This window comes from Grampus griseus, assembly GCF_964374135.1.
Source record: "Grampus griseus genome assembly, chromosome: 7".
Lineage (NCBI taxonomy): Eukaryota > Metazoa > Chordata > Mammalia > Artiodactyla > Delphinidae > Grampus > Grampus griseus.
In genome coordinates this window covers 104,847,849-104,919,937 of record NC_139001.1, presented here as the reverse complement: position 1 = coordinate 104,919,937, position 72,089 = coordinate 104,847,849, and the positions used below count along the sequence as shown (strand labels likewise).

The window sequence follows — 72,089 nt, the reverse complement described above, 5'->3', positions numbered from 1 at the left end:
ATATTTGAAGAGATAATAAATAACCAAGAACTTTCTGATCTAAACATAAGCAAAATGGTAAACTAGGCAGTTCCATCCTCTCATCTCACCACAGAAACACTGGAGAATAAGCAGAAATTGTCAGAACACCGGAAAACAGTCAAAAAGTTGGCAGTAACCAAATACTGAGTCAAGAAAAAGTCACTTCAAAATGGTAGGTATTTTTGTGACAATTTTATTTTCCTTTGCATCACCACCACCACCCACCCCTGGTGCAGAAATGGACTTGGTCTCGAAGTAATGGTGGCCTGAATTCACAATGTGGTACCCTTTCTATGACTCTGGAGGAAAAAGAAAAAGTATCATGAAAAAATATCATGTATGTCAGTTCTAACTTGTCTGGGGTTACCTGAAAAACTGATGCAAGGTGTTCATCTCTGTTTCATCTAACTCAGAACTCATGCTGGAAAAGCAACAAGCTTTGGTTGAAAATACTGCAAGACAAACTAATAGCCCTCAAGATGTTTGTGGCAAAAGTTTAGAGTCAAAGCATAAAATAGACTGCATGAAGTCTGGAGCAAAAGCTGGGAGAGTTGTTTTAGAAAATTAAGACATTCGGAAGTAGTCAAGTATTCTGGGGAGTTTAGAAACCACATGTATAACCAGGGAGAGATGCCTGCAGGCTGAGAAGACTGAGCTTTCACCTGGTGTGGATGCCTCAAGTCAGTACAAATTTGGCTAAGTGTTCAAGAAGGGCACCAGTGTAGAGTCAATCTTCAGACTTGGAGAGATCAATTTTCTATCTCTCTCTCATTTTAGTTTTAGTTTTTTCTTTTGTTTGTTTGTTTTTCTGCTCATTTTCTTTGTTTTTTGTTCTTTTAGAATCAGTGAAATAAATTTTTTTGAAAAAGATAAAAAGATTGGCAAATCTTAAAAAGAAAGAAAGGAGATAAGACACAAATCAGAAATAAAAGTAGGGGTATTGCTACCAACCTTACAGAAATAAAAAAGTTTATAAAATAATACTATGAACAATTATATACCAACAAATTTTATAACTTAGATGAAATGGACAAATCCTACTAACACACAGATTGGATAAGCTGATTCACGATGAAGTAGAAAATCTCAACAGACCTATAACAAATAAAGAGACTGAATCAGTAATTAAAAACCTCCCAACAAAGGAAGTCTAGGTGCAGGTGGCTTCACTATTAAGTTCTATCAAACATTTAAGGAATAATTAACAAAAATCCTTCTCTAATTCATAAAAAGTAGAAGATGAGATAACTCCTCCTTATTCATTCTATGAGGCAAACTGATAACAAAGCCAGATAAAAATATTGTAAGAAAATTACAGTCCAATACCCCATATGAATATAAACAAAATATCAACACTAGCAAATCGACTCCAGAAGCATATTAAAAAGACCAAGTGAAATTCATCTCAGAAAAGCAGGGGTTCTTCAGTATAATAAAATCAATCACTGTAATATATCACATTAATAATACAAAGAAAAAAAAACTATATTATTATTTCAATTTAGGCAAAACAGACATTTGAAAAATCCAAAACCTTTCATAATAAAAGCACTTAGAAATGTATGAATAGAAGGAAACTCCCTCAACATGACAATGGGTATTTATGAAAAAACCACAGCTAGCATCATATTCAATACTGAAAGACACAAAACTTTTCTTAATATGAGGAATAAGACAAGGATTCACACTTTCACCACTGTTAGTCAATACAGTATTACAAGTTCTAGCCAGAGCAGTTAGGCAGGAAAAAAAAATGAAAGGCATTCCAATTGGAAAGAAAGAGCTGAAACTATCTCTATTCACAAATGACATGATCCCATATATATAGAAAATTCAGAAAATTAACAAGAAATCTACTAGATCTAATAAATAAATTCAGCAAACTTGCAAGGTATAAGATCAACACAAAATTCAGTGGTGTTTCTATATATCTACAATGAGCAATCTGAAATTAAAAAGAAATTAAGAAAACACTTCCATTTATAATACCATTAAAAACTATCTAAGAATAAATTTAATCAAGGAGATGAAAGATGTGTATACTAAAAACTTTTTAAAATGTTGCTGAAAGAAATTTAAAATGAGCTAAATAAATGGAAAGACATCCCATGTTAATGAATAGTAGGATTCAATATTTGTTAAGATATTAATACTATCCAAAGTGTCCACAGATTCAATGCAATCCTTGTCAAAATTCCAAAATTCATTTTGCAGAAATGAAACAGTTAATCTTCAAATTTATTTTCAAAGGGAATTGCAATGGACCCTGAATAGCTAGAACAATCTTGAAAAAGATGAACAAAACTTGAGGTTCACACTTCCCAATCTCAAAACTTACTACAAGTCTACATTAACCAAAAGAGTGTAGTACTGGCATAAGGATGGACATATAGACCTATATAATAGAATTTATGGTCCAGAAATAAGCCTATATATATATATATATATATATATATATATGACCAATTAATTATTTTGACAAAGGTATCAAGTCCATACAACAAGAAGAGTCTCTTCAATAAAAGGCACTAGCACATGAAAAAGAAAAATGAAGTTGGACTCTTACCTCATACCATATACAAAATTAACTCAAACTGGATCAATGACTTAAACATAAGAGCTAAAACTATAAAACTCTTAGAAGAAAACATAGGGATAAATCTTCATGGTCTTGGATTTGGCAATGAATTCTTAGATATGACACCAAAAGTATGAGGAATAAAAAAAGAAATATAGATAAATTGGATGTCATCAAAATTAGTTTTTCTTTGTGCTTCAAAGGAATTATCAAGAAAATAAAAAGACAACCTATGGGAGCTGAATAGAAGATAATACATGCAAATTATGTATCTGTAAAAAAAGAATAATATCAAGAATATAGAAAAAACTCCTACAACTCAAAAACAAAAAGACAACCAATCCAATTTAAAAATAAGATCAGTACTTGAATAGATGTTTCTCCAAAGAAGATTTACAAATGCCTTATAAGCACATGAAAAAAGATGTTAAAATCACTAATCATTAGGGAAATGCAAATCAAAACTACAATGAAATACCAATTCAAATCTACTAGGATGACTGTAATTTTAAAAAGAGAGTAAAAGAAAACTGAAAACATTGGCAAGGATGTAGAGAAATTGGGACCCTTATACATTGCTGGTGAGAATGTAAACTGGTACAGCTACTGTGGAAAAAAGTTCAGGGGTTCCTCCAAAATGTAAATGTAGAATTATCAAATGACTCAGCAATTCCACTCTTAGGTATATATTATAATGAATTAAAAACAAGGACCCAAATACTGTATGCCAGTATTTATTTCAGCACTATTCACAATAGCACAAAGGGAGAAACAACCAGTGTCAGTCAACAAATGAATGGATAAACGAAACGTGGTATATATACACAATGAAATATTATTCAGCTATAAAAAGTAATGAATTTGAGCTAAAACACAGATGAACCTTGAAAACATGCTAAGTGTAAAAGCTACATAGAAAAGGACAAATACAGTAAGATTTGATGTATATAAAACATCCAGAATCAGCAAATTCATAGAGGCAGAAAGTAGATTAAAGGTGACCAAGGGCTGTGGAATAGGAGAAATGGGGGATTATTGCTTCATGGTTACACAGTTCCCATTTAAGTGGATGAATAGTTTTGGAAACAGATAGTGAATATCATTGTACAAAATTATGAAGGTAATTAATGGCAGTGAACTGTACATTAAAAAATATGGTTAAATGACCAACTTTAGGTTATATATATTTGCCCCAATAAAAAAAAGTACCATACATGCTAGTGAAAAAAGTAAAAAGTAAACTTGGGTTGCTCAACTAGACACCTCCTTTTTCCTTTGGGAGCCAGATTCCCGCAGAGTGTTTTTGTTTTTCTGCTTTTCCTTGGTGTGGCTCACCAGATAGGGTCGAGCCCATGCCTGAGAAGGGCTATCCCAGCAATATCCCCATCCATTTTTCCAGCTGACATTGCCTGGTACAGAGGGAGGGAGCAGCTGCTAAATTAATTCAGATAGCAGCCCCTTTTCCTCTAACAGAATTCTGCATCCTCTACCTTCATCTTTATGAAGAATAAAGATGAGGAACCTCCATACTGTTCTCCTCAGTGGCTGCACCAAGTTACTTTCCCACCAACAGTGTACAAGGGTTCCCTCTTCTCCACATCCTTGCCAACATTTGTCATTTCTGCTCTTTTTGATGATAGCCATTATGACAGGTATTAGCTAAAATCTCATTGTCATATTGTTTTGCATTTCCTTGATGATTAGTGATGTTGAAGATCTTTTCATATACCTATTGGCCATCTGCATTTCCTCTCAAAAACTAAAAAAAAGAAGGTACAATATGGCCCAGCAATTCCATTCCTGGGTAAATATCTGGAAAAACAAAACCACTAATTTGAAAAGATACACCCACCCCAATGTTCATAGCAGCATTATTTATGATTGCCAAGATATGGAAGCAACCTAAGTGTCCATCAACAGATGAATGGATAAAGAAGATGTAGTATATCTATACCTATATCTATATCTATCTATATATCTATACAATGAAACACTACTCAGCCACAAAAAGAATGAAATTTTGCCATTTGCAGCAACATAGGTGGACTTGCAGAGCGTTATGCAAAGTTAAATAAGTCAGACAGAGAAAGACAAATACTTTATGCTATCATTTTAATGTGGAACCTGAAAAATACAACAAACTAGTGAATATAACAAAAAAGAAGCAGACTCACAGATATAGAGAACAAACTAGTGGTTACCAATGGGGGGGCAATTTTGTGTGGGGAAGCGGGAGGTATGAACTACTGGGTGTAAGAGAGGTTCAAGAATGTACTGTACAACACAGAGAATATAGCCAATATTTTGTAATAACTGTAAAGGGAAAGTAACATTTAAAAATTATGTAAAATAATAATAAAAATTATGTAAAAATGTTTTAATTAAAAAAAGAATAAAGGTGGTATTTTAGCTACCCTCCAATAAAAGTCCCAAGAACTCCAAAATTGATGAGAAATATCAGTGTAAAGCTACAAGAAATTGTGTGAACTATAAATAGGATAAATATAAAGTGTCCCAAATCTAGGCACATCTTAGTAAAATTACTGATACCCAGGAGAAAAAGCAAATATTAAAACTAAACAAGGAAAAGGGACACAATTCATGCAGGAGAGCATATATAAGAATTACAAATGACTTGACACTGTAAACAATGGAGGCCAGAAGATAATACAACAATGTCTTTAAAGTGATATGAGAGAGGGAAAAAAAGTTTAGAATCCTATATCCAACATAACTATGCCTCAAAACAAAAGTGAAATAAAGATGTCTTCATTAAAATAGAGGTGAGAGGTGTTTACCTTCAGAAGACCTGCACTATGGAAAATGTTAAAGAGATCTTCACAACAGAGTGAAATGATTCTTAGACTTGCAAGGTAGAATAAAGAGCATCAATGAAGAAGGTATCTGTGTAAACATAAAAAATATTTTTAATGACTTTAATGACAGAGGAAGAGAGATTTTAAAGACTGTATAAACAAAATGACAATGTAATATGGAATGTGTGATATTTATAGAATTCAAATGTAAATAAGCATAGTACAAATAGCTGACAGAAGGATAGATGGAATTAATCAGTAGTAAGATTTTCACACTATATATGAAGTAGTGAGATTTTGAAACAGTATTATACAAAGGCAGACTATAATAATTTAAAGATGAACACTGTAATTTCTAAAGCAACTAGGAAAACAAAACACAAAACTAAATCTAAAAAGTTGATGTAAGCTATAAAATTGAATGTTATAAAGAGTCAACACAAAATAATCCAGGAAACAGGAACAGTCTAACATGGAAAAATTGGATAAATAAATATAAAACAAGCAAAAGATATTAGACTTAAACCTAACCTTATTAATAATTATAATAAAATGCAAATGGACTAGACTTCCTCTGATGACCAAGATGAAGTAACAGAGACCAATTTCCTTCTCAATGTAAAAAACTCACAAAAGTTAGACAAAAATGTATGAAACAGCAGTATTCAACTGGACATCAAGCAATGATGGACAGTGATCCTGACAGAAAAAAAAACAACAGAAATGAGTCCTAAGATTTGGTAACTACAAAGCATTGTCAGGAGAAAATTAAGGGTACCTAAATAAATGCAGAGATATACCATTTTCATGAATCAAAAGTATACAATATTGTTAAAAGTCAATTCTCCTCAAATTAATCTATAAATTCAACACTGTCCCAATAAAAATGATAGAGGTTTTTTTGTAGATATTTCCAAGCTAATTATAAAATTTATATAGAAAAAAAAGGAACAACAAAAAAAAGAAACTTAAGGAAAAGAATGTTTGAGAACTAATGCTATCTACTTTCAAGACTCATAGTAACCAAGACAGTGTGCATTCAAGTATTTGTAGACAAATAGATCAGTGAAACAGAACAGAGATTGCAGAAAGACTCACACATATAGCATCACTGATTTTCAACGAAGACACAAAGGCTATTTAGTGGAGACAATATGGTCTTTTTAACAAATGATGTTAGAAACATTAGATATCCATATATATAAAAAAAAAGTAAAAGCAAAAATAAATAATACAAATAAAACTCTAATACATTCTTTGTACCATATACAAAAACTAACTCAAATTGAGTCATAAGTCTTTTAAAAATAAAAACTAAAAAAACCACTAGAAGAAAACATGAGGAAAAATATTTGTGGCCTTGAGTTAGGCAAAAATATTTTAGATATGATACCAAAAGCCCAATCTGTAAAAGAACAAATTGTTAAACTGGAATTTATCAAAATTAAAAACTCATGCTCTTTGAAATAGAGATAATAAAAGACAACTTAAATACTGCCAGACAATATTAGCCATATAGATGATAAAGAACTTATATCCAGAATTACCTGAAAACAACAAACCTAAATTTCTTAAAAAATGCAAAAGATTTTAATAGACTCTTCTGCTCATCAGAAGGAATCATTAAGATAACTAATAGTCATACACATACTCAGAAAATAGTTTAAAATACATATATCTGACAAAACATTAATATCTAGGATATACAAAGAAATCTAGCTTATGCACAGTAAAATGATGAATATCCCAATAAAAATGGCTGAAAATACTTGAACGTCTCACAAAAGAACATATATGAATAGACAATAACCACAAGAAAAGGTCCAGAATATCAGTGATCACCAGAGGAATGCAAATTATAATGCTCGTGAGACACCATTTCATATCCACTCAAATGCCACCCCTGCTCTTCACAAAAAGATTACTTACCAAACCAAATGCCAGTGAGACTGTGGATCAACCAGAACACTATGATGTGGCTGGTGAAAATGTGAAAGAATAAAAACCATTTTGGCAGTTGTTCATAGAGTCAAACATATACCTACCCTATGACTCAGCATTTCTACTCCTAGGTATTTCTCTAAAGGAAATAGAAACATATGTCCACAAAGACTACTATGAGATTAATAGCAGCTTTATTCACAATAGTCCAAACTGGAAATGACCCCAAGCATTCATAGCAGGAGTATGAGCCAACATATTGCACTATTATATATCCCTTAGATGGAAAATCACTTGACGATAAAAATTTCTTAACTAATGATGCATGCAAGACCATGAATATACAAGATGCAGACATTATGGGGACTGAAAAGGGGCCAACAAATGAGAGCTCATATTTTATAATCCTATTTAAAACTGAATTTCTAGACTAGGAAACATTAACTGATAGTAGAAGGGGTTGCCTGGGAAAGGATTGATGGGAAAGAGACAAAAGGACATGTCTGTTGATGATGGGAAATATTCTAGATGTTGTCTTAGGTGGTGGTAACATAGATGTATTCTATTGTAAAAATTAATTAATCTGAGCACTAAATATCCATTTTGTGAAATGTAAATTATACCTCAACAAAAATGAATAAAAAAGAGAGATGCAGATAAGAATTTGCTAGTTTTATAGTAGTGTTGATCAGAGCAATTATTTCTTATCTCCACTGGTAAAAAATAAAGTTGAGAACTGCTTTGAGATGCACTATGACATGAGCAGGAATCAACCTTTAATGCTGTAAACCAATGATATTTTGAAATTGTTTGTTCCTAAGGCATAACCAAGCAGAAGGTGATTAATAACCTGATCAAGTCTTTCTTGTTCTAAGGCAAATTGCCTTCCTATTTCTGCCATTTTGAGATCTCACCATCTTTAAATGTTTAAAGTATGAAATGTATCAATTACCTATAATGTCTTTTTTTTTTTTAACTTGTGTACTGTATTGTTCTTTCTAGTGAAACTATAAAATTCTGCACAGGGAAGACCAAGTGACAGGAAGTGTGGAAATTGATATTAGAAGCTGGAAATATGGCATTCAATGGCTTATGCTTTTTAAAAAATAATAACTTGTAAGAGTGATCATGGCTATAAGTGGCATTTTTTTTTATATTTGGTGGGGGCGCGTGGGCACCAATTTCTTTCTATTCTGGATTACTGAAGATTAGAAAAAGAAAGAAGTTTCCCTACATATAATCCCTTCTCCTAACCTTCTTCACTCCCAGGAAAATGTTGAGAGTTAAGATTGGGAGAAGAGAAGGGATTTAAAACTAGCATATACACTGAACATTATGTACTTGGCATTTGCAAAATACTTTGCGTATATTATGTCATTTAATCTCCATTAGTCTTCATTTAAACCTACAAATTAGGTGTTATCTTGCCTGTTTTGGAGATGAAGAAACTGGGGCTCATGAATTAAATAACGTTCCTGTTTTTCAAATACTACACTTTAAGAGCTCAAACTCAGGTGAGTGATGATGAATCGTGTCATGCCATGTTTCCCGTCCTTATTTTTCCCAGAACCATTGCCAGGAGCTCTCTTGCCTGAGTTATGGCAGCCTTCTGACCCCCAAACCACAGTCCTAGGAACAGGAAGAAAAAGTGTGACTTGATTTGTGATCAAGACAATATATCAGATTGTTTAATTGCTTCTTCATTATTTAGCTCTCAGAAACACACTCTATTAATCACCTGAGAGTTAATCATACTAAATTTCATCCATTGAAAGCAGAAGCCATTAGTCTGAGAGCCAACAGCAAAGACAGAGCATGCAAGAAGCAATCATTACCTTGGGTGTGGGCCAACATTTACCCAGCTGCCTTTGGAAGGAAGTGGCAAAGAGGAGTAAGAAATTTTATTTGTTTACCAAAGAAAACAAAGAGTAAAAAGGGAAAATCGTACTTTGGTGAAGTTTTTTAAAAACTGTTCTTCTGAAATTTCTAATCACCTCTGAGTTTGTTGTGGCCCACCAAAGAATAAAAAGACATCAGATGTGATCTGCAAGCTATAAATAGACGGATTATCATGAATAAGAAACTCTAGGGGATGAATGAGTAAAAAATGAAAACTGGAAGATAGAAGACAACCCAGTTTTCCTCTTATTCGGCAGCATTAGAGGGACAAGAATTACATTTCTGAGGAGAAGATTTACATTGATTTTTAAAAACAATTCATCCAATGTTATAAGATGTATAATAGTATATCACTCAAACCTATCCCTACCCCTTCCTTCAAAAATCTAATTGATTTTGAAAGAGTTAAGAGTACTTCTTTAGAATAGTGCTAATAAATATATTTAGGCAACCTTAAAAAGAGCAATTCTATACACAATTAGCAAATGCCATTCTTGGTTTCTCTGTTACCTAGTAGTCTGTGCAGAGTTATGTGAGGGGCTCCAGAACACCCTTCACTTACAAGAAATCTATTCCACAGAATGTTATCAAACTATAAGCTTCTACCACTCAAGCCACAGTTTTAAGGTGTGCTGTTAATCTTGAGAATATACTTTAGAGCTGGGTTTTTAAAAGTCTGATACTGGAACCCACTGATGCTGAATTTTGTGGAAGTAGAATCCAAGGATTTGTATGAATAAAATCATACCAAGCTTCCCTGACGATTCATGGGTACACTAATGTCTGAGAATAACTACTTACACCTTCAATATCTTCATTTCTATTCATCATATTCAGCTTAGCTTGTGTGATTTCTTTCCAGGATCTTTCCTCAAAAATGCTCTAAGTGATGTGCTCCAGCAAAAAAAGATGGAGCTCAGTAAAGGGAGAAAAGGAAACAATCATCTTTTTCCCAATATTTCAACTTTTCCTCGTTATTCCCATGCTGTTTGTCTATAAAGATGTTCTGACTTAGCCTTATACACAGTTATATAATGAAAGAAAATGGAAATTTAGGAGGATAACTATTTATTGAGCTTTTATATAATGTATCAAAAATTTACACATTATCTTATTTCATCTTATCAACGATTGTGTATATGTTCTTCCCCTAAAGAAGTAATCTGAAGATCAGCTAGGTTACCTATTTTGCCTAAATTCATGTTGAACTTTAATTTCGCCATTTTTAATTAACAAATTCTCATGTCTTTGCAGGCATACCTTCTCATTATTTTATAAAGATATAAGCTCTGCCCCCAGGGAGGTACTGAAGACATTCAGAATATCTAAACATTGGTAACAGCTTCATGCATGCTCGTCAATGGAAAGACACACAAGAGCAATATTCATATCAGCTTTGTCAGGTTGCCATTTGAAGTTATGGGCTGAATTCTTGAGTGTGGTGATGCCATGCCAAACCAGCTCATTGAAAGAGGAGAAGTTGGTAAACGTGGTGACCACAGGACTTGTCACTTAGCACAAGTCCCAGGCCTGCCTGCCCTTGGCAGGTGGGCAGCACAGCATGTCAAATAGCTTCACTATTCAGATTCCACTATTTTTATTTTTAAAAAATTAAATTGGAATGTAAGATCCCTCCTCTTCCAGATTGGTTTTCTAGTAGCTTCTGTTATTTTTCTCTGAATTCCACTAGACTCCATTCTTTCTATTGGAGAATAGACTGTACAGCATCTTTCTGATTTCAGGAAGAAGGTCCCTGACTTCTAAACATCCAATTGTCCCCTTAGGTACCACCAATGCCATCCCCTTACCAAACAACACATAGCCTTTATTGTACAAATAATCTTTTGAAGCAAGTTTGTTACTTATGTATTATTGAATCCCCAAAGCACAGAACAAAGTCTGGACCCTAGTAATTACTTGCTCTATATGTGCTGTTTTCCATTCATGCAATAGATATGTATTAAGAATCTTGATATCAGGAGCTATGGTGTCCGTGGGGGCACAGAGATGAACAGGCAAGACAGGTATCAAGGTGAGAATGTGGACATCTATATAACCAGGTCATGATTAAAAGGATCCCCTGGAGTACTTGTGAAATGTGAAATGCACATTTCCAGACCCACTTCATCTGACTCTTCCTTGGACCAACCTGAATGAGGCAATCAAGTTAATTCTTGCATCAGACTAGACTGGGACATAGGGTAGAATTTTGAAGGTTAACAAGTGGAAAGAGGGGAATCAAAAGAACAGTTGGAGACAGCTGCCCTTTAACCAGGCAATTGCTCAGAAATATTCTCCACTTATTTTCCTTCCTGATATTCCAATTCATGAAACATTCATCCCTAAGATAAGAGGTAGAATCTTGTTCTAGCCTGTCAATTTTTTAAAATTTTATTTATTTTTTATTTACTTCTGGCTGCATTGGGTCTTTGTTGCTACACTCGGTCTTTCTCTAGTTGCAGCAAGCAGGGGCTACTCTTCATTGCGGTGCGTGGGCTTCTCATTGCGGTGTTTTCTCTTGTTACGGAGCATGGGCTCTTGGTGCGTGCGCTTCAGTAGTTGTAGTACACAAGCTCAGTAGTTGTGGCTCGTGGGCTCTAGAGCGCAGGCTCAGTAGTTGTGGTGCATGGGCTTCATTGCTCCACGGCATGTGGGATCTTCCCGGACCAGGGCTTGAACCCGTGTCCCCTGCATTGGCAGGTAGATTCTTAACCACTGCGCCACCAGGGAAGCCCTCGCCTGTCAATTTTGACAACCTTGACAATCATCAGATGGCCCTCTCTAGTGCAGTCAGCTCAATGTCTGGCTCCACTCAGAACTCCAAATGTTGTCTTGTTGCTGGAGTCTCCTGATACTTCAAATGAGATATGTCTTCCAGGAGACCTACCAGATGTGCTAATGATGATTCCTTATAAGACAGAAGAGAGGCCAGTTCAGGAAAGAATAGCAAAGAAAGCAGATGATGGCAGGCTTCATCTTAGGGTCCAAGCCCTGATAGCTGGGCCAGCTGGGAGTCACATATCAGGGGAAAGAGATTTTAACTACATCCATTATATTCAATAAGGAAAAAAATATTAGGTATGTATTTATGTTGACCCATTTTAGAGGAAGATCCAGGTAAAGATGTTCCTGAAGAAAGGGAAATTGTGTTAAGAGAGAAGAAGGCAAGGATGGAGAAAGAAAGATAGAGAGAGAAACTTTCCATCAAGCGTTCCTGTTCAGTGAGAGTAGCCAAAACAAGGCCTTGTCTCTGCCACACACGATGAAATGACCTGTAAATAAGTGCAAGTTTTTGAACTGTTAGTTCAAGGAGAATAATTATGATGTAAACTAATTCTTTCCCACAACTGTAAATAAAGCCGGTCTCTTTACAGATGCACTCCCATCTTCAAGATGCAGTCGTGTGCAGCAGTCAAGTGAAGGCAATCTCTCAGACGTGGAATCCCATTTTGACGGCAGGCATGTGATCAACTTCACTAGGCACTCAGGAAACAAAATCAGGAGACTCTCTTTCTCTCCTTTTCCCTTCCTAGACCTAGTACTTCCTTCTCTCAGATGATAAATTCCTGCTTTCATCTATATAAAGACAGTATTACAGGTTTTGCAAGTACTTACAAGTATTCCAGCTCTGATTCTGCTCTACTTCCATCTCCTGGGCAACTAACAGACCCAATCCATCTCTGTTCAAATTCTGTTTTGACCCAAATCTTTGGTCCTTACTCCAAGAAACATTAGAATAAGTATCAGAAATGAGAGAGAAGCAATAAAAATAAATATTCCACTTTGATCTGTCCATTTTGAATATTTTGTGGTGCAAACAGAGAACAGGAGAGAAAGAAGTAGATCTCTTCAAAGCAGCATTCTAAACAGTGTATGACAGCCAATTACTGAATTTAGCTGGGACTTTCACACTTTTACTTCAAATGAGAATTTTAAAAAAGCAGCATGCCTATCCATAGATAACTTTTTGCTGAGAATGTTTAACCATTAGAAGAAAAAGAATAGGATTATAATGGAATTACACAAATCACTGTACTGCCTTTACCGAAACCATCTGGTCTAGGTGTTATTAAGTATTGTGATTGTGTCGACATATATTAAACCACTTAACTTAAAATAATCTAGGGACTTCCACTGCAGTCCAGCAGTTAAGACTTTGCCTTCCAATGCAGAGGTGTGGGTTCAATCCCTGGTTGGGGAGCTAAGGTCCCACATACCTCACAGCCAAAAAACCAAAACATAAAACAGAAGCAATATTGTAACAAATTCAATAAAGACTTTTAAAAAAGGTCCACATCAAAAAAATCTTTAAAAAAATAATAATCTAAAAGCCACTGGTCGGGTGTATTAAATATTTGAAAAAGTACCTAGGTGAATATCAGGAAGAGATCATTTACATTGAAGCAGAGACAAAATAATGAAATGATAGCTTTACCAAAAATCTATTTTGGAAGATCTTTCTTTAAGAAAATAATTGATTATCACTTTGCAGTAGAAGTTAAAATCTTTGAAACAACAGTGAAGGGAAGACAAAAGACGGATAAATAGTACTCCATGAGAAAATGAGAAGAGAAAAAAAGAGAAAAGAAGGAGGGATGGAGAAGGAGAAAGGGAGAAAACAGAATCCAGGACATGTTCTGAAGCTGTGGATAAAATGGCATGCAAAATTTTCCCCAGTGGGATGGTCAAAGGACTCTAAAGAACAGGGTCTATCAACCATTTAGTGGATTTTGGTTATGTTCTATGAGAACACCACTTCCACTCTCTCCTCTTAACCATGTTTCTAGTAAGAGTGGCAAAATACAAATGCCTGTGAATGGGAACCTTTTGCCCATATTATTAAACAGGCTGAATTTTACATCTGGGTTTACTAGCACAAAACTCAAAACATCACAAAAAGAAGGGAATAACATCAATTAATAAATTAAACTTTGCAGAAGCCAGATTACAATCCAAAACTCACCATAAAAACACAATTCGCTCCTCACTCCACCTCCCACACATACTTTGGTTGCTATTAAAAACCATCAAACAAGAAAACAAAACATGGGGAAATACCACTGACTACTGAATGTTAAAATATTTTAATATTGCTCTGAAGGGCCGAGAGGTACCAGAAGTCATCTGGGTTATGCTGTTTTGAATCTGACCCAAGTAGACATAATTTAAGCTCTTTATATGCTCTTGATCTAGCTACATGCGCTGGCTCCTGGCACCCAAGGCCCCTGACTGAACACTTCCCAAAGATTTATGAACTAGGGTGGAGAGTCTAGCATGGGCAAAACCATGCCTTGTCTGGCAAGATGCTTAACGCTTGACCTAAGCCTGAAATGATTTCCTGAATAAGAAGATATATGTGGACCCTAATATACCACACATGATCCTGACCTTGACTTTGAGAGAAATATTGGTAAAGACTGTTAAGGACACAGATACATGTACCCATAGATATAAAAGTAACTTCCTCAAGTGGTTTCATTCCATATTTATTGAGTTCTGTGCACCAAACACTGAAGTAGGTTTATGAAGTTAAATGTTTGAGAAGCTATTTTAACTGGATGACAATCTAGAGAAAACATAGCTTTAGTGTCACCTTCATTTTATAAGTCAGTATTTAGGTTATCTGCCTAAAATTCGAATGGTAAAACGGAAACTCAAAACTTTACCTCTCTGACCATAAAGTCTACAATCTTTCCATTATTCTACACTTTCCATGTTTCATACATACAGTAGTTTGTAGGACATTTTCAATCTTTTCCTTAATCAGAGTTGTTTCTCAAGTCCATTTGGGATGCACATCTGTAGTCTGTATATGCACATTAATCCATAAATTGTAGCAATTCTCATCTTAGTGCAGAAAAAGGCAACTGATGCTTTGATGTTTTCAAAGGTGGCATGATAAATGAAAAGCAAACTTGGCCTTTAGAGTTAGACTTGGATTTGTGTCCACATCCTGCTACTTCATAACTGAGTGTCTCCTTGAATGTGTCACTGGACTTCTCTTAGCCTGTTTCCTTTTTTGTAAATGGGACTTAAAGTACTTATTCTTCATGCGGGTAAACATTTCACATGGATGTATTATAATTTGTTACCAACATTTTGATGGAGACGTTTGGTTGGGAGACATTTTAATTCGGCCTAAATAAATAAAGCCAATTTAAAAAAAACTGATCAGGGTACACAGAGGGTTTATTTGTTTACTTATTTGCCCATGAGCAGTATTTGATTCTGTTCACTAGCGTGACTTAGTGGCACTTTAACCTCCTCTGATTCCCTAGATGGTAAACCTTGCTTCCTGCCTGCACTGCCCAAAGGTACAGTCTTTCTTTCTCTGAATTACTCCCCTGCCTGGATTTAACACTTTGTTTGTCTGAGCCTGCTGTGTCAGCCAAGTGCCTTCCCATATCCTCAGCTCTCTGGGTTTCACTTTCCCATAGGATATAACTTGTGCACCAACCCTGGCTATATCATCTGGTACTTCTTGATGCTGAATTAGAGCTGCAAGTTGTATCTACTTGGACTTTATTCCTCACAAATAAACATTGCCAAGGAACTGCAATTCAAAAGTTTGCCCCATTTCTCTAATGCATTTGCAAAAATAAGCTCCTGTGTTTTTACATCCGAAAAAGAGGGGACATATGTATACACATGGCTGATTCACTTTGCCATACAGCAGAAACTTACACAGCAGTGTAAAACAACTATACCCCAATAAAAAAATAATAAAAAAATAAAATAAACTCCTATGTTCTTTAATAAATAGCCAAAAACTTTAGTTCATGGATACTTCTTTGCATAAAAACTAAACATGCACAAAAACATAAGTTTGGAAATCAAAAGACACTCGTTTATTTGTCAGTCAGTCTGGACAATTTTCATCCAGGAATATTCATTCTATATTGTCACATTTTACTAGTCACTACTGATCCGATGAAAAAGACTTTTAACTAACAAACTTCTTGGGTTGTCTCTAATCATTGGTTAATACTTTCTCTCCAATGAAACATGTTAGAAATGTTATTTTATTCACAGTGACATTTAGATATTCCTGATTACTTTAATGTCTGACATAAAGATTTTATTTTTGTCTAATACAGCATAAAACATCTGGATGAAAGCTTAGCATTTAAGTAATTTAGCTCTATATTTTTAATTATCCTTATGCTTGACATCATATGGAGCAAACATCCAGATGTGTCACTGGAGATTTCAGTTTTCAACCAAGTGTTTTAGTATCTACCAGACATTTTTCAGATGAAAAAAAAATAAATGTTTAAACTTTTCTTAATAAATGACACTTTCTCAGCTTTTTAGGTTATAATTGATCGATCCTGTACTCAACAGAAATCTCAATTTCCTTGAAGTTTGTTTAAAAAATAAAATTCATCCTCTTCTCACTGTACCTTTTCTTTCCTAACCGTGATAATGACTCTTACCAACTGATGTAATAGAAAAATCCCCTCAGTTGTGTGTTGCAAAGAAATTGACTTAGGAGGATGGCTGCTACATAGAAATGTAGTCTACTTTACATTTGGTAGTGTACCAGATGTAAAATAGATAGCTAGTGGGAAGCAGCCACATGGCACAGGGAGATCAGCTCCGTGCTTTGTGACCACCTAGAGGGGTGGGATAGGGAGGGTGGGAGGGAGACGCAAGAGGAAGGGGATATGGGGATATATGTATAAGTATAGCTGATTCACTTTTTGATACAGCAGAAACTAACACCATTGTAAAGCAATTATACTCCAATAAAGATGTTAAAAAAATAATATCCGTAAAAAAAATAAATAAATAAGAAGTATAGTCTAGGGCTTCCCTGGTGGCGCACTGGTTGAGAGTCCGCCTGCCAATGCAGGCGACACGGGTTCGTGCCCCGGTCCGGGAAGATTCCCACATGCCGGGGAGCGGCTGGGCCCGTGAGCCATGGCCACTGGGCCTGCGCGTCCGGAGCCTGTGCTTTGCAACGGGAGAGGCCACAACAGTGAGAGGCCCGTGTACCGCAAAAAAAATAAAAATTAAAAAAAATAAGAAGTGTAGTCTACATCATTTCAGAACATATTTCTCCACAATGCTGAGTATTCAAATCAAATATTTATTGGGAATCTACTCAGTTCAATGTTCAGTGACAAAAAGGGAGGAACTTCTACAAGTAGGTAGCATCTTTTCTTTCCATCACTGAATTTAAAAGACAGCCATAAGGTTAATTGGCGACCAAAAGACTGTCTTCGCATCATGATCCTTTAGTTGCAAAGACATAAACCAATTCAAATTGACCCCAAAATGAGGATTCGTTGGAGAGATTTACTGAAATATCAAGATAATATGGGGCAGAAATTTCAGCTGTGTCTAGTGAGAACTGAAGCTTCCTGGCTCTCTCCTTCCCCATTTCTCTTTTCTCTGTGGAGGTACAAGGTTCCTCTTGCCCTGCACATGTCTTGTCAAATCTGCTCAATCTCAGTTCCTCAGAATGACTTTTCCTGAGTCTCTAAGCCACTCTCCTGTAACCTACCTGCATTTGCAGCTTTCACTCATGTTTCTATCAACTATACTCATTTATTTCTGTATGATGTTGCAACCCAATGAATATATCCAACCCACTTGCCTAAGAGAGATTGTCTAAAAGGCTCAGTGCCTGCTGTGCATTATTTCCACTCTCTGTGAGGTTCCCATCCTGGGGCAAGCAGTCATGACCCAAGGATTGGGTTTATATGGTACAGATCTAGGAAGCCTCCAAGAATATACAAGGAGGAAGAAACTTTTAAGAAAGGGGCATGATTGGACAGTCAATAATAGATTCCCCCTCCCCAAAATATTTTAACAAAGAGGGACAAGCTTAAGTACAAACTTAGAGACCAAATATCCAAAACTTCTCTTTTACATTTAGGAAAAAGGACTTGCAAGAAGAAATAACTATAAATCAATTTAATTACTATCTTTGCTTAATATGTGTTACAGATTAAATAAAATATAAAGTATATTACATATAATACATAGATTGTGAGTATAATCATAAACCACCTTCTATTCACATAACTTAGTTTCCTGAATCTGTTTTTCAATACTGTATTTTGGAAAGAGAATTGTTAGCTTTATCCAATGCAAAGAGCTGGTCCACATAATCAAACATCCAACTGTGACTAAGAGTTAATATTCCCTAAATTCTGTATTATTTTTAACATAACCTGCATTAAACAAGACTAAGGTCAGGATAAAGAAAATATTAGCCTATGAGACCAAGAGTCAGGCCTCACTTTTGTCCTGCTAGTATTGACTTGAGCAAGTCAGTTACTTCTCTAAATTTTAGTTTCCTCATCCATCATGGTTAATGATTAATGGCTGGTTTATTTCAGCTGCATTGAAACATCTCCCGTCAAATCAGCTCCTTCAAAATGGTGAACACAAAATACAATATATCCAATGTGTGTATTCAATAATGTATTTGAAAGTGTGTCCCAAATGATTCCATACCGCACAAATGTCCTAGGCTAGTTACTTAGCGGCCAATCTCTATTGAAGAGTAATCATTATTAACCCCATTTGAACAGCAGGAAACTGAGACTCAGAAAGGCCCAGTAATATGTCCCAGAAAAACTTTCAACTATGAAGTGATAAAATATGAAATTAAATGCAGATTTGGCCAACACCAAAGACTGCAATTTTTCGCCTGCCATGTTGCCTCTGAAAACATCTTAAGCTTGTCTTATCTACCTTATTCCAGACTGAGACAAGTATTAGTCTAATATCAGGTAGAAGACAAAAAGCAATTTATTTGCTATCCCTGTGGGTGAAATAATCTCAGAGAATCAGCCAGAACAATGTTGTTTGTAAATGTTGATTAGATTTCCTTCTATTGATTTATATGAGAAATGTCCCTTGTGCTAAAGGAACCACATTTTATCACCATTAAATACCTTTTTTTCATTTATAAGATTTTAACTAAAAGAGTAGGGCAAAATAAATGCAGGCAGAAAATAAATTTTCTTTTCAGCAGGCCAAGTTGAATAAACAATAATCAAAGTATATACTCAGAGTTCCTACATCCAATCATTTTTATGTATAGTTTCAGCCATAAATGAATGATTAGATGATAAATTACTTGGTGCATCCTGATGTTCATTCCTAAAAAATAACTACTTAACAAGAGAGAAAGAGAGATAGAAAAGCCACTTAGATTAAAATAACCAGATGGTGGCCATTCTTAAATCTGAAAAATTATAAAGATCAATGTTTTTCTTATGGTTTTCTTTTAATTTACTTATGAAAAGAATGAATGTCCTTGTTCTTCATTCCATTAATATTGCTAGAATACTGGTGTTATCCCTTATGTTAACATGTTTAGAAACTATACGGAGAGCTTCCAAACATAATCAATAGTGGATAAGAAGTAGCAAGCAAAATTTCATTTAGTGTTGAGAATATAATCTTTTTTCAATAATGTTTAGGAGAGGATTTGGTACTTATAAACATCTAGAAAAATCATTTGTGACCAGTTAACTAATGCCAATGAGCAGGCATGGGAGACATGCCTTGCTGAATAGAACTGAATGATGCTGAGCTCAAGGCCATCTGAGATTCAGAAAACCTGTATAGTGATTGAAGAAAAGCCATAGGTTTTTTTATTTTTTTTTAATTGGAGTATAGTTGATTGACAATGTTGTTAGTTTCAGTTGCACAGCAAAGTGAATCAGTTATACATATACATATATCCATTCTTTTTCAGATTCTTTTCCAAGTGTATGGAGTAGAGTTCCCTGTGCTATATACACACACAGTTAGTTATCTATTTTATATATAATAGTGTGTATATGTCAATCCCAATCTCCCAATTTATCCCTCTCCCCCTTACCTCCTGGTAACCATAAGTTTGTTTTCTACATCTGTGACTCTATTTCTGCTTTGTAGATAAGTTCATTTGTACCTTTTTTTAGATTCCACATATAAGTGATATCATATGATATTTGTCTTTCTCTGTCTGACTTACTTCACTTAGTATGAGAGAGAAAATCCTACTTCATTGCTCACCACGTGTGTCCTTACAGCTGCCAGCTATGGCGGGGGGCGGGGGGGGGGTCAGCATTTTCTGATACCTATTAATAACCCCTGGCTCTTAGTACTTTTTGGCAGCAATGCAAGCTGGTAATATTATTTCCTTTTCTGAAGAAGGAAACTAATGCCAATTTAGTGTGGAAACTCAGAGTCATGGGCTCTAAGAATGACATGTTTTTATTTGTCCCAATGTATACCACCAACTGCTTTATGTCAGTCTTCTGTCATCATGAGTAGCAGGGTCCCCTAACGAACTTCATCCTGAGTTCACACAGTTATGACTTTTTTCAATTATTAACAGAGTTGTTGCATCTTAAGGCTCACTGTTGTTCACTTACAAACTTCCATCTCACTTCTCTTTCAAAATCCCTAGATATACCAAGCCTGTAACTCTAGCTGCTTGGCATGGAGGGAGGAGGTTCTGCTTTTCCACACCCCTCCTCCTTTTCTTCATCTCTTAGCATCCTGGTGTGGAACATAGGCTGCAGAGAGGATAGAGAGATTCTTACCTCCTGTCCCGTGGTGCTGGCAAACTCTTCTCCCTCTCTGCAGTAGCACTGTCTATCTCTTGGGGTACAAACATTTTTATTTATTGTCCTCTTCATGACAGTCCATTAGCAAAGAACATCCAACATCTCCCTGTGCACACCTCAGCCCCTTATTGTTAGTTTCATGCAGAAACCGATGCCATGGACACCAGCAAAACAGCTCAAGCCTCCAACCCAACTCCTTCCCATAGCATACAACGACCACATCAAACAATGGGCTTGCAGGCTGTGCACCCAACTCTCACACCTTGACTCCTAGTCCCACCTTTTCTCCACACACCAGGAGCAGGCATTCAGATGGTCTAGTGGCTCAGAAAATTCCAATAAGAGACTAACGAGGGCCCACTAGAATCATGAGCTTGTCATGTTTCCAGTCTGGGATGCTAATTTAAAGAATCACTGCAAAGAAGGGACACACAAAGAAAAATGATATGCAAAAACTAAATCCTTGTTTTCTTAGAATGGTTGCTTACAAATCATATTTTTCAAATACTATGTGAAAAATAGTAATTTACATATGAAATATCACATTGAAGTATATGAGGTCAGTGTGGGCTGAAGGCAGGGTTATTGATTGTAGGAAGTGGGAATTATGTTGACCCTTGAAAGATAGGGTGGTGTATAGATAGTGAAAAAAAGGAAAAGGGTATTGGTGCATAGGGATTTGATATTTGGGGGAAGATATCAGAGGGGTAAGTGCCTACTATGAATTTATTTGGGAAAGAATAGACAACTCTAGCCAGAGAGAATTTTGGAAGCTATTTTTAAGCCCTGATTCTTATTAAAAACACAGTAGGAAGATAAAAGTAAATAGTACACTTCAGGAAGTTGTTTCCATTGATTTCCATTAAAGACTTAAAAACTGTCAGGCATTTAAGTATAACATTTGACCTGATCAAGGACAATTGTCAGCTATTACTTCCAAAAAGTTAAATAAAAAAATAAAATTGAACTATTTGCGTATTCATATTTTAAATGACATGCTATTGGTTAGAATTAACTCTGTAATACAGTTGCCATAAATTATTTATTTCTAGGATCCTTCTTTTAAAATCAAAGTACAACAAAAGTCAATGTGGACATCATTTCAGCTGATATGATACAAAGGTTTGTTTAAATAGAACAATATGAAAACCTAAATTATCATTTTATTCTGGTATTGCACTGTTTTGATAAAGATTTCTCAGCATCGAAGATCAGCGGAAAAGAAGACACTATCACCACCAATGAGAACCAGATTTCCTTAATGTCATGGCTGACGATATTAATCACTTGAATTGTTGGCAATGAACATTTCCAGTCTCAAGTCAAAAACTTTGGAATCACCCTTGAGTCTTTCTGTCATACTCCACCTCTGATCCATCTGCAAGTCCTCTCAGCTCTACCTTCAAAATATATCCAGTCTCTTACCACTTTTCACCACCATGGACCAAGCTGTCATCACTCCATATAGGGTTTATTGCAGTCTCCAGGACTGGGAGCTCTGACAGCCTTTGCTCAGCTGTAGCATTGGCCATGTCCCCACCATGCTGGTTCTGTGGTGTCTATTGGCCATGGTTCCCTTTTCCTGCCTTGCATCTAAGCCTGGTTAGCTAGCAATTTCTACAGTTTCAGTAACTTGTTTGTAGATTAAACAAACTGTAGTCAATTTCTGTTATTGCTTGCTTTTCTTTCATTTCTTTCTATGAAGTATCCTATCTGATGAAAATACTGTGTGTATGTGTGTGTGTTTATAGGTATACAACTCCATATAAAATATTAAAATTAGAAAATGCTAAAATGATTAGTATATACTAGAATATAAACTTCATGAAAGCAGAACTTTATGAGTTGATGTCTCTGTTGTACCAGGTAGTCAATAAATACTTGTAGAATGAAGGAGTGAATGAATGAATCTTTGTTGTTTGAATATCTGGATGCACATATCTTGTGTTAAACTTTTCCACAATTGGTAGATTTATACCCGAAGAGAAATTTCACGTAAACTGCGTAATCTTCATGTTTTAAATAGCTTCATGGCTGTCTGCCTTAAAATATCCCAGAAACATGCAAGAAATTGACATTACTAAGGCTGTCTTGCAGAATCACACTGCTAGCTTGTAATGCCTGAGGAAAATGCCAACGTCCTTCACCTGGTCATCCCTCCAGCCTACCCTTCCCCCTCCCCCCACCAATCTCCTCTCTCTGTGGGGCAAACACAAACCTCAGGGTAAATCTTACAGAAGTTCCCCACATTTTTGAGATGGAATGCTATAGGTTTTACTGTCAATGTTCAAGGGAGAAGGGAACAGATTTCTGCTAAATAATTTGTCATGCCCTTAACATTACCATTTTCTTCCTCTTTTCCTTACCCACATGGTGGGGAGGTACGGGAACACACAGGGTGCTGCACTGATTCCATTGCTTTTGTTTTGCATACATTGTGCTGAGAAAAGGTCCTCAACACAAGCTGAGTTATGGATGTGCAGCCTGCTTGTTCACAGCCCGATGGGATGGTACCCACTGCAGTCCTCACCTGCTACATGCTTGCCCACACATCGAAGCAGAGATGTTAGGTGAGCCTTGCTTCCGCCCCACCAGTAGAAACGCACCTACAGACTTACTTCCCAGATGGTCAGCATCATTAATGAGAACTTCATGCAATTTCTGAATAGTAATTGTAGAACAAGCTGGAAAGCCTGAATTTTCAAGAAAAATCCATGGTTAAAAAAAATAGCTAGCCTATGATTTCAGTTAAAATAACAATTAATAGCAGTACGACTGAAGATGTCTCCTTTCTCTGACCATCAAACCCATTGTACGGACATAATGACTGAGATCTGTCTTTCCCTCTGATTGTCAATTACTTTGCACTGAGAATTGTATCTTTATTTATTTATTTTCACTTACATTTGAATACATTTGAGGAAAGGCTCTGCAACGGTGGAGAAACATATTCTGCAAAAACATTTATTCTGAAAAGAATAATTTAAAACATGCACACAAACCCTACTTTATTCATTTCCCCCTGTAATTATATTTTTTAGATGATCGCTTGTGTATTTTCTCACTTTAAAATGGAAATGAAATGTCTGATGACTTGAGTTGATTTAATTTTCCCAAGGAAAGGAACTCCTACCCCAGTTCTGTGTTAGGGAGCTTGTTACTATTTCATTGCTCAGTCTACGGCAATGTTGATGGTTTATTTCAGGTTTTAAAACACCCTGCTATGTAGTAATTGAAATCATCAAAAGCTATTGTCCTGGGAAGGTCATATGCTCTCTCTTTCACTGTGTTTTGACTTAATGTAATGTAATGTAATTACATTAATTACATTACGTTAATGTAAACAGAAGATAGAAACAACCCTAAAGCTCTCAAGGTCAGAAAGAATTTGAGATACCAGTGAGCTCAACATTGGTTTGAACATACAGAGAAACTGAGACTCAAAATGGAAGCAAATTGCCCAAAGTCAGATTATTAAGCAGCCCATGAAACCTGGCTGGCTCCTGATTGGTTACTGGTCCAGGGCTCTTCCCAGCTTTATTGTCTGGTGGTTTGTTATCATGGTCTTTGTGAAAAAAAAAATAGATGTCTTGTATTAAAAGAAGATGATGAGCAATGGAAACAGAGATAATTCTCTAGGATATTTTTAGGAAAAACTTCATGTGTGGTCTCATCAACAGGAACTGAGACGTCATACTTACATACATGTATACAATTTTGGATGACATCTACCTTTATCTTTATATGCGGTATGAACATCTCACCAACAGAGTCTTCATTTTGACAGTAGCTACACACAAGTCCTATACTTCTACCAAAAGGGGCTCCTAATGTGTCTACTGATTTCTAATATAAATGCCTATTCCTGCTTTTCCCAACTTCTAGATTCCTCTCCCATGATTCCTCTTTTCTGTCTGCCTATCCACCTGTCCAGGAAAAAATGAATGGATGCCTTTTCCAATGGGGTTCTATCGAGTCCTCTCTGTCCCTCTAAATGCTCCTATTCCAACTCAGTATTAGAGTTGTAGAACACCTGTCTTAGTTTAGAAAGCCTCAAAGTGTCTAGCATTTGTTTAGCAAACATTTATTGAGGACATGCTCGGTTTCTCAACACTTTGATAGTCACTCAGCAATGTTGCATGAATAAATGAGTAAACAAATGGCACCTATAAATCCATCCAGGACCATTCACTGGAGAGCAAATTCGCCTCTCTAGCTTCTTTCTGCATTGCTCTATTTGATCTCCCATGCCCTGGTTGCCCTATGTTATAGTGCGAACACTACATAAAAATTGGTTTCCAGAACCGTCAGATTGTTTTTAGTCTTCAAACTGAATGGTACAGCCCAACTTATATTCCACTTTCTACATATTTTCAAGCTCCTTGATTTTGGATGTTATTCTTTCATTGCCTCATTTATGGCTTTCTTCTCTATTCAGACCTAGTACTTAATCTTCCTTTTTCAAATCTGAGTATAGCCATCCTTCCTTTACTGCACTGTGCCTCTGCCTTTTCATCTGTCTCTGTATCCCTTCTAGACAACTTGTATCGCCTCACACACAACATGTTAAAATCAGCTCTTTTGCCCCTTTCCTGTTTGCCCATTTCTGTTCCCCTCTAACCTTGAAAGAACCCAAGGAACCTGTTGATTCTTTTCCTAGATAAAAATATGCAACAGTAAGTAGCTCTCTACTCCCAAGAGTCCCCTTAGCAATCCTTCAGGCGGGTCACTCAGGTAAGATAACATCTGAGGAGAGAGTCAGCCATTCTGCACGCAGTGGAGAAGGATGCAGAACCCAACTTCCTGCCTTGATGATTCACTGAGATTCTTCTCCCCTCCCGCCATTTTTCCCTTCAAAAACGGTCATGGCTGAGCAGAATCTTTGGAACTGGTCTCTGGACACGAGTCCAACTTGTCCCCAAATTGCCAGGTTTTCTGATTAAAGCAGCTTTCCTTTCTACTGACACTTGCCTCTTGAATTATTGGCTTTGACCAGCAAGCAGCCAAACCTGCATTTGGTAACAATGTGATTAAAAGAACTCAATTTCTTCCTGGAAAATCCGAAGTCAGTGACAATACTGTGTACTAAAATCATGCTTCCCTTTATATTGAGGCCATTATTCCTTAGGTCAATGTTGATACCTCCCCTGTTGCAGGCCCTACATTGCTTTCTGGGCATCACCAAGATGAATGAGACATAGTTCCTGCCTTCAAGGGCCTCACAGTATAAAGTGAATGATGTGCATGTAAAAGGTAATTACAACAGTGTGAAGAGAACTTAACCTTGGAAACCATGGACCTGGGCACCAATGTCAAAGAGGTATGGTGTCAGAGATGACTTTTTCCAGCAGGTCAAGCTTGAAATAAATTTTACAAACAATAGAAGTAGATGTGAGACAGTTAAAGATGCCTGAAATATCTTTGGATCTTCACAAAGCATCCAACACAATGTCCAACATAAATTCGGTGATTGAATGAAGGATGAAACTATATATGCTCCTAAACGTCCATTTCTACTATATTAGTTCAAATATGAGTTTACACTTCACAGTTATATTTCTGTAGTGCTCTTTCTGCCTTTAGTATCTCTTCCTACCCCTTTCCACCATCCACCCTCTGGATTGGCATCAGTAATCTCAGCAAATGATCATGTTTTTCATGTGGATCCCCAGCGCCTATTTAATAAGCTCCAAACTTCACAGCCAAACATTTGAGGCCCCCATACTAAGACCCCAATCTACTTCTCCAAACATTACTTTTCTGTGCAAACCATCTGCAGGAGTCAATTTGGTCTACATCTTTCCCCTGAGAGGCATTGGGCAGTCCTTCAGAGGGTACGAAGCTCCTTTAAGAAGTTTATAAACCAGAGGAATAGATCAGTAGCAACAAAAAACAGTGGGTTCCAGGGAAAATTTTCAGGAATACAAGGGCCAGGATGTGACCAGAAGAAATAATGGGGGAATTAGAAAGGTTAGCAAAAAATGTTCCCCTTTGTTTACTCAAATTATGTTGAACCCCTGTGTTTGCAAAACTGATCAAGGACAAAGTTTTGCAAAATTTTCAGCCTTTTTCATGTCTTAGTTTTTGCAAAATGCTGCAAAAAGATATTTTCCCCTTTTATATTTGTAGCTATGCTCTCTGTGACTGAAAGAGCAAAGGCAGCATGAAAACACAAATTAATAGAGGAAAATTATGTCAACTATTTTCAACCATGCCAGGAATCATTGGAATTGAAAGTAAGGGCTTCAAGTGTTATCGGCTTTGATGATTCATTCTGTCCTAGTGTCTGCTTTCTTGCTTTGCTCCTAACCCCACCGTACTGTTTCTTGCACCTTCAGCTCTGTGAGCACTGACATCTGAAAGAGCGTGAATTTTTCTTCAAGTTACATCAACTCATTTGCAAATGTGAAACATCAGCCTTTATTAGTTCCTTCTCTTTTTTTTTAACATCTTTATTGGAGTTTAATTGCTTTACAATGGTGTATTAGTTTCTCCTTTATAAAAAAGTGAATCAGTTATACATATACATATGTCCCCATATCTCTTCTCTCTTGCATCTCCCTCCCTCCGATCCTCCCTATCCCACCCCTCTAGGCAGTCACAAAGCACCGAGCTGATCTCCCTGTGCTATGCGGCTGCTTCCCACTAGCTACCTATTTTACTTTTGGTAGTGTATATATGTCCATGCCACTCTCACACTTTGTCCCAGCTTACCCTTCCCCCTCCCCATATCCTCAAGTCCTTTCTCTAGTAGATCTGCATCCTTATTCCCATCATGTCCCTAGGTTCTTCATGACCATTTTGGGTTTTTTTATTCCATATATATGTGTTAGCATACGGTATTTGTTTTTCTCTTTCTGACTTACTTCACTCTGTATGACAGTCTCTAAGTCCATCCACCTCACTACAAATAACTCAGTTTCGTTCCTTTTTATGACTGAGTAATATACCATTGTATATATGTGCCACATCTTCTTTATCCGTTCATCTGTTGATGGACACTTAGGTTGCTTCCATGTCCTGGCTATTGTAAATAGAGCTGGAATGAACATTTTGGTACATTATTCTTCTTGAATTATGGTTTTCTGAGAATATATGCCCAGTAATGGGATTGCTGAGTCATATATAAGTTCTACTTTTAGTTTTTCAAGGAACCTCCATACTGTTCTCCATAGTGGCTTTATCAATTTTCATACCAACCAACAGTTAAACAGGGTCTCCTTTTTTCCACACCCTCTCCAGCATTTATTGTTTGCAGATTTTTTGATAATGGCCATTCTGACTGGTGTGAGGTGATACCTCATTGTAGTTTTGATTTGCATTTCTCTAATGATTAATGATGTTGATCATTCTTTCATGTGTCTGTTAGCAATCCGTATATTCTTCTATTTCTATTTAAGTCTTCTGCCCATTTTTGGATTGGGTTGTTTGTTTTTTTAACATTGAGCTTCATGAGCTGCTTGTAAATTTTGGAGATTAATCCTTTGTCAGCTGCTTCATTTGCAAATATTTTCTCCCATTTTGAGGGTTGTCTTTTCATCTTATTTATGGTTTCCTTTGCTGTGCAAACTTTTAAGTTTCATTTGGTCCCATTTGTTTATTTTTGTTTCTATTTCCATTTCTCTAGGAGGTGGGTCAAAAAGGATCTTGCTGTGATTCATGTCACAGAGTGTCCCGCCTATGTTTTCCTCTAAGAGTTTGATGGTGTCTGGCCTTACATTTAGGTCTTTAATTCATTTTGAGTTTATTTGTGTTTATGGTGTTAGGGAGTGTTCTAATTTCATTCTTTTACATGTAGCTGTCCAGTTTTCCCAGCACCGCTTATTGAAGAGGTTGTCTTTTCTCGACTGTATATTCTTGCCTCCCTTATCAAAGATAAGGTGACCATATGTGCATGGGTTTATTTCTGGGCTTTCTATATCCTGTTCAATTGTTCTATATTTCTGTCTCTGTGCCAGTACCATACTGTCTTGATTACTGTAGCTTTGTAGTATAGTCTGAAGTCAGGGAGTCTGATTCCTCCAGCTCCATTTATCTTTCTCAAGATTGCTTTGGACATTCGGGGTCTTTGTGTTTCCATACAAATTGTGAAATTTTTTGTTCTAGTTCTGTAAAAAATGCCAGTGGTAGTTTGATAGGTATTGCACTGAATCTGTGGATTGCTTTAGTTAGTAGAGTCATTTTCACAGTGTTGATTCTTCCAATCGAAGAACATGGTATATCTCTCCATCTATGTGTATCATCTTTAATTTCTTTCATCAGTGTCTTATAATTTTCTGCATATAGGTCTTTTGTCTCCTTAGGTAGGTTTATTACTAGATATTTTATTCTTTTTGTTACAGTGGTAAATGGGAGTGTTTTCTTGATTTCACTTTCAGATTTTTCATCATTAGTGTATAGGAATGCCAGAGCTTTCTGTGCATTAATATTGTATCCTGCTACTTTACCAAATTCATTGATTAGCTCTAGTAGATTTCTGGTAGCATCTTTAGAATTCTCTATGTATAGTATCATGTCATCTGCAAAGAGTGACAGCTTTACTTCTTCTTTTCCGATTTGGATTCCTTTTATTTCCTTTTCTTCTCTGATTGCTGTGGCTAAAATTTCCAAAACTATGTTGAATAATGGTCATGAGACTGGGCAGCTTTGTCTTGTTCCTTATCTTAGTGGAAATGCTTTCAGTTTTTCACCATTGAGGACGATGTTGGCTGTGGGTTTGTCATATATGGCCTTTATTATGTTGAGGAAAGTTCCCTCTACACCTACTTTCTGGAGGGTTTTTACCATAAATGGTGTTGAATTTTGCCGAAAGCTTTCTCTGCATCTACTGAGATGATCATATGGTTTTTCTCCTTCAATTTGTTAATATGGTGTATCATGTTGATTGATTTGTGTATATTGAAGAATGCTTGCATTCCAGGGATAAACCGCAGTTGATCATAGTGTATGATTCTTTTAATATGCCGTTGGATTCTGTATGCCAGTATTTTGTTGAGGATTTTTGCATGTATGTTCATCACTGATATTGGCCTGTAGTTTTCTTTCTTTGTGACATCTTTGTCTGGTTTTGGTATCAGAGTGATGGTGGCCTTGTAGAATGAATTTGGGAGTGTTCCTCCCTCTGCTATATTTTGGAAGAGTTTGAGAAGGATAGGTGTTAACTCTTCTCTAAATATTTGATAGAAATCGCCTGTGAAGCCATCTGGTCCTGGGCTTTTGTTTGTTGGAAGATTCTTAATCACAGTTTAAATTTCAGTGCTTGTGATTGGTCTGTTCATATTTTCTATTTCTTTCTGGTTCAGTCTCAGAAGTTGTCCATTTCTAAATATTTGTCCATTTCTTCCAGGTTGTCCATTTTATTGCCATAGAGTTGCTTCTACTAATCTCTCATGATCCTTTGTATTACTGCAGTGTCAGTTGTTACTTCCCCTTTTTCATTTCTAATTCTATTGATTTGAGTCTTCTTCCTTTTTTCCTTGATATGTCTGGCTAATGCTTTATCAATTTTGTTTATCTTCTCAAAGAATCAGCTTTTAGTTTTTTTGATCTTTGCTATAATTTCCTTCATTTCTTTATCATTTATTTCTTATCTGATCTTTATGATTTCTTTCCGTCTGCTAACTTTGTGTCTTTTTTATTCTTCTTTCTCTAATTGCTTTAGGTGTAAGGTTAGGTTATTTATTTGAGATGTTTCTTGCTTCTTAAAGTGGGATTGTATCTCTATAAACTTACCTCTTAGAACTGCTTTTGCTGCATTCCATAGGTTTGGGGTCATCGTGTTTTCATTGTCATTTGTTTCTAGGTATTTTTTGATTTCCTCTTTAATTTCTTCAGTGATCTCTTGGTTATTAAGTAGTGTGTTGTTTAGCCTCCCTGTGTTTGTATTTCTTACAGATTTTTTCCTGTAATTGATATCTAGTCTCCTAGCATTGTTGTCAGAAAAGATACTTGATCCAATTTCAATTTTCTTAAATTTACCAAGGCTTGATTTGTGACCCAAGATATGATCTATCCTGGAGAATGTTCCATGAGCCCTTGAGAAGAATGTGTATTCTGTTGCTTTTGGACGGAATGCCCTATAAATATCAATAAAGTCCATTTTGTTTAATGTATTATTTAAAGCTTGTGTTTCCTTATTTATTTTCATTTTGGATTATCTGTCCATTGGTGAAAGTGTGGTGTTAAAGTCCCCTACTATGACTGTGTTATTGTCGATTTCCACTTCTATGGCTGATAGCATTTGCCGTATGTATTAATGTGCTCCTATGTTGGGTGCATAAATATGTACAATTGTTACATCTTCTTGGATTGATCCCTTGATCATTATGTAGTGTCCTTCTTCGTCTCTTGTAATAGTCTTTGTTTTTAAGTCTATTTTGTCTGATATGAGAATTGCTACTCCAGCTTTCTTTTGATTTCATTTGCATGGAATATCTTTTTCCATCCCCTCACTTTCAGTCTGCATGTGTTCCTAGGTCTGAAGTGGGTCTCTTGTAGACAGAATATATACGGGTCTTGTTTTTGTATCCACTCAGCCAGTGTATGTCTTTTGGTTGGAGCATTTATTCCATTTACATTTAAGGTAACTATCGATATGTATGTTCCTATTACCATTTTCTTAATTGTTTTGGGTTTATTATTGAGATCTTTTCCTTCTCTTGTGTTTTCTGCCTTGAAAAGTTCCTTTAGCATTTGTTGTAAAGCTGGTTTTGTGGTGCTGAATTCTCGTAGCTTTTGCTTATATGTAAAGGTGTTAATTTATCCGTCAAATCTGAATGAGATCCTTGCAGGGTAGAGTAATCTTGGTTGTAGGTTTTTCTCCTTCATCATTTTAAATATGTCCTGCCACTCCCTTCTGGCTTGCAGAGTTTCTGCTGAAAGATCAGTTGTTAACCTTATGGGGATTCCCTTGTGTGTTATTTGTTGTTTTTCCCTTGCTTCTATTAATATGTTTTCTTTGTATTTAATTTTTGACAGTTTGATCAATATGTGTCTTGGCGTACTTCTCCTTGGATTTATCCTGTATGGGACTCTCTGTGCTTCCTGGACTTGATTAACTATTTCCATTCCCATATTAGGGAAGTTTTCAACTATAATATCTTCAAATATTTTCTCAGTCCCTTTTTTTTTCTCTTGTTCTTCTGGGATCCCTATAATTTGAATGTTGGTGCTTTTAATGTTGTCCCAGAGTTTTCTGAGACTGTCCTCATTTCTTTTCATTCTTTTTTCTTTATTCTGCTCTGCAGTAGTTATTTCCACTATTTTATCTTCCAAGTCACTTATCCGTCTTCTGTCTCAGTTATTCTGCTATTGATCCCTTCTAGAGAATTTTAAATTTCATTTATTATGTTGTTCATTGCTGTTTGTTTGCTCTTTAGTTCTTCTAGGTCATTGTTAAATGTGTCTTTTATTTTCTCCATTCTATTTCCAAGATTGTGGATCATCTTTACTATTATTATTCTGAATTGTTTTTCAGGTAGACTGCCTATTTCCTCTTCATTTGTTAGGTCTGGTGGGTTTTTGCTGTGTATTTCTCTGCTTCATCTGCTGTGTATTTCTCTGCTGTGTATTTCTCTGTGTATTTCTCATTTTGCTTAACTTACTGTGTTTGGGGCCTACTTTTCGCAGGCTGCAGGTTCGTAGTTCCTGTTGTTTTGGTGTCTGTTCCCAGTGGCTAAGATTGGTTCAGTGGGTTGTGTAGGCTTCCTGGTGGAGGGGACTAGTGCCTGTGTTCTGGTGAATGAGGCTGGATCTTGTCTTTCTGGTGGGCAGGTCCACGTATGGTCGTCTGTTTTGGTGTGTCTGTGGCCTTATTATGATTTTAGGCAGCCTCTGTGCTAATGGATGGGGTTGTGTTCCTGTCTTGCTAGTTGTTTGGCGTAGGGTGTCCAACACTGTAGCTTCCTGGTCGTTGAGTGGAGCTGGGTCTTGCTGTTGAGATGGGGATCTCTGGGAGATTTTTGCCATTTGATATTATGTGGAGCTGGGAGGTCCCTTGTGGATCAGTGTCATGAACTTGGCTCTCCCCCATCCGTGGCACTGCCCTGTCACCTGGCTGGAGCACCAAGAGCCTGTCCTCCACACGGCTCAGAATAAAAGGGAGGAAAAAAAGAAAGAAAGAAAGAAGAAGATAAAATAAAATAAAATAACGTAAAGTTATTAAAATAAAAAATAATTATTAAGAAAAAATATTTTTTAAGTAATTAAAAAAAAAAGAGAGAACCCTAGGACAAATTGTAAAAGCAAAGCTGTACAGACAAAATCACACGTAAAAGCGTACACATACATACTCAAAAAAGAGGGAAAAAGGTAAAAATATATATATATATATATATATATATTTTTTTTTTTTTGCTCCCAATGTCCACCTCCTCAATTTGAGATGATTTGTTGTCTATTCATGTATTCCACAGATGCAGGGTACATCAAGTTGATTGTGGAGATTTAATCCACGCTGCTCCTGAGGCTGCTGGGAGATATTTCCCTTTCTCTTTGTTCGCACAGCTCCCAGGGCTCAGCTTTGGATTTGGCCCCGCCTCTGCATGTAGGTGGCCTGAGGGCGTCTGTTCCTTGCTCAGACAGGACACAGGACGGGGTTAAAGGCGCAGCTGATTCGGGGATTCTGGCTCACTCAGGCCGGGGGTGGGGGGGGCGGTGGGGGGAAGGGAGGGGCACAGAGTGCAGGGCGAGCCTGTGGCGGCAGACGCCGGTGTGACATTGCACCAGCCTGAGGCACGCCGTGCGTTCTCCCAGGTAAGTTGTCCCTGGATCCCGGGACCCTGGCAGTGGCGGGCTGCTACACAGGCTCCCAGGAGGGGAGGTGTGGACAGTGACCTGTGTTCGCACACAGGCCCCTTGGTGGTGGCAGCAGCAGCCTTAGCGTCTCATGCCCGTCTCTGGGGTCCACGCTGTTAACCGCTGCTCACACCCGTCTCTGGAGCTCCTTTAAGTGGCGCTCTTAATCCCCCCTCCTTGTGCACCAGGAAACAAAGAGGGAAGGAAAAGTCTCTTGCCTCTTCAGTAGCTCCAGCTTTTTCCCGGAATCCCACCCATCTAGCCATGGCCCACTAGCCCCCTTCAGGCTGTGTTCACGCCGCCAACCCCAGTCCTCTCCCTGGGATCTGACCTCCGAAGCCCGAGCCTCAGCTCTCAGCCTCCGCCCACCCCAGCGGGTGAGCAGACAAGCCTCTTGGGCTGGTTAGTGCTGGTCAGCACCGATCCTCTGTGCAGGAATCTCTCCACTTTGCCTCCAATCTCCTGTGGCTGAGCTCTTCTCCGTGGCTCTGAAGCTTCTCCCCTCTGCCACCCGCAGTCTCCGCCCACGAAGGGGCTTCTAGTGTGTGGAAACATTTCCTCCTTCACAGCTCTCTCCCACTGGTGTGGGTCCTGTCCCTATCCTTTTATCTCTGTTTTTTCTTTTGCCCTACCCAGGTACATGGGGAGTGTCTTGCCTTTTGGGAGGTCTGAGGTCTTCTGCCAGCGTTCAGTAGGTGTTCTGTAGGAGTTGTTCCACTTGTAGATGTATTTCTGATGTATTTGTGGGGAGGAAGGTGATCTCTGCATCTAACTCTTCCGCCATGTTTAAGCTCTCTCTAGTTGCCTCTTTTTTCTGTTGTTCCACAATTAAGTTACAGTCTGGTCTGTAATCTGTCTCTTCATTCTCTGGCTTTCAGTGTGGTGCAACTGTATTAAAATTGTTGGGCAGGAGTTGGCCATGTATTTTGTAGACCAGTGAATTCAATAAAGTTGTACATAGAACATACCAACGCATGTGCACATACACATGCGCACACACACACAGAGCAAATTTCTTTCCAGAGAGCTTTTATAGCTCTTATGAAGACAGACCCCAAACATTCTCATGCCCTTGGTCCCCACTGTAATCAACATTTACTGGTTCTAAAATATTCAGTTCACTGTATGATGCTTATGTCTTTACTTTTCACCTCCTCCTCCTCTGGACTGTGAGCTCCTGGAAAGTTGGGAATAAAACTTTCATTTCTGTATACCAATACCAGCCTAGTTGTGGTATGTCACAAATGTTTAATAACTCTGGACTGAATACCAATTGAGTTGTGGACTATTTTTTGGAATTGAGAACTAGATATGATTTCCTATGAATGAATTTCTCTAAAGAAGAAACTCTAAGCCCTTACTTTATAATAACCCTTTTCTCACATTCTTTAGAGTGTCTCTAAATTAAGATATTTTGAGAAATTCTCAAATAAAAGTTGCTTAAATAGTAAAAGAAAAAAAGACCTAAGATTAATTTAATTTCATTTAGGCAAATACGTGTTTTTGCAGGGATGAATACCAGAGCAAACACCAGGAATGTGTCCACATGGCCTTGCTGGTCCATAGCAGGTATTACAACACACACACACACACACACACACACACACAGACACACACAGACACTCACACACACACCTGGCCTTGCACACGCCTGGTCCCCTGGTTCCATGTGATCAGAGATACTGGTTTTCTACATGTCTGGCTGAGTTCAGGAGTGTAGGCATGTATTAGAGAAAAGCTCACTCTGCAGTAGATTCATTTCCTAGCCAGAAAGATATTAAATATACATTCAAACTCATTAGTACTTGAGAAAACATAAATCTTAATAAAATGAACACTATGCAGCCAATAAAAAGAATTAAAAGTTCTTTATGTATTAATTTGTTCACATGTATTATTAAGCAAAACTCAAGTGACAGAATAATATGTCTAAAATGATATCCCTCTGTGTATGTGTGTGCATATACGTTGACATTTCCTCACATACATTTCTAGAGGGGTACACTCAATATTTTGCAGTTGTGAATTGTAAGTATTACTGCAATATAGGTTTGAAGTAGAGAGAGACAATGAAACCACTTTTACGAATTTTCTTTATATGCTTAAAACCAGTGAAAACATGGAGGAAAATTTCTGGAGATTTCTTATTTTATATATATATGTGTGTGTGTGTGTGTGTGTGTGTGTGTGTGTAATACTTTCTGAATGGTAAACCAATTTATTAATCATTTCAAGATTAGGGGTACTTTACAACCATTATGGAGAACAGTATGCAGGTTCCTTAAAAAACTAAAAATAGAGCTACTATGTGATACAGCAATCCCAGTCCTGGGCATACATCTGGAGAAAACTCTAATACAAAAAGATACATGCACCCCAATGTTCTTAGAGGCACCATTTACAATAGCTAAGATATGGAAGCAAACTAAATGTCCGTCGATAGATGAATGGATAAAGATGTGGTACCTATGTACGATGGAATGTTACTCAGCCATAAAAAAGAATGAAATAATGCCACTTGCAGCAACATGGATGGACCTAGAGATGATCATACTGAGTGAAGTAATTCAGACAGAGAAAGATAAATATCATATGATATTGCTTATATGTGGAATCTAAAAAACGATACAAATGAACTTACTTACAAAACAGAAATAGAGTCACAGATGTAGAAAACAAACTTATGGTTACCATGGGTGGGGGGAAAGGGGAGGGGAGGGATAAATTGGGAGATTGGGATTGACATATACACACTACTATATATAAAATAGATAGCTAATAAGGACCTACTGTATAGCACAGGGAACTCCACACAATACTCTATAATGACCTATATGGGGAAAGAATCTAAAAAAGAGTGGATATGTGTATAACTGAATCACTTTGCTGTACAGCAGAAACTAACACAGCATTTGTAAATCAACTATACTCCAATAAATTTTTTTTAAAAATTAGGAGTACTTTAATTTTTTTAAAAAAATTGAATAATAACATTCTTTGAGCATCAGAAAATTATATCTCCCCTTCTCAATACAGGTGTGGCTTAAAACAATATGCCAGCACCTCCCATCTTCCAGAGAAGAGAACCTGGGAACAGCATGCCAGGCTGCTGGCCTGTGTTCCCACTTTTCCTATTTCTGTAGCTGTGGTTCAGGCCCAGCTCTAACTTTAGGGTTGAAAGAAAATCAATCCCATTCAGAATCCCCCACAGGGACTTATTAGCTGGTCCAAGGGCCAGAACATGGAAATATATACATCTCTTCATCTCTCGCAGTCTTGGCAACTCTCACTGATGGTGCAAGCTACAAATCTTTAGAGGACGCATGATTCTCCAAATAAATTACATGTAGTTAATGTAAAGTTCAGATGACTATAATCTCAAATGGTGATGATTCTTCAGTTCAAGCAAGAATTCAGACAGATCATATGGACAAAAAAACAGAGTTTAGAGACAAAATCCTATGTCTAGGTAAATACTACATACATATTATTTTCTTTCCTTATCTCAACTGGAGAAATTAGCTGTATGTTCCCAATTATATAAAGGGGGAAGTTGAGGCTGAGAAAGATCAAGTGACTCAAAGTTGCACAGTTATAAAAACGAGGATTGGCACTCAGGTTTGCCCAACTCTGAAAACTGTATAGTTGCCCTCGAAAGTGTTGCCTTCCAAAGCATTAAGATTTAGTGTAGAAGATTAGTGAACTTGCCTTTTCACTCTCCTGGCAACGTTTTTAGAGCCAACTACTTTAATTTCAGTTGTCTGTGTGGTTAGTAATTGGATAGACATCCACCTGTCCCAGTTGTATTAGGCTGAGATCCTTCTCATACTGATGTTGCTACTGAACTCAGGTTCAGCTGCTCACCACTCAAAACCCAATAATTAGAGAGACAAGTGTCAATAGAAAGGAAAGTTGCTTTAATCAGAAAAGCCAGCATCTAGCACAACCTTCCAAGACTTAACCAGGAAGAAATCGAAAATATAAACAGACGAATCACAAACACTGAAATTGAGAGTGTGATTAAAAATCTTCTAACAAACAAAAGTCCAGGACCAGACGGTTTCACAGGTGAATTCTATCAAATATTTTGAGAAGAACTAACACCTATCCTTCTCAAACTCTTCCAAAATATAGAAGAGGGAGGAACACTCCCAAACTCATTCTATGAGGCCACCATCACCTTATTACTAAAACCAGACAAAGATGTCACAAAAAAAGAAAACTACACAACAATATCACTGATGAACATACATGCAAAAATCCTCAACAAAATACTAGCAAACAGAATTCAACAGCACATTAAAAGGATCATACACCATGATCAAGTAGGGTTTATCTCAGGAATGCAAGGATTCTTCAGTATACGTAAGTCAATCAATGTGATACACCATATTAACAAACTGAAGGAGAAAACCATATGATCAGCTCAATAGATGCAGAAAAAGCTTTTGACAAAATTCAACACCCATTTATGATAAAAACCCTCTAGAAAACAGACATAGAGGGAACTTACCTCAACATAATAAAGGCCATATATGACAAACCCACAGCCAACATTGCTCTCAATGGTGAAAAACTGAAAACATTTCAACTAAGATCAGGAACAAGACAAGATTGTCCACTCTCACCACTATTATTCAACATAGTTTTGGAAGTTTTAGCCACAACAATCAGAGAATAAAAAGAAATAAAAGGAATCCAAATCAGAAAAGAAGAAGTAAAGTTGTCACTGTTTGCAGATGACATGATACTATACATAGAAAATCCTAAAGATGATACCAGAAAACTACTAGAGCTAATCAAGGAATTTGGTAAAGTAGCAGGATACAAAATTAATGCACAGATATGTCTTGCATTCCTATACATTAATGATGAAAAATCTGAAAGAGAAATTAAGGAAACACTCCCATTTACCATTACAACAAAAAGAATAAAATGCTTAGGAATAAACCTACTTAAGGAGAAAACAAGACTTGTATGCAGAAAACTATAAGACACTAATGAAAGAAATTAAAGATGATACAAACAGATGGAGAGATATACCATGCTCTTGGATTGGAAGAGTCAACATTGTGAAAATGACTCCACTACCCAAAGCAATCTACAGATTCAATGCAATCCCTATCTAACTACCATCGGCAATTTTCACAGAACTAGACAAAAAATTTCACAATTTGTATGGAAATAAAAAAGACCCCAAATAGCCAAAGCAACCTTGGGAAAGAAAAACAGAGCTGGAGGAATCAGGCTCCTGGACCTCTGACCATACTACAAAGCTACAGTAATCAAGACAGTATGGTACTGGCACAAAATCAGAAAGATAGATCAATGGAACAGGATAGAAAACCCACAGATAAACCCATGCACACATGGTCACCTTATTTTTGATAAAGGAGGCAAGAATATACAATGGAGAAAGACAGCCTCTTCAATAAGCAATGCTGGGAAAACTGGACAGCCACATATAAAAGAATGAAATTAGAACACTCCCTAACACCATACACAAAAATAAACTCAAAATGGATTAAAGACCTAAATGTAAGGCCAGACACTATAAAACTCTTAGAGGAAAGCATAGGCAGAACACTCTATGACATAAATCACAGCAAGATCCCTTTTGACCAACCTCTAGAGAAATGGAAATAAAAATAAACAAATGGGACCTAATGAAAATTGAAAGATTTTGCACAGCAAAGGAACCCATAAATAAGATGAAAAGACAACCCTCAGAATGGGAGAAAATATTTGCAAATGAAGCAGCTGACAAAGGATTCACCTCCAAAATTACAATCAGCTCCTGCAACTCAATATCAAAAAAACAAACAACATAATCCAAAAATGGGCAAAAGATTTAAATAGACATTTCTCCAAAGAAGATATACAAATTGCCAACAAATACATGAAAGTATGCTCAACATCACTAATCATTAGAGAAATGCAAATCAAAACTACAATGAGGTATCCCCCCACACCAGTCAGAATGGCCATCATCAAAAACATCTACAAACAATAAATGCTGGAGAGAGTGTGGAGAAAAGTGAATGCTCTTGCACTGTTGGTGGGAATGTAAATTGATACAGCCACTATGGAGTACAGTATAGAGGTTCCTTAAAGAACTAAAAATAGAACTACCATACGATCCAGCAATCCCAGTACTGGGCATATACCCTGAAAAAACCATAATTCAAAATGGGTCATGTACCACAATGTTCATTGCAGCTCTATTTACAGTAACCAGGACATGGGAGCAACCTGAGTGTCCATCAACAGATGAAAGGATAAAGAAAATGTGACACATATATACAATGGAATATTACTCAACCACAAAAAGAAATGAAATTGAGTTATTTGTAGTGAGGTGGATGGACATAGAGTCTGTCACACAGAGTGAAGTAAGTCAGAAAGCAAAAAACAAATACCATATGCTAACACATATATATGGAATCTAAAAAAAAAAAAAAGTGGTTCTGAAGAACCTAGGGGCAGGACAGGCATAAAGATGCAGACAGAGAAAATGGACTTGAGGACACGGGGAGTGGGAAGGTAAGATGGGACGAAGTGAGAGAGTGGCATGGACTAATATATACTACCAAATGTAATATAGATAACTTGTGGGAAGCAGCTGCATAGCACAGGGAGATCAGTTCCGTGCTTTGTGACCACCTAGAGGGGTGGGATAGGGAGGGTGGGAGGGAGATGCAAGAAAGAGGAGATATGGGGATATATTTATATGTATAGCTGGTTCACTTTGTTATAAAGCAGAAACTAACACACCATTGTGTTATAAAGCAATTATACTCCAGTGAAGATGTTAAAAAATAAATAAATACAATGAAAAAAGAAAAAGAAAAGCCAACAATCTGGGAAGAAGATGGACTTGTGTCCTGAGACCAACTCCGAAGATTCTGCTCAGCCATGAGCGTTTTTAAAGGGAACAATGAGAGAGAGAATCTCAGTGAATCATCAAGACAGGAGGTTGAGGTCTGTATCCCTCTCTATAGTTAGATTTTTAAGTTTAGAGGGGAACAGAAATAGGCAAACAGGAAAGGGACAAAAGAGCTGCTTTCATTGTTACTCTGTAAGCCCTAGAGTTTCCAAACCTGATCTATAAAATCTAAAGTCTGGCCCTCTTTTTGCCTGAGAGTTCAGATTCTCATTAATTAAACACCAGTTAATGAGAACACAACTAATCACAACCTCAGCTAACCAAAAGTATTTGCTAAAAAACAATTTAGAAGCAGACAAAAGATCATCCTAATGTGGAAACAGACACACATCTTTCAGAGGTTGACCCAAACCCATGAAATCCCTCTAACTCTTGAGTTTCGTGCAATCCAGGCCAGTGAGCCTGTTCTGGCAGATGGAGCTGCATCATGGTTTGAGCACTGGAAACAACCCAGGCTGGATTTTTAGAATGTGGCTTGGAACCCAATTTCCTTATTTTTTTCTCAGTGTTACAATGTCTAAATGACCTAGACTCCTTGAGTCTCAGTTGTTCACCTGTAAAACGGGGTGATAATTAATGCTGCCACGAACAGTTTGCAGCGGGTTGGAGATGTTTACTGTAAAAGCCTTACACAATATACTGGAAAGCAACTCTTCTTCCCCTTTCCTGTTTGCCCATTTCTGTCCCCCTCTAACCTTGAAAGAACCTAATTATAGGAATGAGATCACTAGTCAGTTAACCTAACTCCTAACTTATGCTCTCCTGAGCACACAACATGCCTTGCCTAACCTGTTGATTCTTTTCCTAGATAAAAAAAAGAATCAAGAATTAAGCAGTTAAAAAATGACTAGCTCTCTACCCCCAACACCCCCACCCCTCCCCAAGGAATCCTGTAGACAGATCATGTGGCCAAGATAACATCTGAAGAGAGAGTCAGCCAGTCTGCACGCAATGGAGAAGGATGCAGAACCCAACATCCTGCCTCAATGATTCACTGAGATTCTTACCACCTCCCCCCATTACTTTCTTTTAAAAACTGTCATGGCTGAGCAGAATTTTTGTAGTTGGTCTTAGAACACGAGCCCACCTTCTCCCCAGATTGCCAGACTTTCTGATTAAAGCACCTTACCTTTCTACTGACACTTGTCTCTCAAAGTATTGGCTTTTGAGCAGCAGCAAGCAGCTGAAGCTGAGTTCGGTAACATGTTCATTGACAAATTACTTCACAAAATCGTTCACAATTAGTCCTGAGTTCCTCTTAATTGCCTGGCACATACTTGCAGAGGTTCATTCCTGGATTCCTGGGGGGCAGGGTTTGAGAAGGGGTGTGGGACAAGCAACTGCAAGTATGTTTGGCATATAGTATCTGATCATTAGATAATGGCTATTATGACTTCCTTCATATCACACAAAATCCTTAGTGAGACAGATAAAGATCTAGTATCATAACGGCTTTGTTGCATTTCTCTGTGGGGCATGGAGCCATGGGGGCTTGATTTAAATATTTTAAAAAGATTTTCAAAGAGGAATTATTTTTAATGTGGTTTAGCTTAAAGCTTTAACTGAGAAATTCAGCTAACTGAAGCCCTCACTTATATTCACCGAGATGATATCAGAATGATTTCTCTGATTTTGGTGAAAAAACAATTGAAGAAAAAATGGTCCCAATGACACAGGGCCACTTTTCTTAAGTAAAAATTAGATCCAATCTCCATCCTACACAAAATAGATTCTATGCTCGTAATATTCTTTTACCTATGGTGGGTTTATAGAAAAAGTAAACAAGATATTTTATAATCCGTATTTAGCGATGTGCTTATATAATTAGAGACGTTTATGAATCATCTTCATTATGCATTTAAACAGTTCATAAAAGTTATGAGTCCAATGTACTTACAGCTTTTTGTTGTTGTAAACCTTTAACTACAAATGCAGTAAGAACAAAGCAACCAAAATGTGCATATTCTGGAGGCTTCACACCAGCCCCTGCTTCAATCGTGCATGAATTAACAGAAATGAATTTGCAGCATTTTATTTCTTGGTGTAATGGAGCTCAAGTATTTCATAAAGCGTAACTATACAGAAAATTCCGAGCTCATTTTAGAATAATTAGCACATTGATGTTACTTGTGTAGTTAAAAGGAAATGTTAAAATTTTCCCCTGGTAAGCACTTTTTTTTTTTTTTCGCATCTTTATTGGAGTATAATTGCTTTACATGGTAAGCACTTTTTGAAGGCTCACTCTGTTCTCCAAAGTGAGCAATCTTTCACTCAGAAGAAAGCTGGAAGCTCTGTTTTTCCTGCATTTCATCTTCTTCCTCTTGTACCTCGATTACAATACTAGTGTATATTCAGACAAGTCTTAATTACAGCCTGAAGCAAGTGAAAGAACCCCTGTAGATTAAGCAGATAACTTTTTTAAATGATGCATTTACCTCCAGTTCCTCCAGCTCAGTCCTCTGAATAATTAAGGCTGAACTACAGGAGACCTAACATCTGCACAAGAAGATGCCTTCATTTAACATTCTCACCACAATTTGACAGTCTCATATCTCTTTCCCCCACCCCTTCCGTAAAAGGAAAGTCACCCTCCTGGGAGGAATAAGAAACTAACATTTACAGAGTTTCTACTATATGTCAGGCAGTACTGTGTGAGGTCTGTCACCTTCCACACTCTTTGAATGTTCACACAATTCTATGAGGTCAGCAAGGAGCTTAGTCATTCCTGTTTTGCAAATGAGGACAGTAAGTCTCAAGAATGTTAAGTAAGTTTCCCAAAGTCACAGATCCCGGGGGAAAAGGGAGGATTTAATTCAAATTGGTCAAAATCTGGACTCTGTTCTTGCTACATTCTGTGCCAGCCCAAGGTGACTGACAGCTTAAGGGAACAGAGGCTACTTGAGCATGGTCAACAAAAATCTCAACATAAATTCATTTACTTTTATTTAATTCACTAAAATTATACATTGCGTAGAAAGTTGTTAGAAAAGCTAATAAAATTGCAACCTCCTTCCTACTCTAGGAAATATGAGCACGAGATGGCGGAGGGCTTTACTGCCAAAAACCAGAGGGGTGACCAAGGGGAACTTGATAAAGTCCAGGAGCTTCTCTCCATTATTGCTGAGATCTGATGAAGAGATTTGCACTATAAATTATTTTGACCTCCTAGAGATAGCTTCCCAGATAAGATTTTGATATTTGAAACTATGACAAACAAAAGGAAAAATTAATAAGAAATGGTATGATTGTTTCTCATAGCCATTGACTAACACTTACTGAATGACTACAACATCATAAAAGTGATGCTGGGTTTTGGGAATAAAACTGAAAGAATTGGATGGATCTTGTTCTTAAAAAGCTAGAGTAAGCATGAGAGATAGACAAAAAAAAAGTAGATACTTGACAATCTAATGAGGTGTATGTAAGACAAGCATCTAGTGAGATAGATGCTAAGGTCAGATGCTTTGTTTTGTTCACTGATGTAACCCAAGAGCCTGGCATAAAATAGAGTCTCAATAAATCCCTACTAAACGAAAGAGAGCTGGGGAGCACCTAAGAGTGACACTGCATGCAGATTTGGTAGTGAGTGATCAGGGAGGTGATGTGAAGTTTCCTGAGAGGGAGTGATAGCTTAAAAAGAAGGAGAGAGAGAGTAGGAGTTAATCTGGTAGTAGGTGATGGCTGAGAGAATGATATATGCAAAGGTCAACAAGAGATAAATGACATCTACTTCTCTGGGAAAGAAAATGCTTCCACAATCTTGGTGCATGGGGTCTCAGGGCCAAGTTCAGGGGCTGAACAGGGAGGTAAAGAGTGCAGTGAATGCTTTTAGCAATGGGTGTGAGGAGCTAGAAACCCTCTGGATTAGATTGCTGGGTCTCATCTGCTGATTACAGCAGGATTTTCCAAAATACATTTCAAGGATTCCTTTCTTAAGGAAATTTAGAAAATGCTGGGGTAAACAAAGCTTGTTTGTTTGTTTTAACTTACTATAGAAGTTTAATAAATCCGTCAGTTGGAAATTTTGCATATATCATTTTTAAGCTTAATTGACCATAAGAAGTAACTTAGGAAATCAGTTTAGAAAACACTAAACCTTAAGATGTTGTACAAAGTCAGCTACAAAGCTCAAATCTGCCCTATTCATTGGTCAGTTCTGAGATTTGTTGGGCAGTGTCAACTGAAAAACAACATACAACCTAAAACTTGAGAATTATATATTACTTGGTAGACAAGACTGAGGACTTAAGCCTAGGAGACAGCATCTCAGATGCTCTGAGGGACTGCTTCGAAGAGGCAAGGGAAGGGCCAGGATCTATAGGAGTTTTTGTAACAAAGACCAGGTAGTCAGAACATCAAAAGATTACTGTTAGTTAAAGAAAACCAGACATCTCAGGTTAAGGAATTTAGCACTTCTCTACGTATGGGAAGATGTAAGAGTCTGGGATCACTGAAATCATTCCTTTGATATGCACCTCAGCTCTCTGGGGCAAGGATCCTGTGCTTTCTCATCCTGAGTCTCCTCAGGATCGTTAGGGGTGGCTTCAGTGGCTCACTGCTAGATGGGGGGCATCCTGTCTCCATCATGAGCTCCCTCAGTGCTCACCTTTGGGAGCAGCTGTAATGTGATGGCTTGATGGCTGAAACGTCCTTTGTTTATGAATATGGAAGCAACGTTTTCTCATTTCATGTGGTTGGGGTGACCTCTGGACACACATGTGCCCATGAATCACCAGTCTTTTGGGCATTCTGCCATATGGCCAAATCTCTACACCTTGGTTTGAGTTTCAGATTTCTACTTACCCACTCCTACTGGTTTCACATTCTTGCTGGGAATAGATTTTTGACCAAACCTTCTCTATATTTTTGGAATCACATCACTGTTCCTAATTCTAACAAAGTATCCTTTTGTTCCCAGTGAAAGGCTCTTGTCCTGTCACATAAAGAATTCAGAAATGTGACAGGGATAAGAAAGTAAAGTGAGGATTTATTTAAGCAATAGTACACTCTCCAGGGGAGAGCGGGCAGGCTCAGGTGAGTAGCTGCCCTGAGTTTCTTTGGCAAGCTGGTTATGTGAGGCATAGAATGAAAGGGCAGAATATTCATTGGGGAAGGGGGGGCTTGGGGTTGTATTCCCTGATTTTCATCTCAGCTCCACCTTCACAAGGGGAAGAGGGATTTTTGTCCTTATTTAGTCTTTTTTTTTTAATTAATTAATTTATTTTTGGCTGCATTGGGTCTTTGCTGCTGTTCGCAGGCTTTCTCTAGTTGTGGCGAGCAGGGCTTACTCTTTGTTGCAGTGCATGGGCTTCTCATTGTGGTGGCTTCTCTTGTTGTGGAGCACGGGCTCTAGGCTCAGTAGTAGTTGTGGCGTGCAGGGTTCAGTAGTTGTGGCTCACGGGCTCTAGAGTGCAGGCTCAATAGTTGTGATGCATGGGCTTAGTTGCTCTGTGGCATGTGGAATCTTCCTGGACCAAGACTCAAACCCGTGTCCCCTGCATTGGCAGGCAGATTCTTAACCACTGTGTCACGAGGGGAGCCCCTGTCCTTATTTAGTCTTTACTGGAAGGGTCATGGTCTTGGTGCATGATGGGAACTTCCTATCTGCAAGGCTAATTTTATTGTAATGAGAGCATAATGAGCAAAAATTACATTAGGATGCCGGAGATTCCCTCCTTTTCCCGTCTTTCTTTGTCTGCCTTCAGGACACTGATCACCCCAACATGTGTGGTTTCCTGCCACCTGGCCCGTGCCCTCCTTTCTCTGCTCATATCTAGCTACCTGCCTGCTTTAACACTTTCAAATGACTGGAACTTGCTTCTCTATGTTCTTGTGATGTACTTATCACAAGAGATTCCCCACTCCAGGCTTACACGTATTATGGTTCCATCGTGAATACGCTTTGTATGCTGACTGAGCCTCTTATAGAATTGAAGCTCCTTACGTATCAAAAGTTCATGCATCACAACCAGACCTACCACCAACCTTTGAATGATACTGCTTACAAAACTGCTGATCATCCACCTTGGAGTTTGGCCCCTCAATGAAGTCAGAGACCTCAGCTCTGGTCTTCCTGGTCTGGGCACGTTCTCTCTGACCTCCAACCCTCACCATGCTGTCAAAAGCTGTCATGCTTTGAAACTAAAACACCCTGAACAATACAAGAGAAAAAATAGGCACAAATAGTTACTAACATAGCAACATTTGTTTTCACAAATGTAATGTGTTTTAAAAATGCAACTTGTTTTATAAAACTACAACATTTGCTCTTACACATTTGTTGACTCTGGTTTATTTTGCTCCTTCCAGATCATTGCTAGTCAGTGCGGCTAATTTCTACAGGAGGCGATGACAACCCCATTGTCTTCTAATTCAAATTTCCTTTTCCTTGGTGCTTCCATAGTAGATGACTCTGTCTTCTTCAGTCATAGGTGATGATCTTCATTTCTTATCTTCCCAATTGAAGGTCTTTATACTCCTTATTCATCATATTTCTTTGAACAGATTTTAGATAAGCTTCAAGGACACATCTTGGGCATCTGATAAAAATGTCCACAATGGTGGTTGTTTTTTGCTAAATTCCTCTTACACCTCTTATAAATATTGAGATTATTACTCTAAAAACACTTAACTTGAGGAATATTGCAATGGTGCTATAGACAGAAAACCAATAATTTCCCCAAATCTAACCTAAAATTGCACATACATTTTTCCAAAATTTTGACAAACATTCTCAAAAGAAATAGCAAGTTTTTCACTAAAATATTAATATCTGTACAATTCTATGAAGAATTCTGATAAAATGCTAAATTGAGGTAACCCATATTCAAGGCCTAAAAAGGGCCTGCCCTTCTGCCTGTGTGTCTATAGAGAGAGCCAGCCAAGTCCAAGAAGGATGCTGAATCCACTTATAACCAAGCCGCAGGGACCAGGAAGAGAAAGAGAAAGGGAGGTGACAATTCCAAGAAAGGCTGCATTCAACCTCCAGTTAAAAAGAGTCAGGGAACCCAGGCACCAGGTCCCATGGCTGTTTGGGCTGATCTCACATTGATGGTTTGAGTTATCAAGTGTGGTTCTAGCTACTAGTGTTAGTAACAAAGAGAACCAAATTGTGGGTGAGAGAAAGTCTGTTTATGATCCTAACCAAAGCAAACTATAATCTGGTCTTGGCTTGAAGAATTTTGTGGGGAGACAGGAAAGATGCTACTGGAGACTTTGGACAGCCAAGGCAATCTTTCTTGTCTTAGAGCCCCATCTGCAGAGGCCAAAGTGGAGGCTCAACTCAAAAGGGCAAAACTCTGGAGTAAACACGTGGCTACCCCCAGATTCTGTTTTCTCTGCCAGCACTGAGGAGCCTCAAATCAAAATCCTAATACAGCAGGAAATTTTGAGATGGAAAGATAATGTTTATGATATTAGTGTAGTAGTTAAGATAAAACAAAACCAAAGGAATAAGAAAAGTTGTGTGTGATTGAGATGTGACAAAAGTAGAGGCAGCATGTGGCTTAAGAAAACTTTGGCCTTCTCCCCAGTTTGGGGGAGAATCACATGCCAAAGTCATTGCTCATCTCAAGGCCTCTGAAGACAGTCTTAGGGAAGGTCTGTACTAGCAGGAAAGGCCTAAGAAGTTCTTAACTCTCTTCAGTTTAGGAAAAGCCTTTGACAGAAAACAATGTGATGGGGGACTTATCCCCACTTGGTTTGGGATCATGATCCTCCAGACAATTTGCCTCAGATGCTAGGCATCCTTATGAGATAAAATGGTACATAAAACGTAGAATAGTCTTTTCAAGAACTGGTTCAGGAACAACTGGATATCCACCCACAAAAGAATGAAGTTGAACCCCTATCTCACACCATACACAAGAATCAATTCAATGTGAGGCGATTGAATCAGTAACTAAAAACCTCCCCACCAAAAAATGTCTGGGGCTATTCTATCAAATATTTTAAAAAGAATTAAGACCAATCCTCTAGGGACTTCACTGGTAGTGCAGTGGTTAAGACTTCATGCTCCCAATGCAGGGGGTCCTGGTTTGATCTCTAGTCATGAAACTAGATCCCACGTGCATACTGCAACTAAAAGTTCACATGCCACAACTAAGGAGCCAGCGAGTCACAACTAAGGAGCTTGTCTGCTGCAATTAAAGACCCAGCACAACCAAATAAATAAATATTTTTTAAAAATTCAAAAAAGGAAGACCAATCCTCTAAAATTCTCTTATAAATAGAGTAAGAGCTACCGTTTCTAACTCATTCTATTATGTCAATGTAATTCTGATACCAAAGCTAGTCAAATACATCAAAAGAAAACAAAATTACAGTCCAATGTCTCTTATCCAAATAGATGATAACGTGCTTTAAATATACTAGCAAACTGAGTCTAACAATATATTAAAAGGATTGTATCATGAACAAGTGAGATTTATCCTAGGAATACAAAGAGTGTTCAATATATGAAAATTAATAAATGTAATATACAAAATTATTGAAATGAATGAAGAAAAAACACATGATCATCTTAATTAATGTATAAAATGCATTTGAAAAAATCCATCACATTTTATAATTTAAAAAAATGAGTAGAAGTTACTTCTTCAACATGATAAAGGCCATTTATGAAAAACTCAGAGCTCATATCATGCTCAATGGTAAAAAAGTGAAAGCTTTTTTCCTAAAATCAGGGAAAAGAAAAGTATGCCTGTTTTGTCATTCTATTCAACATTATCCTGAACATTTCAGATAGAGCAGTTAAGCAAGAAAAAGAAATAAAAGCCATCCACATTGGAAAGGAAGAAGAAAAAACTGTTTGCAAATGACGTGGTCTTTCATATAGAAAATGCCCCAAAGACACAAAAAATATTAGAGTTAGTAAATGAATTCAGCCAATTTGAAGGGTACAAGATCAACACTCAAAAATGTGCTGTGTTTTTATATACTAGAAATGAATAATCCAATAAGGAAATTAAGAAAACAATTTCATTTATGATAGTATCATAAAGAATAAAATGCCTAGGAATAAATTCAACTAAGGTTCAAGACTTGTACACTGAAAACTACAAACATTGTTAAAAGAAATCAATAAATACTTAAATAAATAAAAAGACATCCCATATTTATGGATTGGAAAACAGAAGATTGTTATGATGCAATACTTCCCAAAGCAATCTACAGATTCAAAGCAATTCCTTTCAAAATCCCAATGACCCCTTTTGCAAAAAATGGGAAAGCCAATCTTAGAATTTATATGGAATTGCAAGGGACTCTGAATAGTCAAGACAGTACTGGAAAAGAAGAACCATGTTGGAGGACTCACACTACCTAATTTCTAGACTTACTCCTAATGTACAATAATCAAATAGTGTAGTACTGGCATAAGCATAGACCAATGGAATACAATCAACTTCCAATTTGCCCTTCTATATACAGTTGACCCTTGAACAACGGGTTTGAAGTGTGCAGGTCCACTTTTACATGGATTTTTTTTCAATAAATACTTACTATAGTTCTTCATAATCCGAGGTTGTTTGAATTCCCAGATGTGGAACCACAGATACAGAGGGCTGACTGTAAAGTTATATGCAAATTTTCCGCTATGTAGAGGGTCAGTGTCCTCTAACCTCTATGTTGTTCAAGGGTCAACTGTATTACCATTTGATTTTTGATGAGGGTGCCAAGGTGATTCAATGAATACAGAACAGCCTCTTCAACAAGCGGTGCTTGGATAACTGGATATCCACTTGCAAAAGAATAAAGTTGGACCCTTACTTCACATCATATGCCAAAGGAACTGAAATATGAGTAGAGAGCAAATGTAAAAGCTAAACTTATAAAGCTTTATAACCTTGAACTTGACAATGATTTCTTAGATATGACATCAAAAGTGTAAGCAGCAACAACAAAAAAGATAAATCGTGCCTCATAAAAACTTAAAGTTTTGTGCATCAAAAGAAACTAACAGAAGACTGAAAAGGCAACCGAGATCATGGGAGAGTATGTTTGCAAATCATATATTTGGTAAGGGACTTGCATCCAGAATATATAAAGAACTCAACGACAACAATCAAATTTTTAAATGGGTAAAGGACTGAGATAGACATTTTCCCAAAGAAGATGCGCTCTTATTTTTAATCTTTAGAGAAATGCAAATCAAAACCACAACAAAGTGTCACTTTACACCCACTAGGTTGGCCAGAGTCAGAACAAAGGAAAATAACAAGTATTGCCAAGGACGTGGAGAAATTAGAACCATTGTTTACACAGCTACCAAAATCAACAGCTAACACACATCTCCAAAGCCTATCAAGTAAGAAATCTGTTAATCTTACATATAAATAAAATAAGCAAGCTCATAGAATTATGTGTGGTTGATCTATGTCATTTGGGACTAGAAGAGCCATTAAGTTCAATAAACTCTGGGTTAATAATGAGAACGTCTATACAGCATTTCCAATTTCACCACTATGACCTCTGTAGCTGTAATAGTCAATGAGGTAATATATTAAACAACTGTTTTGACTTTTTTCCCTGTCGATGAATTGACAACTCCACAGGGAGGAGAAGTTACTCAGCAATAATACTTCTTTTAATTTATGCAGTAGTACTATGAAATGGGTATCATACCCTCACTGCTTGAGGTTCAGATAATTTAAGTAGATTGTCTAATGTTACGTAGTCAATAAGTGTCCAGGAATGAAAGCCTTTGATATCTTGCTCTTCCTGAAAAAACATACTGCTCCCTGTAGCTCTCATGGAGTATTTGCAAAAGAACTACCCTTAAATTTTCTCTATCACGTTTCTTTCAGAAGATAAGCCCATTTATTCTCTCTCTGAGGGGAGGAAGCTGGAAAGGGGTATAGGTAATCTGGCTGGGGAGGGCCTGACATGCCCAGGGTCCTGGTAAGGGTACATAGGATTTCTGTGCACAAGTTGCACCTCGTCTTTTGTTACTTGTTTCGTGGGTAATTGGAGCTGCCATGGCCTTCTGAGCTTCTGGTCTATATTTAGGCTGGGGAGGGATCTGTTCTTTCTGGCCCAGCTTCTTCAGCTGCCTCTGCTTAGGCCTTTTTCTTCAATGGGGAGGAACTAGAAACAGGCAGTGTGGACCTCAGGTTACAGTTATGCTCTGCAGTCATTTTATCTCAGTAAAGCTTATATTGCTACCCCCTATTTGGTCATCAGTTTTTTTTAAAGTATTTTCTAATATTTTGAGCTCTGGAGCAAAGAAAGGATGGGTCTTGGCATTTCAAGTTCCAACAGATCAGACACTAGTCCTCAAAATGTTTGGTGCTTGAAGACCATCTGTAACTTGAAAACTATGCGTGTAAATTTGCTCGTATTTATAAAGAACCTTGAAATGTTTACATTTCTGAAATCCTAGAGTTCCCTTCAAATACTTGTTACCCATATATCAAAAGCATTCAGAACAGTCTCTGACACATAATAGATACAATATATATATATATGTAAAAATGAATGAATGAGGAAGCAATCTGAAAAGCAGACCAAGATTTACACACATAAATGTTTACGGGAACATTACATGCTGAGATAAAAAACGTTGGAAATAAGTGTCTGAAAAACAGAACTCTGATAGGCCTTATGATGAATATCTATCATTCAACAAAATATGCAGCCAAAGATTTGCACTTATTAAAATATAATGACATTTTAAAAATGGAACTGATACAATACAAACAAACAAAATAGGACATACAGTTACTTACCTGCATTTTAATTCCCTGGAACTTAAAAGTATTTGTAGGAAAGATGTAGACGTATTGGAGAGCATTCTAAGTTGGAAATCTGAGTTCACATCTCACACTGTTCCTTCCCAAATCCCTCTGTGGAATAACACAGTAATCAAAGGTAACCACCTGTTTGCAGACAGAGATGCAGCGGATGGCCAGACAGGGTGCTCACTGCAATGGACTGCCCTGATGAGGGGATTAAAGGGCCAAAACCCAGCCCAGGTTCCTCTAAGTCATTCACCCTGAACAATACAGCAGTCATCTAGGGGAAACGCATCCTTCTTACCAACACCATGTGGCTCTGTGTGGCAGAGCCTGATCCCAGCTCTCCTGAGATTGACTGCAATTGTAGGTCTTCTCTTTCCATACCACCTAGTGAGAGCTGATGGATCAGTAATGGAAAAGAAGGTTAGCTTCTCCCAGACTACGCAACTCAAACACAATGCAACTTCCTTCTTTGATAGGCAAGAGGTTAATTTGTTGAAAGAGTAAATATATGATTTATCAAGCAGGAATGCAATCAGAATTAAATAGTTTTGATATAGTTTCCCTCAAATAACCACCTGTAGGATTCATTTTGCATCTTCTGTCTGGAGTAAAGTTGAGGAAATGAGACACTGATGCTTGACGTTCGAATGGATTCTGGCCTCTGGTTAGTGAACCTCCAATGCCTAAAGGACTCCTGCAATATTTGTGCAATTCACATTTTTTAGTCTCTTTAGCATGTGAATTGATACCAAATAGTCTACTCAAAATACCCCTACATCTTGTCTGTTGTTCAATTCAAACAGACAGTAGGACTATGACCCAGTAATCTTTATCAATCTTTCAAGGAGATTTGAAAGCAAATACTTCCTCTGGTACTGACTGCATTTTGCCGACTATCGCAGGTGTGCATGGGACTATATGTAGCAAATATTCAAGGAGGAAGGCCACGTAGCAAATCCCACCCCTTATTTCAGTAACAGGAAAAGCAAAGAGTAGCAAATAAAAACAATAGATAGACTTTATAGGGTGCTATGACTTGAGTAGTTGCACCATTCAGACAGGGAAAAACCAAGGACAGCAGAGAACACAGTATCCCTTTCAGCTGGAAAATGTGACTTGTCTTCTGCCAGGCTCTGAATGATGATCTGGAACCCGACTAGCTGGCAATTGGACAAGTACATGCAAATACTTGTCTAACATGGCATACAAAAGGCACAACCAGTTTGGAGAGACTTGGAGCACTGTCTCATAAATTTTAAGTACATACCTTACACTTCAGTAATACCACTATTAATTAGCTACCTTAGACTCTTAAATACTTGCACAAGGAGACATGTAACACAGTGTTCTTTTCAGAACTGTTGATAATAGGAAATAATTACAGGAAATTAAAATGCCTACCAGAGGAGAAAAAATAATTAAGTTGTTGCTCTTCTTTCAATCCATCAGTTTAAAATAACAAATTAAATGAAGCACAGATAAATAAATTATATATACATGTATCAACATTGATATATCACAAACATAACAATGTGAAAAGTTGCAAAGGGGCATATTGTACAATGTCAGATATGAAAAACCACATAAAATATTACTAGACTTTTTTATAGACATAAATATATGTTGTAAGGAATAAAGCAGCTACAGAAGGCCACATACGAACCTCAGTAAAATTGTTACTTCTGGCAAAAGGGAAGGTTGAGCGGCTTCAAGTGTACCTGAAGCTTTTATTCCTACAAACAAAAATAATATGAAACAAATACAGAAAAATGTTGACATTTCCTAACTCAGAGTGGTAAACTTGGCTTATTTTTATATTAATGTCTGTCCTTTTTATATGACTGAAATGATTCAAATGAAAACAAATTAAATGTCATAGAAGTTAGCCATGGCATGGTTGTCCTCAAAAGTTTATCACTGGCCTCAACATTAAAGCCTACCTACTAGACACTGGCATTTGAAGTTTTCTTCCCAAAATGTAGACCGATTCAATAGCTTCATTGCTCAGCCTCTTGGAAGGCAGTGTGCAATGGTGGAAGTCACATGGAAATCAGAGTCAGACAGACTTCATGGTACGAATTTCTTGGATTGATTTTAACCATGAGAAAATAATATTGCACAAGACAGAGATCTGTATCTTAATGGCTGTTAACTCCTTACCTTTCCCAAGACGAACTTTCTAGATTGGCCAAGTAGATCTTGGTTGAAAACAAGCTACCCATACATTTTTATAGACTGTGGTATCCCTATTTTAAGTGTTTTCTGTGCTGTGAAAGTTTAAGTGCTCTGCAGTGTTAACTAGCCTTTAAATAATTCAAATCCTTTCCATTTCTGCCTTCTGTGTAATTACCTACAGCATCATTTCAGTATTTAATCCTTCACGTCCCCATTATGCTGCCTCATTATGTGACCCTGGAAAAGTCAATATACCTTACAAACCCTCAGTTTCTCGGTCTTTAAGTTGAGATGTTGTAAATGATCATTCAGCTCCTAAAGGATTTTTGGCACTACTATATTACAAGTTCAGGATCTTATAAGTGTATAACTTGTCTCTGAAGTAGAAAGGGATGTTATAATATTATGCTCCCATCATGTAGATCTGCAGCTTATCTAGGGTTGCAGATGGGAAAGATGAGTGAGAGGACCAGTATAATCCCCTAGAAACCTAACAAAGTTCTTTGATGGAGAAGGGTATTTTCCGTTGAAACAAGCCTATTCTATATTGTAATGTAAATTTATTTTAGAATCACTGAAATATATACTTATATAGAAATACACATTGTTTGAGAACAAATATGATAAACACGTGTGTGATGGTGAAGAAATAGAAAAAAAATGAGTGAGGAATCATTCCAGTCCAAACCGACTGTTAACAAGGGGCATGATATGTCTGTTAACTCTGAGGGATGGTCTTAGTACACTACAGTTTAATTTTAGAATGCTGTTGTATATGACAAGTGTATATAAGGTTGTTTTTTGTTTGTTTGTTTGCTTTTTTCTAAGTACAGCTAAGTTAAAAGACAAACTATTTCTTGTTTGTGGGTCTTAATAACTCCATTGGGCTTGAACTCTAGATTTTTTTTTGTCATGTTTCCATTTTGAAAACATTCTTCTTGAAATCTCTATGCTAGAAAAGAAGATTTTATCAAATAAAGTTCATTTTAATTTGCCTTTGGGCATCACTAAATTGAGTCGAGTGTTAAATAGCTGATCCTGGTTATAAAACTTAAAAAAAAATCTTGTTTCTCAGGTTTCAAAAATGACTAAACACTACAGATAGCCAAGCCAACAACAATACCATTTACTTCTCCAAAAGGTAATTTATGCAACCTTATTAATACTCCTCATATTTATGTTTTGGAAAAAGTAGGGATAAATAAAGTCTTTGGCAAGAATGAACATTTTACAATGTCCATAATAAGGTGCAGTGAATACGTATTTTTGCCAAATTGTCAAAAAAGACCTAGTTTTTAAAACTAGCTGAACCTTGAAGCCAAAACTGATTATCTCTATCATAGAATTAACTTCTGAGATCAAGAATAAATCTGGAAGAGTGAGGTCAGCAAATTGATGGAGTAGGAAGCTCCAAACTCCTGTTCCTTCACAAAAACATTAAAAATAAGCAGTACTTGTCAGAATCTACTTAGTCAGAACTCTGGGAAACAGTCAAAAGTTTACAGCAACCAAGTGAATGCTGAATCAATAAGAAGAAAACTTAAAAATGGTAGGAAAGTTTGTGGTGATTTCACTTGCCCTTGGCCACCCTCTTCAGCTTGATATTGGTCTTAAAGATGGCACCCTGAAATCCCAGTGTGGGATCTTGGTTCCTGATTCCAGGTGGAGCTGAATAGACCTTATTTCCTATGACTGGTGTTTATATAAGAAAAAAATAATTTGGACATGTTCAGAGGAAAGACCATGTGAAGAAATAGGGAGGAAAGCCTATCTAAATGCCAAGGAGAGTGACCTCAGAAGAAGTCAATCCTGCCAACACCTTGATCTTGGACTTCTAGCCTGTAGATCTAGATTTGTGAGAAAATAAATTTCTGTTGTTTAAGCCACCTAATCTCTGGTACTTTATTATGGCAGCCCTAGCAAAATGATTCAAGTGACGAGACCATTCAATGGGGAGAGGATGTATTAATAGAAAATTATTGTTTATGGTACAGAGTTTAGGATTGAGGTTATAAAAAAGTTCAGAAAATGGACAGTGATGATTATTGCCTAACAGTGTAAATACATTCATGCCACTGAATTGTACCCTACATATGGTTAAAGTGTTAAATTTTATGCTATGTATATTTGGTCATAATTAAAGAATAAAATACATAGAAATTACTTAACCAAGGAGGCACAAGATTTACACATTAAACATTTTGAAACATTGTTGAAACAAACTAAAGAAGACTTAAATAAACAGTATGTCATCCCCTTGTCATGGATTGGAAGACTTAATATTGTTAAGATGTCAAAGTGATCTACAGATTTAATGGAATCTCTGTCCATACTCCAGGGGACTTTTTTGCAAAAATGGAAAATCCAATGCTCATATTTATGTGGAATTGAATTGGGCTCTGAATAGCCAACAATCTTGAAAAAGAAGAACAAAATCAGAGGATATACACTTCCCAATTTCAAAACTTTCTACAAAGCTATAGTAATCAAAATGGTGTGGCACTGACACACATAAACATATAAATCAATGGACTAGAATTGAGAGTGCAGAAATAAACCCATACATCTATAATCAATTGATTTCTGACAGGGTCCAAGATCATTACATGGGAAAGAATAGTCTCTTCCACAAATGGAGTTGGGAAAACTGGATATCCGCATTCAAAAGAATAAAGTTAGACCCAACATTTTACCATATAAAAAAATAATCTCAGAGTGGATGAATGACCTAAATATAAAACCATAAAACTCTTAGAAGAAACTATGGGGGAAAATCTTCATGACATTGGATTTGGAAATGGATTTTTAGAAATGACAAGGAAAGCAACAAAAAAATACAGAGATAAATTAGATTTAATCCAAATTCAAAGCTTTTATGCATCAAAAGACATCAAGAAAGTGAAAAGAAAACCTAGAGAATTGGAGAAAATTATATACCAATTATAATTCTCATAAGGTTCTAGTATCTAGAATATAAAAGAAATTTTACGAGTCAACAGGAACAAGACAAATAACTCAATTTAAAAATGAGGAAGAGACTTGAACAGACATTTGCACAAAGGAGATATGCGAATTGCCAAAAAAGCACATGAAAAAAATATTCATTACTGAGCAGTGCGCATGTGTGGGTTCTCGGAGCTGCAAGCGTCCACGCACCGGGTCAAGGGTCAACCTGAAAGGTGGCCGCGGCAGTGACCTTCCTCCGGCTGCTGGGCTTGGTGGGGAGTGGGCGCCAGGTGCTTTGGGGTGTGGACCTCGCAGATCACGGAGAAGGTCACGCACACACTGGCCAGGTTTATGATGATGAAGACAACAGGAAAGTTCGATTTGTAGGTCATCAGAAAGAGGTGAATGAGAACTTCACCAACCATCTGATAGCAGAGCAGCCTGTGAGCCAAGTCAGCAGTTGAGTGATATAGTGTGAGGGTGCTGGGGTACCCTTGCCCACCCCAAAGTGTACATAAACCTGGACAAAGAGACAAAGATAGGCTGTGTGGCTACTGTGGACTCCAGGTCAGACAGCACCATCACTAGGGGCTGCACAGGAGTGTTGCAGGAAGAGTTACCCTTCCAGGGCCTGAGAGTGGGCTCTTGTGTAACACTCAGAAATGAATAGTCCAAGGAGACACACATGCTGACAAAGCAAGAGACTTTACTTGGAAGGAGGGCCCTGGGCAGAGAGCAGCAGGGTAAGGGAACCCAGGAGAACTGCTCTGCCTCATGGCTCACAGTCTCTGGTTTTATGGTGACGGGGTTAGCTTCCTGGTTGTCTCTGGCCAATCTCTGGCTTGTCCCATAGTTAGTCTGACTCAGGGTCCTTCCTGGTGGCACATGCGTCGCTCAGCTGAGATGGATTCCAGTGAGAAGGGCTCTGGTAGGCTGGTCGTCTCCTCCCTCTTTGGGCCCCTCCCAAATTCTCCTGGTTAGTTTTCAGTGGCAGCACCATGTTCCTTATTGGGACCTCCTGTTGTGAGACAACTCAGGCAAGTGGGCCTGGCCAAGGCAGCTGGTTTTGGTCAACTGTTCAGTAACACTTCCATGATGGTGTGACTCATGAGACCCTAGTGTTGTAAGTATCCCATCACTAGTGCTGAAGGAAAGGTGTTTTTCTCAAGGAAAAAACAAAACAAACAAAACAACTCAATATCATTCATCATTAGGGAAATGCAAATTAAAATCACAATGAAGTACCACTTCAGTCACAGTAGGGTGACTAAAACCAGAACACCAGAAAATGACAAGTTTGGCAAGGGTATGGAGACATAGAGCCCTCATAAAGTGCTGGTGGGATCCTGTAAAATGGTTCAACCACTGTGCAAACCGTTTTGGCAGTTCCTGAATAAGTTAAACATCCAACAGCCATATGAGCCCATAATTACACTCTTGTATGTCTGAAACAACTGAAAACAGCTACCCAAACTAGTATACCTAAGTGCATGTTTTAGCAGCAATATTCACAATAGCCAAAAGATGGTAACAGACTGAATGTCCATCAGAAGATTAATGTATAAGCAAATTGTGATATATATACAATGGAATATTACTTAGCCATCAAAATAAATGAAGTACTGATGCATGCTACAGTGTGAATAAATCTCAAAAGCATTATGCTAAGTAAAAGAAGGCAGATACAAAAGGTCACACTGTAGAACTCAATTTATATGAAATATCAAGGATAGTTAAATCTATAGAGAGAAATCAAACAGGTTGATGGTTTCTAGGGTTAGAGGGGAGCAGGGAAAACTATAATGGTAGTGAGTTCTACTTTGGCATGATGGAAATGTTTTGGAACTACATAAAGGTAGTGGCTGTAGAATATTTTGTGAATGTATCAATACCCACTGAATTGTTCACTTTAAAAGGGTTAATTTTATGTTATATGAATTTCACCTCAGTATATTATTTTCTAAAAAAAGAATAATCCAGAATTTTATTTTTAAAGTATTATTAAAATATAATACAATTTTTAATAATTTTCAAGCTTTTCTAAATTTTGTTAAATCAAAAAGAAAATATTATATCTAAATTAACTACTTAATGCACTCTTTTTTTTTACATATTTATTAGAGTATAATTGCTTTACAATGTTGTGATAGTTTCTACTGTACAACAAAGTAAATCAGCTATATGCATACATATATTCCCATATCCCCTCCCACTTGAGCCTACCTCCCACTCTCATTAACCCACCCCTCTAGGTCATCACAAAGCATCAAGTTGATCTCCCTGAATGCACTCTTTCTTAATATTTATGTCACAACCAATTTATGTTGCTATTTAATTATCTGAGAGTTCTCATTGGGTTTTTTTTGTTGTTGTTGTTTTATTGTGGTAAAAGTCACATAATATAAGACATACTATTTTAACCATATTTAACTGTACATTTCAGTGGCACTAAGTATATTCACATTGTTGTGCAACTCTCACCGTCATTCATCTCCCGAATTTTTCTCCTTCCTAAACTGAAACTGTCATACAGGGTAAAGTAAGTCAGAAAGAGAAAAAAAAAAAAACAAATATATTAATGCATACATGTGCAATTTATAAAAATGGCACAGATTAACCTATGTGCAAAGCAGAAGTAGAAACACAGACATAGAGAATACATGTATGGACACCAAGGGGGGAGGGGGAGGTGGGATGGCTTGGGAGATTGGGATTAACATATGTACACTACTATGTATGAAGTAGATGGCTGGTGAGGACCTACTGTATAGCACAGGAAAAAAAAATGAAGAAGGTACAATCTGTTTGCAGAAAATAGGAATGGATAAAGATGTGGTACATATATAAAATGGAATCTTCATTGGTTTTTAATTTTTATTTATTCTTTATTATTTTTAATTGTGTTAAGAACACTTAACATGGAGTCTACCACCTTAGCAAACTTTTAAGCACACAATACAGTATTGCTAGCTATAGGCACAATGTTGTAAAGCAGAGCTCTAGAACTGAATCATCTTGTATAACTGAAACTTTATATCTGAACTGAAACTTCCCATTCCCCTCCCACAAGCCCCTGATAACCACCATTCTACTCTTTCTCGCTACAAATTTGACTCTTTTAGATACATCATGTAAGTGGAATAATACAGTATTTCTTCTTCTGAGTCTGGCTTATTTCACTTAGCATGATGCCCTCAAGGTACAGCCGCTTGTCACTAATGACAAGATTTCCTTCCTTCTCATGGCTGAATAATATTCCATGTATATACATATACGACATCTTTATCCATTCATCACTTAGGTTGCTTCCACATCTTGACTATAGTGAATAATGCTTCAGTGAACACAGGAGTATAGATATTGCTTTGAGACCCTGCTTCCCATTCATTTGGGTATATACTCAGAAGGGGAATTACTGGATCATATGGTAGTTCTATTTTTAATTTTTTGAGGAATCTTCATACTGTTTTCCATAGCGGTCACACCATCTCACATTGCCACAAACAGTATACAAGAGTTCCAGTTTCTCCATATTGTCACCAGTACTTTTTTCTTAAAAAAAAAAAAAAATGTCATTCTAACAGGTATGAGGTGATAGCTCATTTTGGTTTTGACTTGCATTTCTCTGAGGGTTAGTGATGTTGAGTATCTTTTTATGAACCTGTTAGCCATTTGTATGTCATTTTGGCAAAAGATGTCTAGTCAAGTTCTTTGCCCATTTTAAAATTGGATTATTTGGTTTTTTTGCTAGTGAGTTGTAGGAGATCCTTAAGCATTAGGGCTTTTAACCACTTACCAGATATATATGGTTTGCAGATATTTTCTCCCATGGGTCTTCTTTTTATTCTGTTGATTATTTCCTTTGCTGTGTTGATGCTTTTTAGCTTGCTGTAAACCCCCTTATCTGATTTTGCTTTTGCTTGGGCTTTTGGTGTCATATCCAATTAGTCATTCCTAGACTGGTGTCATGAAGATTTTCCCCTATGTTTTCTTCTAAGAGTTTTACAGTTTTAGGTCTTATGTTTAAATCTCTAATCCATTTTTATTTTATTTTTTGTAGTTATAAGTATACAATTTTATTCTTTTGCATGTGGATATCCAGTTTCTGAACACCATTTGTTGAAGAGACTATTTCATTGTGTATTCTAAGCATCCTTGTCAAAAATTAGTTGACAGTATGTGTATGTGTTTATTTCTGGGCTCGCTATTCTATTAGTCTGTATGTTTGGTTTATCCGAGTATCATACTGCTTTAATTACTGTAGGCTTATATGTATTTTGAAATCAGGAAGTGTGATATTTCTAGGTTTGTTCTTTTTCAAGGTTGCTTTGGTTATTCAGGGATTTTTGTGATTTCATGTGAATTTTAGGATGGGTTTTTCTATTTCTATAAAAAATGCCATTAGGATTTTGATAGGGATTGCTTTCAATCTAGATCATTCTAGGTAGTAAAGACATTTTAACATTATTAAGTCTTCCAGTCCATGAACAGAGGATGTCTTTCCTATTATTGGTGTCTTCTTTAATTTCTTTCATCAGTTGTTTGTAGTTTTCAGAGTACAAATCTTTAAACACTTTAGTTGAGTTTATTGTTCAGTATTTTATTTTTTATGCTATTGTAAATAAGATTTTTTTTTGATTATTTTTTTGGCTAGTTTGTCATTAATGTATAGAAATGCAATTGATTTTTATATGTCAATTTTGTATTCAGTTACTTTACTGAATATATTTATTAGCTCTCACAGTTTTGTGTGTGTGTAGCCATTAGAGTTTTCTATAATAAGATCATTTCATCTGCAAAGATAATTTTACTTCTTCTTTTCTGATTTGTACACCTCTTATTTCTTTCCCTTGTCTAATTGCTCTGGCTAAAAGTTCTAGTACTGTGTTTAATTGGAGTGGTAAGAGTGGTCATCTTTGATCTTAGGGGGAATGTTTTTGGTTTTTCTAACATTAATTATGATGTTAGTTGTGAGCTTTTCATAAATGGCTTTTATTATGTTGAGGTAAATATTTTGTATACATAATTTATTGAGAATTTTTATCATGAAACAATGTTGAATTTTGTCAAATGCTTTTTTTGCATCAGTTGAGATAATCATGTGACTTTTATCCTTCATTCTGTTGTGATGTATCACATTAATTGATTTTATATGTTGAACTATCCTTGCATCCTGGGGATAAATTCCACATAGTAATTATGTATGATCTTTTAAATATGCTGTTGAATTCAGTTTGCTAGTATTTTATTGAAGATTTTTTTTAACATCTTTATTGGAGTATAATTGCTTTAAAATGGTATGTTAGTTTCAGCTTCACAACAAAATGAATCAGTTATATATATACATATATTCCCATATCTCTTCCCGCTTGCGTCTCCCTCCCTCCCACCCTCCCTATCCCACCCCTCCAGGCGGTCACACAGCACCGAGCTGATCTCCCTGTGCTATGCGGCTGCTTCCCACTAGCTATCTACCTTACGTTTGGTAGTGTATATATGTCCATGCCTCTTTATCGCTTTGTCACCGTTTACCCTTCCCCCTCCCCATAGCCTCAAGTCCATTCTCTAGTAAGTCTGTGTCTTTATTCCTGTTTCACCCCTAGGTTTTTCATGACATTTTTTTTTTTTAAATTCCATATATATGTGTTAGCATACGGTATTTGTCTTTCTCTTTCTGACTTACTTCACTCTGTATGACAGACTCTAGGTCTATCCACCTCATTACAAATAGCTCAATTTCGTCTCTTTTTATGGCTGAGTAATATTCCATTGTATATATGTGCCACATCTTCTTTATCCATTCATCCGATGATGGACACTTAGGTTGTTTCCATCTCTGGGCTATTGTAAATAGAGCTGCAATGAACATTTTGGTACATGACTCTTTTTGAATTATGGTTTTCTCAGGGTATATGCCCAGTAGTGGGATTGCTGGGTCATATGGTAGTTCTATTTGTAGCTTTTTAAGGAACCTCCATACTGTTCTCCACAGTGGCTGTATCAATTTACATTCCCACTAACAGTGTAAGAGGGTTCCCTTTTCTCCACACCCTCTCCAGCATTTATTGTTTCTAGATTTTTTGAAGATTTTTGTATTTATGTTCATCAGGGATATCGGCCTGTAGTTTTCTGTACAACCTTTGTCTGGTTTTGGCATCAGGATAGTAGCAGGCCTCATAAAATGAGGTTGGAAGTGTCCACTCTTCCCTAAGTTTTTTGGAAGAGTTTAAGAAGATCAGTATTAATTCTTCTTGAATAACATATAGACCAAATGGACCTACAGATATAGAGAGCATTTTACCCAAAAGCAACAGAATACAGATTTTTCACAAGAACCTGTGGTACATTTTCTAGGGTAGATGACATTTTAGTTCACAAAATAACCCTTAATAAATTTTGAAAATTTAAAATAATACCAAGCATCTTTTCCAACCACAAGAGTATTAAAGTAGAATCAATAATAGAAGGAAAACTGGAAAATTCACAAATGTGTGAAAATTAAATAACTAACTCCTGAAGAACAAATTGGTCAAAGAAGAAATCATAGGAAGATTAGAAAATATTTTGAGAAAAATGAACATGAAAACACAACATATCAAAACTTATGGGATGCAGCAAAAGGAGTACTAAGAGGGAGGTTTATAGATATAAATGCTAATATCTAAAAAGAAGAAAGATCTTAAATAAATAATATTTCATACCTCAAAAAACTAAAAAAGGAAGAAAAAAGCTAAACCTAAAGTTAGCAGAAGGAAGGAAATAATAAAGATTCAAGCAGAAATAAAGCATAGAATACAAAAACAATATGTAAAAAAATCAACAAAATTGAGTTGGTTTTTTTGGAAAGATAAACAGACAAACTTTAAGCTGGATTAACTAAGAAAAAAGAGAGAAGACTCAAAATTAGAAATGAAAGAGGAAAAACTATAAATTATACCATAAAAATAGGATTATGAGACAATTATGAACAATTATATACCAATAGGATAATCTAGAGAAATGGATAAATTTCTAGAAAAATACAACCTATCAAGAATGAATCAAGAAGAAATATAATATCTGAACAGACCAATAATGAATAAGGAGATTGGATCTATAATCAAAAACCTCCTAACAAAGAAAAGCTCAGGACCAAATGGTTTCAATGATGAATTTTTTATTTGTTTTTAACATAAATTTAACAGGCTTCACATCAACTTTGATGATGTTACAGCATTTTATAGTTGCAACAGTAAGGTACATTTATACTTTAAGTAAATAGAAACTTTTCTATGTATAAAGTAAGCAGAAAATTGTTCACTTCAACTTATAGGTAGAAGTCTTTCTATATCTGGAAAAGAATATTTAGGCATTAACAAATCCAAATGGTATGTGTTATTTACAGTACTAATGACATTACTGTGTTTAAATTGATGGTAACGTATCTGATCACAGGATCAAAATTACATCGAAGTAGACATTCAGCCTTTTGAAGACCAGAGTAGAAGCCAAATACCTGATTTTGGTCAAATATCAAGGTCAATGCCAAGCTTTAGTGCATTCCTAGTTTGTATTTATTATATACATTGCAAGAACTACTGTAGAAATTTTTCTGTGTTGTATATCTTAAACTTGACCCAAGCTCTCTTGTCTTAAAATGATTTGAATAAAAAATGTTTACATATTATATTTTTAAATTTTTTACAAAGCATTTTTCCTACACATGAAGCAAGGCAGTACTGGACTAAATAATATCAGGAATCTACAGACTCAGAAAATTTTTATGAAATAAGAGAGACTATTTTAAAAATTTAAGTCATATCATTGGAGAAGTTATAAAATTTGCAAACTAACTGCTTTGAAAAATATTTCTTGTATTCTAAATTTTAAAAGAAATTTTAGTTAAGTGCCAAAATTGTAATGTAGCCAAAGAGATCAACAATATTTTTCAAAGGTATGGCTGTCACTTTGTTTTTAGTTTTAATGCCTCCACTGATAACATGAATTGTGCTCAACTGTGTGCAAAAGAATTGATGCTTTCTGTAGCCTAGGATACTACTTTTTTAAAAGCTGATTTTTTTTCTTTAATGTTGTGTCAAATGTCCTGGAGTGAATGGGTTGAGTTTGAAATTAATGAAGAGTTCAAGTTCTAACCAAATCAGTCATGCCTTAATAGGGTGGTCAGAATTTCCAAAAGAAAAACAAAAAGAAAGAAAAAGAAAAGAAAAACAAAGCACTTTAAATGCACACTCACAAGTGTACTTTAATTTTTAAAAGTCCCCCGCCATTATTCTCTACCCCACTGTGACCACAAAACCTCTGCTTGCTAATTCACAAGAGGCCTTCAGCCTTGCTGTGACAGCTGTAATCAATGACTTTGAAGACAAATATATTAAAGATAAGAATGTTTGCCCTTCTCTGTACAGATTTGATAACCAATCCCAAAGTCTCTCTGGTATACGGTCACTAGTGGTCAATGGGAACTAAGCTATTTCAGGCTAACTTAAAACCATCATTTGCTCTAAACTACTCGGAGTTATATTTTATAGCTATGTTAAGCAAATAAAACCACATTTTTGAAGTTTGAATACACTGAACATAAAAACCTTGGGGACGAATACCAATACCTTTGCTCGTTATGATATACTTCAACCATTTATAGCCAAAATATACCTATGGACAACATGTCTTCATCTTCTCAGACTGATGAGATGCTCAAGGGCACAACTCTTTAAAATGATTTGAAGGAAAGTATCAAATCTCACTTACTCTGTCTGCAGAAGATATTTTCCTGACTTTGGAGTGAAAATTTTCTGCTAAACACTTGAAGGAAACCCTCTTCTAAGCTGCAATAATAGGTGATATCGACTGAGAATTTTTTATGTGTCAGACATGGGTTTTTGTCATCAACCATATTGATTCTCAAAACCTCTAAATGTCTTACATGTATTATCTCAATTCCCACAGTGTCATAATGATGGAAAGACTAGCATTCCTTTTTCCATGTGAGGAAATGAGACACAGAAAGGTTAGGGAAATTGCCGGAAAGAACTCAGCCTAGCAGTCATGGAGCCAGGACTTAAACAAAGGTAGTCTCATTCCAAGGCCCTCTAGCTCCCCCTCTGCAACTACCTCTGAGCTGAATTAACCACTGCACAGTCTTTGGCAGAAGAACTCAAGGGGAGCTTTGTGAAAGATTCCATCCCGTTGTCCTGCATTCTTCCACATGCATTTCTGAGGCCATTATTTGCACTAATAAGTGCACCCCAGACTTGAATAGAAAAGTAATCTTTGTTTAGGTAACTCACTAAAGATTCCTCTCTCGCTCCCTCTCTTTCTCTTAGAATCTCTTCCCACTCCCAACAACTTGTTTGACCATCACTCCTTCCACTCTGGCTGACACTCACCCTACCCGCTCCAGGTTGACAGGACATCTTGCTGTTCCTCTACTCACCTGGCCCACTCCTACTTTTCCTGCTGGCTGTTTGCTGTGCTTGGAATGCTCCTCCCTTGATTCCCCATAGGTATCTCCTTGAACCTTTTCAAGTCTTTGCTCGATTTTTACCTTCTCAATAAAGCCAGTGTGGACCTCCCTTTTTAAAACTGCAACCCCCATCCAACCCCACCCTCCCATCTCCCTTAACCTTTTCTATTTTTTCCATAGTACTTCTCACTTTAAAATGTATTATACATTTAGTTATTCATTATGTGTATGTGTATTATCTGTCTGTACCTTCTAGAACAGAAATTCCACTTCATTTTTGTTGTTGTTGCTCTCATTGGTACATCCCAAACATGGCCAGTGCTCAGCACACACTTGATATTTGATACATATTTGTTAAATGAATACGTAATTTTAGCACAGAACTTTTTCACAAACAAGCAGATTCATTCTTGTCTTTCTATCATCATTATATGAGCCAAAAACGTCCCTTGTGCCTCCCTAGGACAAAATTAATTTGCTCTATGAGTACTTTTATTCCATTAAATGCTTTTGTTTTTAATTTAAGAAAAATTTGAAATTTCAATTGATATTAAAGGAAAGGATGATGTTAATGTCCAGTCAAAGAAAATATGAATATAAGAGGTTGAGAAGCACTGCTGTAAAGCACCTGGCTCAGTTCCAGCCATGTAGCAGTGCTCAATAAATTCTGATTGAATGAGTGCTCATTAAGTACTATGGGGTGCAGAGGAGATTAGAGACCACATGTTGAATAGTAATCACTGACAATAGTTCACATTAAATTCCATGTAGGAATATTGTGTTTATTGGAGCAAGCCCTAAATAAAATAAGCTAAGGCTTCGGAATGACTGAAGAGGACCATTTGGGACCCAGACATAGTGAAGCAGAACTCCAACGTACTAGTAGGTCTGTAGAAGCTGTTAATAAAGATGACATTATTTGGAGGCTCACTAAGAAATATGGAGTTACTGAAAAGTTAGAAAGCCACAGTGTTCTGAATTATATGATGTCACCATTTTCTAGCCAAAATTCACCCTCTCCAGGCTTCTTTCTCATCACTCTCACCCTCCCATCTTATAGATACTTTTCAGGTATTTATTCTAAATATTCAAATGCAGCTTCCTCCCTCGGATCTGTGCATTAACTCTCATAGGACATTCTACTTTACTCAGATAAGTTCGTAGGCAGTGTCTCCTGTAAGACTGAGCTCAAAGTTTACTTGTTCTATGCTTTCCATGACCTCTTACCTGATCTAGGTTAGGCATCTTTCCTCTTTGTTCCCACAGCCCCTGTCATATCATTTATCATAAGAAACTGTAAGTGTCTTTTAACCTACATGTCCAACCCTGGACATACATTGTGGGTTTTATCTCTGTGCCCTTAATGCAGAATATAGGACCAGACACATAGTCTGTGCTCTATAAATCAACTTGATTTTTTCTCTCTGCAAATACATCATAAAAATCTTGAAGACTGGACTGTATTTTTTGCACCTTTGTATGAACTGCATCTTAACACAGCATCTGGCACACTTAAGTGCTCAAAAATTCGTCTTGTCATTATTAGCACTTGACTGGAGTAAGATATTATTTATGAAGATCACACACTATAGATCTGTTAAGGATTAGTTGAGAAGGAACAGGAAACAAAATGCTTAAAAATATTAACTAATATGTTGAGTCCTCTCTTACTTTTCCAGGAAAACTCTTACTCATTTAAGATTCAAACCTAGCATCGCTTCCTCCAGGAAGCCTTCAGAGACTCACCCTCACATTGTTTCCAGGATATGTTGCTTGTCTGTATTCCCTAGCACTCTAAAGCATGCTATTAAACCTGTTCCCATCAAGGTCAACAATGAACCATGGATATTGATTCCTTGTGAACTGAATTCCTCCTCCTCATTTGAGTTTGCAAACAATTTCTAAATTCTTAGAATTCTCTATTCTTTTGGCTTCCTTGACGCTGCCCTATCTTGGTTCTACCCCATTAACTTTATTTCTTCTCAAATTTTTGCTCAGGTTTGTTTCTCTTCCTCTCAACTACATCTTATTTATTCCATTCTTTCATTAACTGGTTAAAGAGTTATGGAGACCTGCCATGTGACAGACACTAACCCTCTTGGAACATTTCTCTGTGTCTAACATTTTAACAGTTAAATAAGAAGGTATGTGCTTTATAGAAGAACGCAGCTTTGTGCCCTGCTCTCTTTTCTCTGGGCATGTTTCTCTCTTGGAAAATGTGACCACTTGCATGGTTTTAAAGCTCACTAATTTTATATGGAAGACACCTGAAATCATATTTCCAGTCTTGATTGTATTCTTAAACTTTGACTCTGCATCTCATATTTTTAAAAACATTTCCCATTAAGATGATCCTCTGTCATACCAAATTTAAACTGTTCTTAGATGCTGACCTGATGCCAGGACACAATAGCATCAAGATCTCTTTGAAAAACTTTTGGCCTCAACGTTTCTTAATATAGAATCTCAGGAAGAAGACTTTATAATGAAAAAAATTACCCATTTTAAATATATTTCTTAATCACAACGTGTCACTCATATCCAAACAGTTCATAATATAATATACATAAACATAAACACACACATACACACATGTCACTAGAGATTAGTAAGTTGACCCAATGTCCCAATGTGATTTGAAGAGAATCAAAAGACAGTTTCAATTTAATACTGATAAAGTTTTTACTGGCCCTTGATACCATCTTATGGGTGCTGTGTTCATCCCTCTTGCAAAGGAAGGATACTTTGTGTTGCAGCAAGACTTTTTGTTTTGCAGATTTGAAGACTTTTCCAGCCTCTTTGTTATCTCTCCATGTCAGCATGGAAATTTTATCCTTCACTTACTCCCTAGTTTAGCTCATTCTGATTTATGGTTTTAAAAACCAAATTCCAGCTTCAATCTTTCTCCTAAGCATCAGATTCATATTTCTCTCTGCCTACGCAATGTTTTCTCTAATCATCTGAGATACATTGTAAATTTCAATACTTAAAAATGGAACTATTTGTTTCTCACCTTCTCTCTCAATATGATTCTTTTTTCATCTTCCTTATCCCAATAAATGTACAATATACACCCAATTCTTCAGTCAAAAGCCTAGGAGAAAACCTTGATTTCTCTTTTTTTTCCACATCCCACTTTTTAATCCACCAGCACATCCTGTTGACTCTACTACCCTCAAATACACCTTCAATCAACTTGCTTTCCAGCACTTCCTTCATTACCATCCTAGTCTTTCATCTCTCTTTCTTAACTATTGAGAAACCCTCCCAAGTTGTTTCCCAGAGTTCACTCTGGCTTCTTATTGTCTCTTCTCTACCCCAAGGCCATTGTGATACTTTGAAAAGAGAAATCAGTTGATGTAGCCTTACTCACTGTTCTACCCCCATTAAAACCATAGATTTGGGACTTCCCTGGTGGTCCAGTGGTAAAGAATCAGCCTTCCAATGCAGGGGATGTGGGTTCAATCCCTGGTCAGGGAGCTAAGATCCCCCATGCCATGGGGCAACTAAGCCCGCACACTGCAACTACTGAGCCCACGTGCCTCAACTAGAGAGTGCACATGCTGAAAACTACAGAGCCCACACACTCTGGAGCCCACGTGTCACAGCTAGAGAGAGAAAACATGCATGCCATATCTAGAGAGAAGGCCACGTGTGCAATGAAGATCCTGCATGCAGCAACGAAGATCCTGCTTGACACAACTAAGATCTGATGCAACCAAAAATATAAATAAATAAGTAAAATATTTTTTAAAACCCCCAAAAACATAGCACTTGATAAAACCCAATCTCTCTAGCCCCATCTCTGCCCTTGGTTCCATAAACAGCATCTTCCCTGATCTTCCTGCTGTCACTCAGATATGCCAAGTTCATTTCATCTAAGGGATTTTCACCTGCTCTCTTCCTGCTGTCACTCAGATATGCCAAGTTCATTCCATCTAAGGGATTTTCACCTGTTCTTATCTCTGCTTAAAATATTCTTCCCCACATACATTGTAACGTATGTCTATGCACTAATGTCACCCATTCAGAATTTGTCTCTCGCCACCCTATCAGAAATAGCATGTCTTTTATCTCTTTCCCTATATAGTTTTATTTCCTAAAATCTCATTCATGTACTCATGTGTTGCCTTTCTCATCCACTGAATATATGCTTTATGAAGTATTTTTCATATCTACAGCAATGTTTGTGGGAGAGTAAGAGGTCCAATATTTGCCAAAAGAATGAGCAATCGAATAATGCAACTCTCCATCACCAACATGGAGAAGCCAGAGGAAGTACCTGCCAGGTGAGCAAGACCAGGCTGACACTGGGAAACTAGTGCTACACCAGGTGGGGCAGAAACATGCAGAGCCAGAGACCGATGACATCTGTCCCAGAGGATCAAAATTAAGGAAGCTTCTTCATGTCCTAGAGGAAAACACTGGAAACTACCAGAATAATTATAAAGACAAAAGAACCAAAAGAAAGGATCCAAGATGATTTCTGCAGACTCCTATTATTTTGTCCTCTGTGGTATTTGTGGGAAACAGTTTCTAGATCAAGGCACAAAGTCAGATCAGACCAAACTGCTTTGTCACTCAACACACTAAGACATCTCAGTCAGTTGGTTCTTGCTGGTCTCACGAGGAAAGAGTCCTACCAGCTCCAGAGAATTGTCCTTGAGTTAGATCTTCTACTGAAATATTTGGCATGTTCTCTTTCACACACTATTTTTTCCTTATTCAACTCATTCCTGCCAATCTCTTTCTTCATTCGCTAACGTAAAATCATTTCTAACACAGTATTGTAATAACACTCAGTATTTCAATTAAGGTCTGCTTTTATCAGCTAACTAAACACTTCTAGGCTAAAGAAATCTCAGGCTGGTCACAAGTCTCTTTAAGGATTGACTGCTTTAAAAGTCTAAAAAGCCATGTGTGTTCATGTATGTGACACTATCATTCTTTACTTAGGCACCTGTATTCATTTCCTAGGACTTCCATAACAAATGACCACAAATTTGGTGGCTTAAGACAACAGAACTTTATTTTCTCACAATTCTGAAGGCTAGAATATCAAAGTGTTTGGTTGGTTCCTTCTGGAGACTCTGTCAGAAAATCCGTTCCATGACTTTCTCCTAACTTCAGGTGGCTGCTGGCAACACTTGGTGTTCGTTGACTTGTAGCTGCATCACTCCAGTCTCTGCCTG

The 72,089-nt window shown here is 37.0% G+C and overlaps 1 pseudogene across 1 annotated transcript; it reads left to right on the top strand.

Moving 5' to 3' along the window:
* Positions 1-26,127: 26,127 nt before the first annotated feature.
* Positions 26,128-58,022, top strand: LOC309825394 (NADH dehydrogenase [ubiquinone] iron-sulfur protein 6, mitochondrial-like; annotated as a pseudogene). Its single transcript has 3 exons — positions 26,128-26,154; positions 57,668-57,835; positions 57,958-58,022. The product of its transcript is annotated as an NADH dehydrogenase [ubiquinone] iron-sulfur protein 6, mitochondrial-like (transcript).
* The last annotated feature ends 14,067 nt before the right edge of the window (positions 58,023-72,089 follow it).